This window comes from Pan paniscus, chromosome 2 (genome assembly GCF_029289425.2).
Source record: "Pan paniscus chromosome 2, NHGRI_mPanPan1-v2.0_pri, whole genome shotgun sequence".
NCBI lineage: Eukaryota > Metazoa > Chordata > Mammalia > Primates > Hominidae > Pan > Pan paniscus.
In genome coordinates this window covers 168,232,581-168,293,528 of record NC_085926.1, presented here as the reverse complement: position 1 = coordinate 168,293,528, position 60,948 = coordinate 168,232,581, and the positions used below count along the sequence as shown (strand labels likewise).

General features: G+C 41.0%; 1 protein-coding gene across 7 annotated transcripts; it reads right to left on the bottom strand.

Moving 5' to 3' along the window:
* Positions 1-1,616: 1,616 nt before the first annotated feature.
* SKIL (SKI like proto-oncogene) lies at positions 1,617-40,945 on the bottom strand. 7 transcript variants are annotated; one of them, XM_063602594.1, is made up of 8 exons: positions 40,564-40,938; positions 39,680-40,325; positions 36,903-38,633; positions 17,070-17,167; positions 13,639-13,871; positions 7,988-8,229; positions 7,192-7,416; positions 1,617-6,192 (listed from the first exon to the last, which is right to left on the bottom strand). In XM_063602594.1, exons 3-8 carry the CDS (start codon positions 37,998-38,000, stop codon positions 6,034-6,036), a joined length of 2,055 nt encoding a protein of 684 aa, XP_063458664.1. In that variant the 5' UTR covers positions 38,001-38,633; positions 39,680-40,325; positions 40,564-40,938; the 3' UTR covers positions 1,617-6,033. The 7 variants fall into 7 exon arrangements, with proteins under 7 accessions (XP_063458664.1, XP_034813605.2, XP_054966654.1 ...); XM_034957714.3 differs by having other exon boundaries at positions 40,081-40,325; XM_055110679.2 differs by lacking the exon at positions 39,680-40,325 and having other exon boundaries at positions 1,617-4,308; positions 17,070-17,163; positions 36,899-38,633; positions 40,564-40,945.
* Positions 40,946-60,948: the final 20,003 nt, after the last annotated feature.

Here is a 60,948-nt window from a genome sequence, read left to right as displayed (position 1 = left end):
AATGGAGTACTATTCAGCCATACAAACAAGTGAAATTCTGAGACATGAAACAACACGGATGTATGTTGAAAACATCATGATCAATGAAACAAGTTAGACATAAAGGACAAGTATTTTTATTCCACTTACATACCTAGAATAGGCAAATTCAGAGACGGAAAGTAGAAAAAAAGTTATCAGGGGCTGGGGGAGAAGATATGCATTAGGGAGTTACTGTTTAATAGGTACAGAGCTTCTGTTTGGGATAATGAAAAAATGCTGAAAACAATGGTGATAGTTGCCTAACATTGTGACTATGTCATTGAATTGTACACTTAAAAATGGCTAAAATAGTAAATTGTTGTGTATATCTCATCACAAAAAAAAATTTAATTACAACTTAGAGGGTACTATAAATAGACTCTAAGATAGTCCCTAATGATCCCTGCCTCCCGGTATTCAAACCCTATGTAAACTTGTCCTGTAATAAAACAAGACAAAAGTGAGTGTGTGACGTACAGTCTGGGTCATAAAAAATTGTGGCATGACGTTTTCTTCTGGATCACTCATTTGGGGTAAACTAGTCATGTCATGAACAGCTCCATGGACAGGTCCACACAGTGAGCAATTGAGCACCTTGTCAGCAACCATGTAAGTGAGCTCGGAGGCAAATCCTTCAGTTCAATGCAGCTTTCAGACTTCAACCCTGGGTAACATCCTAAGTGCAACCTTACAAGAGCTCCTGAGCCAAAACAGCAAGCTAAATGTTCCTGGATTTTTTTCTAATTGCCCTTATTGATAACACCATGATATAATGTATAAGTAGCTTGGGGTTTTTTATTTTTAGAGACAAGGTCTCACTCCGCTCACTCTTACCCAGGCTGGAGTGCAGTGGTGTGATTATGTAACAGCTCACCACAGCCTCAAACTGCTACTCCTGGGTTCAAGCGATCCTCCCACCCCAGACTCCCAAAGCACTGGGATTACAGGTAAGAGCCAGTGTGCTTGGCCATCTCCTGGATTTCTGACATTGATAAATTTTGGGGTAATTTGTTATGCAGTAGATAACTTATACCAGGGATTTAGTAAGGATGGTGAAAAAAAATGTTAAAGCTGAAGTCTAAAAATCATTAAAGAAAATAATCACATAATGCTGGTATTTTCATCACCTGAAATATTGCATAAAATTTCCTGTTCTACAATAAAACACATTTTTCAAGTTAGTGTGTAACGAATAATGTACTTTTTTTTTTTTTTTTGAGACAGTTTTCGCTCGTCACCCAGGCTGAAGTGCAATGGCACGATCCCGGCTCACTGCAACCTCTGCTTCCTGGATTCAAGCGATTCTCCTGCCTCAGCCTCCCAAGTAGCTGGGATTACAAGCATGAGTCACCACACCCGGCTAATTTTGTATTTTTAGTAGAGACAGCGTTTCACCATGCTGGCCAGGCTGATCTCAAACTCCTTCACCTCAGGTGATCTGCCCGCCTTGGCCTCCCAAAGTGCTGGGATTACAGGCATGAGCCACTGCGCCCAGCCTACGAATAATAGACTTTAAAGGAACAAAGAAGAAAATGTCAATCTTAGGGAATGAGAAAGTTAAGCTCACACACGATACTGAAATAACTTGAATCAAATTTAATTGGCATTAAAAGTTTTTATTTAGTATTTGATCCACAATCTATACAAGTTATTTACAAGGCATGAAAATGGAAAACAGCACAAAATACAATTGAGGTATAAGCTCAGAGCACAGTATGTCATGTTTCAATAAATATAATTCAAAATTTGTAAACTAGGTGACCAGATACATGAGTCTTATTTTTAGTAAAACCATATAAAATATTTATTTCACGTGAGGTAGAGGACAGTTTTCTGTGTCATGTAATGCAACCAACCACAGCAACTTTAACCATAAAACTGTACATCATTGGCAAAATTTTAAATTTAATTATGGTCAATGTAGCCAATTATTTGTTTCAACAGTTGCAGAACAGATATTTCATTTACTGCCTTCACAGATTAGAAATTCAAAAGTAATTTAAGACTACTATGTTGGCTTAAAATTATCAGGATAAACAAATACTTCTAACAGGATAGTAGAAACAAGTAAAATTTTATTTCTCATAAACTAATTCCTCAAAAGATGTCCTACATTTAACAACTGTTTTCTAGGACATGTTTACTAGAACTACTTTAAGTATGCTGTGCTTTCTTTTCAAGTGAGGTATCTATATTGAGGAAAAAAATCTTATAAATTCCTTTTACATTAAACTAATTTAATACACTATTTTGTTTTCTGGGCTGAATTTTTAAATTTTTTTTTTACATTTGATCACTTTCTAATTCAAAAATTGTAGCACTACATAGGACATTTAATTCTATTATTAAATAGGCTCCAAATTACATTATATAGTTAAGAAACCATTTCAATGAAAGGATTTACAAAAAAAAAAAAAAAACTGTCCTTTTAAATGAAATGCAATATAAAATACTAATACGCTTTTCTTCCAAAAGTGGAAATGCTTAAGTACCCTATACTAGAAAAAAAAAAAAATTAGGCTGTTTATTCAATTCCACAATGTATAATACAGCAGTTTTATGTCCCTTATTGCTGACAGCTTCGATAAAAACTATTAACAAGTAGTTCCAAGCACAGAAATAGATGTACAGTATGAGCACGATTTTTCTTTATATTAATTTTTAATGTCCTATCATGTGGATTAAATGCATAAAGGGCAAATAAAAATGAGGAATCTTCCCTAAGTAATCAAAACATATGTCTTATTGAGAAGAAAATTTTAGAAGCTGATTAAAATACTTCAGCACTAGCTTTGCAATTAATTCTGGAGTAATGCCTTGACACATCTTATAGTACTTGAGTTTCCTTATAACTTTACCTTCCTTCGAACAGAAGAAGCTACCTATGTGCAAATAAACTGGTTGTTCTGTCAGGACTTCTAAAAGATATGGATAACCGGCAAATATATACTTTATTTCACCTACTTTAATAGCTGCTTTACAATTCGCTATGTACAAATGATTTTATATCTTAACTGGTAATATATTAAATATGTTATAAAATTAGTTCAAGAAGCATAAAACACCCTAACTCTCATGAACACAGAAATTCAAGCAAAAGAATATGCTTAAACAAAAACTAAAGCACACAGCAAACGTAAATTGTTGGTCAAATCTTTTCATAGTGTTATAAGTTACATTTGTGAAATTTAGGGTAGTTGAAGAGCTTCCTCAATAACAGCAAGAGGTTTTACATTTATTACCTTTATAGAGTAGGTACACTTTTCTCATAAAGTTTAGCCTACAGAAACTATCGCCACCCAAATTAAACATCACCCAAGCTAATATTCTTTCTTCCTTCTAAAGATGAGCTAGCGAAACTTTTTATAGGTTGTCCCTTTAATGCAGCTTTTTAGAATAAACATTTTTACATTTTTTCTAAAAAGAATTATTTTTTGAAGTCTGAGGAAAAATCTGCTTGCCTAGTGAATTTGGCACACAAAGAGTAACAACAAATCAAACTTTAAGCTAGCAACCAACACACAAAATAAGCATGCAAAGAATAGAATAAGTTTTATATGGATAAGATATTTTAGCCAACTCCACTTATAAGGTATTACAAAATCTCTATATTGTTTTCAAGCTATGTGTTGCAGTTTAAAGTTACTTTTAACAATAATACGTATATTTACAATTGACTTAAAAAACTATTTTCAAGGAAGTTAGACAGAAACCTATGGCACACCAATGCATCTTCTGGAAAATGAAGACGATACAATGTCATGTGGCAAGTTTTCAATATATGAAGGACTAGAAAAAATATTTCTTTACTCAATTCTGAATTACAAGTTCATAATAATTTAATGGTGTTTAAGCACTGCTTAAAATTTTCCAATAACATATTTCAAGGATTAAGCAATTTATTTTAGAAGTTTTGGATTAAACAAATTATCATTTTCTAGGTAACATAAAGCAGAAAGGTTCCAAGTGAATTAGAAATATAAATGAAATTATAGGTGTTTGAGTTTGTCTTCCAAAAAGCTGAGCTGTGACACAAATAATTCAAAATTAAAATAAAACTATATCATAAATATCTGATTTTTCCTTCTCCAGATCTAAATAGATTGTATTGGGAGAATATGTCATTTTAAATATTTGTTTCTAAAAATTAGCCAGGAGTGGTGGCGGGTGCCTGTAGTCCCAGCTACTCGGGAGGCTGAGGCAGGAGAATGGCTTGAACCCAGGAGGCAAAGCTTGCAGTGAGCCGAGATTGCGCCACTGAACTCCAGCCTGGGAGACAGCGAGACTCTGTCTCAAAAAAAAAAAAAAAATTTGTTTCTACATGTCATTTTAATATTTGTTCCTCCTTGAGAAGATTCCAAGACTCAACAAATTAAATTAGTCTTAATATAGCAAAATTTAAATGGAAAATAGAAAACACATTTAGGTTATACTCAATTTAGTAAATAAATTACATTTGGGGAAGTACAAAATTCTTTTTGGATATGTACTATTAAGCAAAATATGAAAATAACTGGTTAAATGACAACCTAGTGATTCTTTCTACACCATTAGATTATCTACCTTCTATGCTGGAAATAGAATATAACCGTAACCCTAGCTAATTTATTTTAAAATAAATATAGCTCTCTGAAGTAATTTCATACATAGTATCTTATAAGAGAACATGAAAAACATTTATTATCCCATAAAATCCATGGGGTAATAATGTCAATTAATGATAGTTTCAGGAAACTTCCTTTAAAAACAGATCTAAGAATTTTACCTAATATATTTTGAGCCAAGAATTAACAAATATGAAATTTGCCATTAGAGAATGACAGACTTTTCTATGCAAAAAAAAAGTGCAGAAGATGTTGTCCCTCCCAAAACTATGGAATTCCTTTATCTTCTAAAACTTATCTAAAAATCTTTTAGTAGCAGGTAACTAAACTGTCCTATATGCACCTATCATGTACTATCAGTTGACTGTAAATTCCTGATTTTGATATTAAGTAGTAAATGAAAATGGTCCATTCGTGCAAATTTTGGTAAGACAACATTTAAACATACAGAAGTCCAAAATAACCTTCAAGGTGTTTAACATTTTACAACTTAAAGGAAAACAAGTCCATTATATAAATTTTAGTAAGACTCATAACTACATGTAAAAACTGTACAGGAGGATTATGGATTGTATAGAAACTGATACACAACAGTGGTATCAGTTTTTCTCAAGAACGTTAATATTTTCACACCACTATTAACAACACAAACAAAAGTTCAGAAATTATCACATTTTATTTTTGAAAAGTTGCTGCTTAAAAAAAAATCTAACTATAACCACATTTAAACTGAAAAACAAATTACAACTGCTGCTTCTGTTTAGCAGCAGCACATAACAACACATGCTTCTTCCCCACTGTGCTCATGGGGTATGCTATAACCTCAGTAAAATTCCTCCTAGGGTACACATTAAAAAGAAGAGAACTGGTGGAAATTCATTCCACAATCTGAACAAAGTAAAAGTAAATTTGGTGTATGTTAATGAGTACACTATATCAACTTAGAAAAATTGTGTTAATGAGAAAAGGGGAGATTCAACTCCTTGAGTAGCTCTATATACTTAAAATATAAAGCCACCATTGTATCTAAAATTGAGTCTGAAATATGGATAACAAAATTGACCACAGCTATTTTCCATCACATATTGCAGCTTTTAAAAAGTACACAATTGTTAAGTTTGCATTAGAAATATAAGCAGATTACCTACTAGTTGAAACCATATAGTATTGTTACTAAGCTGATTTTTTTAAAAAAGTACAAAGAAACATACATTTTCATTCATTTGGAAAATGTAAAAATTTAAGTACTAATATATAATCTCTTCACTTTCTCTGATCTACAAATGGATAGAATGCCTAGTTATCGTCATGCAGATAAATTCTTCAGAATTCAATTACCAAAGCAAGCAACAAACAAACAAACAAAAAAAACCTTGTCAGTAATACACAGATGAATCTCTAACAGTTTCTATTCTTTAGCAGTCTTTGATGATTTCAGAATTTGCAGCTTTAGCTCTTTTATCATCATCTCTAACTTCTGTCTTGCTTCCCGTTCCTGTCTGAGTTCATCTTGGAGTTCTTGCCTATCGGCCTCAGCATGGTCCAATCTCTGCCTCAGTTCTGCCAACTATGTGATTTAAAAGGCGCTATCAATTTTAATTGTTTTGTTTTTCCATTTAATCCTCATATCATAGAAAATATCTATTTTCAAATTACTTTTTACAAAACGAACTATTTCATGTATACTAAATCCATTAAGTATCTAATACTATTAATCTGACATCTGACAGGACACTAAATTTAAGAAAAAGCAAAGGAACAAGAGGAAGGAACATATCCAGCATGTTCATGTTCATTATGCCCTATACTTTACTATACCGCTCATCACAGCCTGCTCATGTTAGTTATTTGTTCGTGTTCCTTAAATTGTGAGAGTCTATTAACAAAAGAGAATTGCTTATTTTTGCTCCAGTGCTTTTGAACATAACAGGCAACAGTTCCTGTTTGTTAATTTGTAGATTTGAAAGCTCATATACTACATTAAAATAATATAACATATAATATTCAGAGGGCTAGAGATTAGCAACTTAGGTAACTAAACTGCAGTAACCTGATAAAAATTTAAACTAATAAAAGCAACAAACATCAAAATAATCATCTTGGACAATACAGCATAAAGCTATGTTTAACAGAATTATCTATTTTGAAATCTAGCTTAGTAAACTGAGCTTGACAAAAAGTAATTCCTTTATTAGAGAAGTAACGGTGGCCGGGTGCAGTGGCTCATGCTTGTAATCCCAGCATTTTGGGAGGCTGAGGTGGGCAGATCACGAGGTCAGGAGTTCAAGACCAGACTGACCAACATGGTGAAACCCAGTCTCTACTAAAAAATACAAAATTTAGCTGGGCATAGTGTCGCACGCCTGTAATCCCAGCTACAATCAGGAGGCTGAGGCAGGAAAATTGCTTGAACCCAGGAGGCAGAGGTTGTGGGGAGCTGAGATTGTGCCACTGCACTCCAGCCTGGGCAACAGAGCAGTCTCTGTCTCAAAAAAAAAAAAAAAGAGAAGTAACAGTTTCCATTTCCATGCTGAAAGGGCACCATTATACAAACAGTAATTCTTACCTGTCCTGCATATTCAGCCTCTTTGTCTTTTTCTAAATTTGAGTCACAGGTACATTTTTGCTTCATTATCTGCTCCAATTTTTTCTCTAAGTCTTTCTGTTCAACATAAAATTCTTCCATTCTTTGAGCATGTTCATTCTGCAAAGATTCAAGCTCTTTCTGTAAATTCTGCTGTTCTTCAGTGAGTTCCTTCATAGATTTTGAACTACTCAACATTTTTACTTCCTGTAATGTAAAGAATCACAATACAAGTTTTACTTTATTTTCACCATGTTAAAATTTTCAGTTCTGGAAAATATAGCACAGAAAATACCTAAAATTCAGCTATCATTATCAGTTCTATATAGAGGTAATTATTTTAAAAAACTATTTTCTCAAAAAATTTTAAAGTATATTATAATTGCTTTTCAGTGTAAAACAATAATCTTAAGTACATTTGTAGCATCTCATTTTGACTTTTCTTACTAAGAATATACAGGGGGGCTGGGCGCAGTGGCTCACACCTGTAATCCCAGCACTTTGGGAGGCCAAGGCTGGTGGATCACAAGGTCAAAAGTTCGAGCCTGGCCAACTTGGAGAAACCCCATCTCTACTAAGAATACAAAATTTAGCCAGGCATGGTGGCACGTGCCTGTAATGCTAGCTACTCGGAAGGCTAAGGCAGAAGAATTGCTTGAACCTGTGAGGTGGAGGTTGCAGTGAGCTGAGACTGCGCCACTGCACTCCAGCCTGGGCGACAGAGCAATATACAAAAGTATCTTTTCATAATGGACTATCATTTAGATAACAATTTTACCATCTGAAGTTGTTGCTTCTTTTGCAAAATCAAGTTTAGTTTTTCCTGTTGTTTTAAGTAAGTTCTCATTACTTCTTCCATGATTTTTCCCTTATCATCCTCACAAATGACATCTTTCACAAGAAGCGGAGATGAAGCGGCAGCAACAAGGCCAATTCCCACTTTGTTTATGTCTCTGACTAAGTTGCAAGTGGCAGACTCAGATTTCCTTTTACTTGTAGAATTATTTGAGATTGATGCATCTTGGAGAGAAAAAAATCAAGTAACAAAGTATGAATATCACTCCATTAAAAAAATCACTAGAACAATCCATAAATGTAATTTTAAAAACATTTCATTTATAAATTAGACCAAAACAAATAAAATAGGAATAAATTTAACAAAAGCAGTGCAAGTACAATGAAAACTACAAAACATCACTAAAAGAAATTTAAGACATAAATACATGGAAAGACATCCCAAATTCATGGATTGGAAGACTTAATATTGTTAAGACAGTAATAGTCTCCAAATTGATCTACTTATCAGTGCAATCCCTATCAAAATCCCCACTGGATTTTTTGCAGAAATTGAAAAGCAGATTCTAAAATCCATATGGAAATGCAACAAACCCAAAATAGGCAAAATAATCTTGAAAAAGAATAACGAAGTTGAAAGACTCACAATTCCCAATTTCAAAGCTTACTACAAAGCTACAGAAATCAAGACTGTGTGACATGACTTAAAGATAGACATACAGATCAGTAGAACAGAATTCAGAGTCCAGAAATTTAAAAAACTCATACTTTATAAGGCAATTGTTGTTGACAAAGGTGCCAAAGCAATTCAGTCAGGAAAGAATAATCTTTTCTGGCCAGGCGCGGTGGCTCACGCCTGTAATCCCAGCACTTTGGGAGGCCGAGAAGGGCGGATCACAACGTCAGGAGATTGAGACCATCCTGGCTAACATGGTGAAACCCTGTCTCTACTAAAAAATACAAAAAATTTGCCAGGCTTGGTGGCGGGCGCCTGTAGTCCCAGCTACTCGGGAGGCTGAGGCAGAAGAATGGCGTGAACCTGGGAGGCGGAGCTTGCAGTGAGTCGAGATAGCGCCACTGCACTCCAGCCTGGGCAACAGAGCAAGACTCCGTCTCGAAAAAAAAAAAGGAAAGAATAATCTTTTCAGCATACGGACAACTATATCCACATGCAAAAGAATAAGGTTGGACCTTATGCTGTATACAAAAATTAACTCTAAACTGATCAAAGACCTAAATGTAAGAGCTACAACCCTTAAACATAAATTTCTTGGCTGGATGTGGTGGCTCACACCTATAATCCCAGCACTATGGGAGGCCGAGGCAGGTGGATTACCTGAGGTCAGGAGTTCACCACCAGCCTGACCAACATGGTAAAACTCTGTCTCTACTAAAAATACAAAAAAAATTAGCCAGGCATGGTGGCGCGCACCTCTAATCCCAGCTACTCAGAAGGCTGAGACAGAAAAATTGGTTGAACCCGGGAGGTGGAGGTTGCAGTGAGCTGAGATGGCACCACTGTACTCCAGCCTGGGCAACAGAGTGAGACTGTCTCAAAAATAAATAAATAAATAAATAAATATTTCTTGGAATTGGGATTAGGCAATAGTTTCTTAGATATGATACCTAAAACAAGAAAAAAATAGATAAATTGGTTGTAATAAACATTTAAAACTTTTGTGCTTCAAAGAACACTAACACGGCCAAGCGCGGTGGCTCACACCAGTAATCCCAACACTTTGGGAGGCTGAGGCAGGTGGATTGCTTAAGCTCACGAGTTTGAGACCAGCCTCAACATGGCAAAACCCCAACTCCACCAAAAATACAAAAATTAGCCAAGCATGGTGGTACATCCCTGTAGTCCCAGCTACTTGGGAGGCTGAGGTGAAAGGATGGATTAAGCCCAGGAGGTAGAGGTTGCAGTGAGCCAAGCTGGGGTGATACAGCCAGACTTTGTCTCAGGAAAAAAAAAAGAACACTAACAAGAAAGTAAAAAGAAAACAGTATGGTAAATCAAGTATCTGATAAGGATCCAGTATCCAGAATATATAAAGAACTCTTACAACTCAATAGTAAAACAACAACCTAGCATTAAAATAGCCAAAAGACCTGAATAGACATTTCTCCAAAGATATGCAATGTCCAAGAAAAACATGAAAAGATACTCAATATCATCATTCACTGAGAAATTACAAATTAAAACCATGAAATACCACTTCACAACCAGTAGGATGGCTATATTCAAAAGACAAACAATAACAAGTGTTGACAAAGATACGCAAAATTTGAAACTCCCAAGCTACCACAGGAATGTAAAATGGTGCAACTGCTTTTGAAAAGTTTGGCAGTTCCTCAAAACATTAAACATAATTACCACATGACCTAGCAATTTCACTCCTAAATACATACCAAAAAAAAAACTGAAAATATAGTTCCACACTTAAACTTCTACACAAGTATTTATAGCAGCATTATTCTTAATTGCCAAAAAGTAGACCCAATGCAAATGTCCAACTGACGAAGGAATAAACAAAATGTGGTATATTCACATAACGGAATCTTATCAGGCCATAAAAAGAAGTACTGGTACATGCAACAACATGGACTGTGAAAACATTATCTTTCATGAAAGAAGGATAAGCTTCTTGACCAGACATGAAAAGCCACATATTGTACAATTCCTTTTATATGAAATGTCCAGAATAAGCAAATCCATAAAAATAGAAAATAGATTAGTGGTTGCCAGAGGCTTCAAGAAAGGGAGAATCAGGGAGTGACTCCTAATGGATTATAGGGTTAATTTTTGGAGTGATGAAAACATTATGGGCCAAGGCGGGTGGATCACCTAAGGTCAGGAGCTCAAGATCAGCCTGACTAACATGGCGAAAACCCTGTCTCTTACTAATAATACAAAAAAATTAGCAAGGCGTGGTGACACACGCCTGTAATCCCAGCTACTCAGGAGGCTGAGGCAGGAGAATCGCTTGAACCCGGGAGGCAGAGCTTGCAGTGAGCCGAAATCACCCCCACTGCACTCTAGCCTGGGCGAGAAGAGTGAAACTCCATCTTAAAAAAAAAGAAAGAAAAGAAAACATTATGGAACTAAATTAGCTGTGATGGTTGCACAACTTTGTGAATGTATTAAAAACCACTGAATTGTAGGCTTTAAAAGGGTAAATTTTATGGTATATAAATTATCTCAATAATTTTTTAGAAGTCATTAGAATTAATTTAAGAAATAAAATACAATGTAAATATGGCATAATAGTCATTACTAATTTTTGTTTACCATATTTAAATCTGAAGAAAACTGAGTTTTAAAAATCTCAAAATTGGCCAGGCATGGTGGCTCACATCTGTAATCCCAATGCTTTAGGAGGCCAAGGCAGGAGGATCACTTGAGGCTAAGAGCTTAATGCCAGCCTGGGCAATACAGTGAGACCCTGTCTCTACAAAAAAATGAAAAAATGAGGCAGGCGCAGTGACACATGCCTGTAGTCCTAGCTACTAGGGAGGCTGAGGTGCAAGGACTATGAGCCCAGCAATTTGAAGCTGCAGTGAGCTATGAATGCATCACTGTACTCCACCAGCCTAGAGCAACAGAGTGAGACTCTGTCTCTAAAAAAGAAAAACGAAACAAAAAACCCTCAAAATAAATGTATAGAAAACCCCTGGCCGGGCGCGATGGCTCACGCCTGTAATCCCAGCACTTTGGGAGGCCGAGGCAGGCAGATTACCTGAGGTCAGGAGTTCGAGACCAGACTGACCAACATGGAAAAACCCCGTGTCTACTAAAAATACAAAATTAGCCGAGCGTGGTGGTGCATGCCTATAATCCCAGCTACTCAGGAGGCTGAGGCAGGAGAATCACTTGAACCTGGGAGGCAGAGATTGCAGTGAGCCGAGATCACACCATTGCACTCTAGCCTGGGCAACAAATACGAAACTCTGTCTCCAAACAAACAAACAAAAAAACCAGAAAACCCCCACCCAAGAATCAGCCAGGCGTGGTGGCTCACGCCTGGAATCCCAGCACTTTGGTTGGGAGGCCAAGGCAGGCGGATCACCTGAGGTCAGGAGTTCAAGACCAGCCTGACCAACATGGAGAAAACCCGTCTCTACTAAAAATACAAAATTAGCAGGGTGTAGTGGTGCATGCCTGTAATCCCAGCTACTCAGGAGGCTGAGGCAGGAGAATCTGGGAGGTGGAGGTTGCGGTGAGCTGAGATCTCACCATTTTACTCCAGCCTGGGCAACAAGAGTGAAACTCCTCAAAAAAAAAAAAAAAAAGAAAGAAAAGAAAAGAAAACCCCCAAAAATCTCAATTCTCTATAAAAACTTAAATAAATAGAGGACCCTCCAACTGTTCCAATGCAGCTAAAGTAACTGTCACACTGCCTAATCGCTAAGCAAAGCTGTGCTGCTATATGGATGGTAACACAGGCAATATCTGCAGACGTGTCTCATTTAATCCACAGTATTTTAAAAGGCACGGTAAGTAACCAGCTATTTTTCTTTTAAATGACCAGTCAATATTCCACATTTATGCTATATGCCTGGCCCCCAGAGCTTTCAATCCTTGCTTTATTCCATAACTAAGCTTCCTTGAGTTCTATACCTAACTACTCTTACTTACATAATACTTCTTATTATTAAATGGTGTCTCAGTTCATGGCAAATCAGAAAGAAAAATAAAGGTTGGGTGCGGTGGCTCACAACTGTAATCCCAACACTTTGAGAGGCCAAGGCAGGAGGATCACTTGAGCCCAGGAGTTCGAGACCAGCTTGAGCAACATACCAAGACCATCTCTACAAAAAAAAAAAAAAAAAATTTTTTTTTTTTTTTTTTTTTTTTTTTGAGACGGAGTCTCGCTCTGTCGCCCAGGCTGGAGTGCAGTGGCGCGATCTCGGCTCACTGCAAGCTCCGCCTCCCGGGTTCACGCCATTCTCCTGCCTCAGCCTCCCGAGTAGCTGGGACTACAGGCGCCCGCCACCACGCCCGGCTAATTTTTGTATTTTTAGTAGAGACGGGGTTTCACCGTGTTAGCCAGGATGGTCTCGATCTCCTGACCTCGTGATCCGCCCGCCTCGGCCTCCCAAAGTGCTGGGATTACAGGCGTGAGCCACCGCGCCCGGCCAAAAATTTTTTTTTTTAATTAGCCAGGCACAGTGGTGTGCGCCTCTGGTCCCAGCTACTAGGGAGGGTGAGGTGGGAGGATCACTTGAGCCAAAAGGTTGAGGCTGCAGTGACCGCGATCTCACCACTGCACTTCAGCCTAGGCGATAAAGACTCTGTCACAAAAAAAGAAAAAAGAGGAGGAAAGAAAAACAAGGATCTCCTGAAGACTGACAGCAAATAAAAGGTAGGAAAGGAAAAAAATTCAGACAAAAATAACTTGCAGTCTGAGGCCAGGTAGCCTGTATCTATCTCAGTCTCCTGAGCTATCACCACGCTAGAAAAGTATAGCAACTGAGATTAAAATAAATCACCCAGAGTTTTGAAGGGTAGCATTTTTAAAGGTAAAAGCTCCAATTATCTGAAAATTTAGCTTAAACAAAAAGCCTGTTTGAAAATGCTGAATAAATGTGTTCATTAGATATTTAATTTTAGAAAGATAATCTCTGAATACTTACCTAAACGGCTACATAATTCTCTACTTGTTTTTAAATCCATTTTCTCCTGTTCCTCAAGTGAGACATCTGGATAAGACACTGTTTTTTGAAGTTTACCACTACTGTGAGCCTTCTCTGACTGTCTTGATATGGACTTACTTGCCTCTGTCTTTGTGAGCTCTTTAGACTGGGATACAGCAGAAGTAAGCGACACATTTGGGGCAACCACTTTATCACACATGTATAAGTAGTAGCTGAAAACAAGTAAAAGCAAAACAAGACATATATTACATATTACGATTAAGTAAAAATCAAATATGTAACATGCATTTCTGTGGTTAAACTTTTTTTTTTTTTAACCAAAACAGACAATATTACAACTCAGAAAATAAAGGTCACAGTAAAGAATTCTTAGGAAAAAAAATCAACACTTTAGGCATTACAAACAAAATTATAAGGGATTTTTTGTTAGTTTGCAAGTAACCCACGCTGGAGCGTAGTGGTATGATCATGGCTCACTGTAACCTCTAACTCCTGGGTTCAAGCAATCTTCCTGCCTCAGCATCCCAGGTAGCTGGGACCACACATACCCGTTTTTTTTTAGAGATAGGGTCTTGCTATGCTGCCAAGTTGGTCTTGAACTCCTGGGCTCAAGTGATACCCTCCCACCTCCAACTCCCAAAGCACTAGGATTACAGGCATAAGCAACCATAACCAGCTTGCAAGTAATTTCGTTTTTTTTTTTTTTTTTGGCAAGTAATTTCTAAGCACTAAAAAGATACACAGAAGGAAAATCACAGGCTCTTCTCCTTCCCTCAAAACCACCTGAGAATTAAAAGCATTAAGGACTTTATACAGCTGTGTAACAACTCTGAGCAGGTAAAGTTTTACTCTAGAAAAAGAATAATCTATAACTACTTTGGAGGACTTTATCTTGCCCACCACCCTTCCAAAGCAGGGAATCTTGGCTCTTTGCTTTGGTGAGGCTGCTTCAGTGGCAGACTGCAAGGCTATGTCCTGACTCACAGGAGGCTCAGTGAGGAGCTCCCAGGGCTCTTCTTATATACCTCAGAGAGAGAGCTCTGAATGTCGCCCAGCTACTGGGCAGTTCTTGTATCAAACCCCACTGAGCAATCTTCTTGAAATACTTCACTACTTCCTACTCATTTGATAAAATGGCAATAATAAATTATGCAAAACTAAGATAGAAGAGATTACCAATTTTGACCAAAACTCACATAAAATTGCCCAGTAGACTCATCTGAGAAGCTCATGGGACAAACAAATTTCAGCTAGATATTTAAGTACCACATTTGTAACTATATTCTGAGTAACACTTAGCAAAAAGATGTAACCATTTAAGACTTGACACTCTATCCCCTGAACTCCAGACAATCTCCTCTTACATTTCATTTTCTTTGTACTAAGACATCTATATTGTTCCCCTTTGTTAATAACATACATTTTTGAGCCAAAATCTCAGTTTTCTGACAGGACAAGAAAATTGACAGGTTTAATAGTGCTCAAAAGACTTACTGCAAATACAACAGGTAAAGTAGTGATTGTACAAATGTAAATAAGACTCAGTCTCCTTATCACCATACTTGGAGGGAATACAGATTTACACTAGTAGAAAAAAATCTAGGGCTCAACAACAAAAAACTTACAATCTAGGGTGAACATTTATTGAAACAGTAAAACTCTGATTTTGAGAAGTACGGTTATTAAGAAAGCTCTTAGTTTCAAAAGAATTTCTTTTTAAAATATCAAAGTTGCAGGCCGGGTGCAGTGACTCATACCTGTAATCCCAGCACTTTGGGAGGCTGATGGCAGGTGGATCACTTGAGGTCAGGAGTTCGAGACCAGCCTGGCCAACATGGTGAAACCTCGTCTCTTCTAAAAATACAAAAATTAGCTGGGCGTAGCAGCGGGTGCCTGTAATCCCAGCTACTCAGGAGGCTGAGGCAGGAGAAATGCTTGAACCCGGGAGGCGGAGGTTGCAGTGAGCCGAGATCATACCATTGCACTCCAGCCTGGGCAACAGAGCGAGACTCCGTCTCAAAAAAAAAAAAAAAAAAATTGAAGTTGCGGCTCGGGGCGGTGGCTCACGCCTGTAATCCTAGCAGTACTTTGGGAGGCCAAGGCTGGCAGATTACCTGAGGTCAGGAGTTCAAAACCAGCCTGGCCAACATGGTGAAACCCCATCTCTACTAAAAATACAAAAAAATTAGCCAGGAGTGACAGCTGGCGCTCAGGCTCAGCTACAGGATGCCATGGCAAGAGAACTGCTTGAACCTGGGAGGCAGAGGTTGCAGTGAGCCAAGATCCTGCCACTGCACTCCAGTCTGGGTAACACAGTGAGACTTTGTCTCAAAAAAAAAAAAAAAAAATCAAAGTTCTTGAAGAGTTGGTTTACCTCTTGAAGAAAAGTAAGAAATTAAAGGAGAACTTCCATTTTTTACTTGAGGGCAAAAAGAAAATGACCTATTTCTAGAAAACACATAGAAACACATAGTAAAGGTTATTTCAAATATTCAGTGCAATTTACAATTCATTTCATTTCAGATTCTTTCTTTGAAATTTTTTCTAATAAGAGTAACTAAATACAATTCACCTACCATTTCCCTATAATGATAAATAGAAACAAAAAATACATTAAATACCAATGTACTTATTTAAAAATAATTTTGAATTTTCTTTTTTTCTTTTTTTTTGAGACAGTTTTGCTCTGTCGCCTAGGCTGGAGTGCAATGACGCGATCTCGGCTCACTGCAAGCTCCGCCTCCCAGGTTCAAGCAATTCTCCTGCCTCAGCCTCCCGAGTAGCTGGGACTACAGGTGCCCGCCACCAGGCCCGGCTAATTTTTTTGCATTTTTAGTAGAGACAGGGTTTCACTGTGTTAGCCAGGATGGTCTCGATCTCCTGACCTCATGATCTACCCACCTCGGCCTCCCAAAGTGCTGGGATTACAGGCGTGAGCCACCGCGCCCAGCCTAATTTTGAATTTTCAAAGATAATCTATGATTAACAAGAAAGCCTGAAAATAAAGAAATAAATTCGTGGTCAGGCACAGTGGCTCACACCTGTAATCCCAGCACTTTGGGAGGCTGAGGCAGGCAGATCACTTGAGGTCAGGAGTTCAAGACCAGCCTGGCCAACACTGTGAAACCCCATCTATACTAAAACTACAAAAATTAGGAGGGCGTGGTGGTGTGAGCCTGTAGTCCCCGCTACTCGGGAGGCTGAGGCAGGAGAATCGCTTGAACCCGTGAGGCGGAGGTTGCAATGAGACGAGATCGCGCCACTGCACTCCAGCCTGGGTAACACAGCAAGACTCTGCCACAAAAAAAAATAAATAAATAATTAAATTCCCATGTCCTAGAATAGTGCATGGCATATAGTTGTTGAATGAAGAAATGAATGAACAAACGAACAAATAAATACCAACTCACCTGGGGTGTAAAAATGAATGTGTCTGAGAAACATGGTCACCTTCCTGCTTTATAACAGGATACCATGACTGTAATTCCATTCCTGATGGTGCATCTGTCTGCAGAAAAACATGGAAGGGAAACATTTATTGAAGTAAAACTGTGAAGGTTAATTGTATGTGTCAACCTGACTGGGCCACTGGGTAAAGACAACTAACATTATTTAAGAGTCATCATGCCACGCACAGTGGTTCACACCTGTATTCCCAGCACTTTGGGAGGCAGAGTGGGGAAGATTCCTTAAGCACTGGAGTCAGCCTGGGCAACATAGGAAGACCCAGTCTCTTTAAAAAAAAAAAAAAAAAATTAGCCAGTTGCAGTGGTGTACATCTGTGGTCCCAGCTACTTGGGAGACTGAGGTGGGAGAATCCCTTGAGCCCAGGAAGTTGAGGCCTGCAGTGAACCATGATTGAACCATGATTGCACCACTGCACTCTATCCTGGGCAAGAGTGAGACCCTGTCTCAAGAGTCATCTTCCAATAAGGCAGTCTTCCCTTGAAGAAGCCTGATTATCACCTGAAACTCAGAGACACCCACATGAACTATCCCATCACAAGAACAGTTTCAGTATGCATGCTAACATGGAGTACCAGAAATGACTGCATCAAATTTCATACTTATGAAATCTATTTTTTTATTTATTTTTATTTTTTTGAGATGGAGTCTCGCTCTGTCACCCAGGCTGGAGTGCAGTGGCGCGATCTTGGCTCACTGCAACCTCCACCTCCTGGGTTCAAGCGATTCTCTGCTTCAGTATCCTGAGTAGCTGGGATTACAGGCACCCACCACCACGCCCAGCTAATTTTTTGTATTCTTAGTAGAGACTGGGTTTTGCCATGTTGGCCAGGCTGATCTCAAACTCCTGACCTCAGGTGATCCCTGCTCCTCAACCTCCCAAAGTGCAGGGATTACAGGCATGAGCCACTGAGCCTGGCCAGAAATCCATTTTAAATAATAGAATTCTATAAAGGTACAGCACTGGAAAATTGATTCTTATTCCTGTACTACAATCGGCTAGACTATACCCCATCCCTACAGTATTTGTTAGCATATTAGCTAGATAACATTCTACAGCAATACTTTGCCAAATTAAATCCAAAACCACATAGTTTGCTAACACTTGTCATTAAACTATATTTCCTAATAAATATAAAAAGGATTTTTTAATACTTAAAGATGAGCTATAACTAAAAATAAAGAAAAATAAGGAGAAAGGTAACTGGTAACTTAATGAACATCTACCGGCTGAGAACTTTATACATCATTCTTAATTCTAACAAATATCCCCCATTAAATAGGTATCATTACCATTTTACAGATGAGAAAACAACTGACGTTCAGAAATTGAAGAGGGGCTCGGTTCAGTGGCTCACACCTGTAATTCCAGCACTGTGGGAGGCCGAGGTGGGTGGATCACCTGAGGTCAGGAGTTCGAGACCAGCATGGCCAACGTGGCAAAACCCCATCTCTATTAAAAACGCAAAACTTAACGAGGCCTGGTGGTGCGCTCCTGTAATCCCAGCTACTTGGGAGGCTGAGACAGGAGAATCACTTGAAACCAGGAGATGGAGGTTGCAGTGAGCCAAGATCATGCCACTGCACTCCAGCCTGGGCAACAGAGCAAGAATCGTCTCAAAAAACAAAACAAAACAAAAAAAGAAATTGAAGAGAAAAGAAGAATAAATGATCTGTGGTTACTAACTTCTCCCTTATTTTGGTTTACTTTATTTACACTTTGTCCTCCCTTCATCCCCTACATATTTCCTAGTATACGAAATTACCTTGCTTTTGTGGGAAAAGGATACTTAAAAGAGGGGGGCAAGACTCACTGGTAAGGGAAAGGGGAAAGAAGGAAAGGAGAGCTGAAATGTGGCATGGTTAAGGTGACCCACAAAAATAGGAAGTTCAGACAAACCCAGGAAACTGAGGGAGAATGCGATTAGGAACGAGTTAAACAAGGGAAAAAACAAAAAAGAGAGCTGGATATTTCTCTAAACCCTACCTTTAAGAGGTTCCATGGCCAGGCGCAGTGGCTCATGCCTGTAATCCTAGCATTTTGGGAGGCCGAGAAGGGTGGATCACCTGAGGTCAGGAGCAAGAGACCAGCCTGGCCAACATAGCGAAACCCAGTCTCTACTAAAAATACAAAAATTAGCTGGGCGTGGTGGTACACACTTGTAATCCCAGCTACTCGGGAGGCTGAGGCAGGAGAATCACTTGAACCCAGGAGGCGGAGGCTGCAGTAAGCCGAGATTGCACCACCGCACTCCAGCCTGGGCAACTGAGCCAGAATCCATCTCAAGATTAAAAAATAATAATAAAAAAATAAAAAAATAAAAGAAGCTCCAATTCCGGTCAGGTGCGGCAGCTCATGCCTGTAACTTTGGGAGGCTGAGGGAGGTGGATCACCTGAAGTCAGGAGTTTGAGACCAGCCTGGCCAACATAGAGAAACGCCGTTTCTACAAAAATTAGCTGGACATGGTGGTGACTGCCTGTAATCCCACCTACTTGGGTGGCTGAGGCAGGAGAATCACTTGAATCCGGGAGGCAGAGGTTGCAGTGAGCTGAGTTCGCGCCACTGCACTCCAACCTGGGTGACAGAGCAAGACTTTGTCTCCAAAAAAAAAAAAAAAAAAAAAAAGAGAGAGAGTCCAATTCCCAATTCCTTCTGTATGGGGAATGACAACTTCATTCAATAATGAATAAAACCACATATAGTGGAGAGCCATTAAACACCAACAAATTAGGAAAGTAGCAAAGCTGTTTTGCCTGATATCCCAATATTCCAGTTTGGAACCAAGAAACTAAGGACTGCAAACAGATCTCTGGATATTAAGCAGTAGTGATTAAAACAAAATCAACTCTAAACTATCCAAACTCTGGTTTGATTACTGAGATCCTACTAATGGAGGAAATCAATGAGAATGAAGAAACCTGGGAGAGATCTGACAAGTAACCCACTGCCCTCAACAAAACAGGCTGAAAACAGAAAGGAAACAGCTCTTAGAATATGTATCTTAAAATCTGATCAGTCAGGACATGATTTAGGGCCAACTAAAGGACAAAACTAGGCAGGGCACGGTGGCTCACGCCTGTAATCCCAGCACTTTGGGAGGCCAAGGCAGGCAAATCACGAGGTCAGGAGTTCAAGGCCAGCCTGGCCAATATAGTGAAACCCTGTCTTACTAAAAATACGAAAATTAGCCAGGTGTGGTGGTACGCCGCTGTAATCCTAGCTACTCAGGAGGCTGAGGCAGGAGAATCACTTGAACCTGGGAGGTGGAGACTGCAGTGAGCCGAGACGGCGCCATTGCACTCCAGCCTGGGTGACAGAGCAAGGCTGTGTCTCAAAAAGAAAAAAAGAAAAAAATATGTATGTGGGAGATCTTTATTTTTGTTAAGAATTAGGCCAGGCACAGTGGCTCACACCTGTAATCCCAGCACTTTGGGAGGCCAAGGCGGGTGGATCACGAGATCAAGAGTTCAAGACCAGCCTGGCCGAGATGGTGAAACCCCGTCTCTACTAAAAATACAAAAAAAAAAAAATTAGTCGGGTGCGGCAGCAGGCGCCTGTAATCCCAGCTACTCAGGAGGCTGAGGCAGGAGAATCGCTTGAACTCAGAGGGCGGAGGTTGCAGTGAGCCGAGATCGTGCCACTGCACTCCAGCCTGGGTGACAGAGTGAGACTCTGTCTCAAAAAAAAAAAAAAAAAGAATTATTGAGCAATGAATTTGAAAGACTAATAAGACCTCAAAATTATAGGAAAAAGATTAATATTTTTAAAAGATTTAAGAGTTGAATATTCAGTGAAGGTCTCTACATGATATGTAAATGTGGAATTAAAAAAAAAAAAAAAAGGCCTGGGCACAGTGGCTCATGCCTATAATCCCAGCACTTTGGGAGGACAGGAGAATCAACTGAAACAGGGGAACAGAGGTTACAGTGAGCTGAGATCGCTCCACTGCACTCCAGCCTGGGCAACAAAGTGCAACTCCATCTCAAAAAAAAAAAGGAAAACAGAAAAAGAAACATCACATTTTGAACTAATATTCAGAATCTGGGCAAATTCCACTGCTTATTTATAAAACAAACCGATCACTTATTTACATAGTTCCTCAGCCTATAGCTTAGTTATAGCAGTAAGAAAGGGAACTGACTTCTGGCAACAGAAATACTAAATGATAGATGCTAAGTGACAGCTGACAGCCTAAGGAGAGAGGAAAATTACAAGATGCAAACACAAAAACTGCTTCAAAAAGCAAGACAATCTGAGTAAAGGCTTTAGCATAGACCGGGGCAAATAATTTAATATATCTCAATTGTCCCCTACCCCAATTCAACAAAGTATGGTAATTAATGTTTAAGAATCTTGAGTTGGCCAGGCGCAACGGCTCACATCTGTGATATTACCTAGCAATTTGGGAGGCCAAAGTGGGCAGACTGCTTCAGCTCAGGAGTTTGAGACTGGCCTGGGCAACAAGGCAAAACCCCATCTCTAATAATAATACAAAAATTAGCCAGGCAAGGTGGTGTGTGCCTGTAGTCCCAGCTACTTGGGAGGCTAAGGCAGGAGGATCACTTGAGCCCAGGAAACAGAGGTTGCAGTGAGCTGAGATTGCTCCATGGCACTCCAGCCTGGGTGACAGAGCCAGACCCTGTCTCGTTAAAAAAATAAAAACTCTTGAGTCAACGTGACATAGCTAAATTATGTTCTGTATACCACTTAGATTCAAAACTTTTTCAGACATTTTACAATTCATGAAAACAGTTTTTTAAAAAAACACAATGCTTTTAAAAAGTAGCTTAATGGGTAGAACATTTTGCACCCCAGCTCTACATGACCAAAGAGGTGTTAATGAACGAGGATAAGTTCATTCTAACAAATCAGTAAAATTTAAGATCAGTTTGAGGGCAGGAACAGTGGCTCACACCTGTAATCCCAGCACTCTGGGAGGCCGAGGTGGGTGGATCATTTGAGGTCAGGAGTTCGAAACCAGCCTGACCAAATGGTGAAACCCCATCTCTAATAAGTACAAAAAAAATTAGCTGGGCATGGTGGCGCATCCCTGTAATCCCAGCTACTCGGGAGGCTGAGGCAGGAGAATCACTTGAACCCAGGAGGTGGAGGTTGCAGTGAGCTGAGATTGCGCCACTGCACTCCAGCCTGGGCAAGAGAGTGAAACTCCGTCTCAAAAAAAAAAAAAAAAAAAAAAGGAAAATCAGCTTGAATTAAATGAGAATTTCTTTTCTAGACATCATTTGTTAAAAAACAAAGAAAGCTCCTCTTTAAATAAGTGTTATAGCTGAAAGAATTCTAGATGTACTGCCCAAGAAATCAATTGTTTCCAGATTTTTTTAATTAAAACTACTAAAATTGGCCCTACCCAGTGGCTCACACCTATAGCCCCGGAATTTTAGGAGGCCAAGGCACAAGGACTGCTTGAGTCCAGCAGTTCGAAACCAGCCTGGACAACATAGAGAGACCCCCATCTCTACAAAAAAAATTGTTTTTAATTGGCCAGCCGTGGTGACGCATGCCTGTAGTCTCAGCTACTCAGGGGACTGAGGTGGGAGAATCAGTTGAAGTTGGCAGGTTTGAGGTTGCTGTGAGCTATGATTCTGCCACTGCACTGCAGCCTAGGCAACAGTGTGGGGCTTGTCTCAAAAAAAGAAAAAGAAAAAATATAAAATTACTAAAATTGATTTATATATTTCAAAGTTTTTCCTATAATGAATACTGGAATCTCAAATCTTCAGAATATCAAGCAAATTCTAAATTTGCTCAAAGACCTTGACTTGAAATCTGACTCAATTTTGATCAAGTTCATTTCAAAACCCTACAGTTTGATTTATAAGAGTAAGTTTTATCTTTACTCATGAGCCAAACCTAGCATCTATTTATTTCTGTGTCTCTAAACTTCAGGTGCCACCTTAAATAACTGCTAGCACATTCCTTTATTTTTAAACAGTCATCCCTCTTAGCTCCTATTCTTTATTTCCTAGTCTTGACCAACCCAGTAAGAGTCAGACTAGAGCTTCTAAGGAATCTTAAAGATCACCTAGCATAGTCCCCTAGCCAATGTCTGAATTCCCTATTTAAAATCCCTGTTAAGTGGCTACGCAGCCTCTGCTTAAACAGCAGCTTGAGGTCAAGAACCAGCCTTACCTTTGTATTTTTAATACCTAGCACTATATGCCTAGCATGTAGTAGGGACACAATAGATATTTGTTGAATGAATTCTGAATGACAGTGCAGCTCATTAATTCCCAAGGTAGCCTTTTACAAGGTTATTCTGCTACCACAAAACTCTTGGTCTCTTTCACGTTTGATATCCCTCTACTCCATGAAGCACCAAGGAAGCCCAACAGTTTCTAAGGCTGCATTTTATCAGAGATATAAATTAAACAATACAAATGATGGGGACACGCACAACACTAACCATGATAAAATGTTGCAAGCTAATTTTACCTAATATGCTGTGGTAAGCCATAAACACATTTATAACAAATTATCCTAACTGTATGTTAAAAACAATTAAGAAAAGCACAATGTTTATGATACAACAAAACATTCAGAGGCATGCCAGATTTTCTCATCTATTCTGCATTTGTGTCAACATACAAATTAGGTTTTCAAAAAAAGAACAATATAATTAAATGGTTCAGCAGTAATGCTACTAATCAGGAATAAAAATTAGATACCAAATTATGAGTATCTACTGCCTGGTATCTTACCTTTCAACATAGGAATCATTTATTTTTATGTGTATTTAAATTTTAAAATACAATACATTATATAACTTGCCAAAGAAGTGGATCATTTAGTAGCTTAAGTTAGAACCTTAACATTTCAAAATGCTCTTATCACCCAATTTCCCCATCATTATTTACCCCAAAATGAACAGATAGCATCCTCATTTCAAACATATAAGCAAAATTTCAGACACATAAATTTCATTCCAAAGGTTCTTTCTCTTAGGTCATAAAACTCCAAATGTCTATGAACGCACAATTTAAACAATTCCAAAATATACAGTAAAAAAATATAAAATAAGTAAAAACTAAGAAACATTTTATGAAAGTTTCTCTAAATTTCTGCACCTTCCTATGCTTATTCTGTATACATGACCCTTTGATAATCAGATTTCCTAATGAAGAACCACTCTATTTTAGTGATACGATGCTAATCAGTCTCATAATGAAAAATAATTTAGAGAGCTTGATTTCATTTACAAAAACTTCTTGTCACTACTTTCTAAATACAAAAGCTATTCCACCTGCTCAGCATTATTCATACAAATATTCGAATTTGTACCAAAAAAAACCCTTTAAAATTCTTAGACATTTTTTTTTCCCTTGAGACAGGGTCTTGCTCTGGGGTACAGTGGTATAATTATAGCTCACTGCATCCTCCAACTCCTGGGCTCAAGGGATCCTCATGCCTCAGCCTCCAGAGTAGTTAGGACTATTGGCCCATGCCACCAAGCCTGACTAATTTTTTTTAATTTTTTTTGTAGAGACAGGGGTTGCACTATGTTGCCCAAGCTGGAACTTATTTTCAAATACTAAATCTTGCTTTTAGGTGGCACTCTAATTTTTAATTACAGCATCAGATTACTATTTTGATCTTTAATTAAGTCCTAATGACAAACATTAATGAACTAAAGAAACCAAGATAATGCCTCAAAACACTAGTGGGAATTCCAAAATTCCAACAAAAATCAGAATTAAGCCTTTTTACAAATATATGAGCCGGAAGGCCGGGCACAGTGACTCACACCTGTAATCCCAGCACTTTGGGAGGCCAAGGCGGGAGGATCACCTGAGGTCAGGAGTTCGAGACCAGCCCGGCCAACATGGTGAAACCCTGTCTCTACTAAAAATATAAAATTAGCCGGGCATAAAGGCTGGGCGCGGTGGCTCACGCCTGTAATCCCAGCTACTTAGGAGGCTGAGGCAGAAGAATCGCTTGAACCCAGGAGGTGGAGGATGTAGTGAGCCGAGATCACACCACTGCACTCCAGCCTGGGTGACATAGCAAGACTATCTAAAAAATAAAAATAAATTTAAAAAATTAGCCGGGCCTGGTGGTGCACGCCTGTAGTCCCAGCTACCGAGGGGGCTGCAACAAGAGAATCGCTTGAACCTGGGATGTGGAGGTTGTCGAGGTTGCTGTGAGCCGAGATCACGCCACTGAACTCCAGCCTGGGCAACAGAGTGAGACTCTGTCTCAAAAAAAAAAAAAAAAAAGTGAAAATTATTTCTAAAAACGAATTTTTAAAGTGCTATAAGTGATAAAGATTAATTTTTAAATTTGTGTTCATAAGACAGAAGCAGTAGTGTAGGTTGGTAAATTTAATAATCTATCTCCCTAATGGCATATTTACACAAGAAATAAAATATAATGCATATGAAATGCACATTACTTTGTTCTGACCCAAAATAAATCATTAGCAACCTTACTAAACATATGACTGGATACACAGGAAGTGAATATATCTCATCAGGGTCTTTTTGCTGTGTATAATACTAAAACATTCAAGTGGTCAATAAATGATTTCAGAAGTATAAAGACACCCTACCAGATAGCTGCCAACAACTCTTACTGAAAGAAACAGAATCCCTCAGTACACTATCAGGTTTCCTTAATACTTCCAACATGTTGTGAGTAAGTGTTTCAACAAATGAAACAGAACAGTGTTACAAGGTAGCAAATAGCTACTTAGAGATTTCAAGGCTTAGTCTTGGGCCTCACTTCTCTGTAATCAATAGAATTGATCAAATTAATGCAAAACTGGGACAGTATGATCTAAGCATCTGCACTAGCTGATCAAAAACAGATCGTCAGGAGTCACAGCAATGGCAGCTGTTTCCACAGGCTGAAAGATCATACCACCTACCTCACAAAGCCAATTTTAGGTTTGAGATACTTAAAAATGCTCACAGAAAATGCAAAGGCTCGAGTTCTTGTAATAATTTTGCAACTATTATTTTGAGTCCTTAATGGAAACAAAGCCATGCAAAGTTGGTAATATAACATCCCCTTTACAACTTGAAGAAAAATACACTGATAAAAATCCTGTTAATCCTGTGACATTTTATACTGAAGGTCTGTGATGCCCAATAAACTTAATACTGCAACTACATGGAAATCTCAGTGTCATACACATTATTTTCCACTATTTGTCAAAAATTTTAATCTGTATAATTCTAAGGCTTTACTTTTCTATCTCATTTTAGCATATATGCTTAACAATTTACAGTTCTGGATTATTCTGGCCTTCAAATAATGTAAACTGGCAGTATCAAAACAGAGATTGATTAATCTTACTATGTGCAATGTCCTCTATTTTCCATTTTATTCTACTTCAGGTTTTTATGTTTTTTAATGCTGGTGACCCACTAAATTGATTTCATGACCCTCCTGGCAGTTTTCAATTGAGGTTCTCAGGAGAATTTAAAATGCCCCAAGGCATCCATTGCATGTAATGAATTACCTTCTCTCCAGTGCATTTAGAATGGTACCAGTACCATCACTGGGAGAAATGACAAAACCAGCACTCAATTCATTTTCTGTAGTGCTTAAATCTCCCCTTATGGAACCCTGCTTGAGATGGCTACATGAATGACAAATTGCAGTTAGAAAAACACTGCTCTAAATGAACTGTCTTAAAATTGGTCCAAAAGTATTATTCCAGTAACTACTCCTTTTGTTTTTCTTTTTCTTTTTTTGAGACAGAGTCTCACTCTGTTGCCCAGGCTGGAGTGCAGTAGCACGATCTCCGCTCATTGCAACCTCTGACTCCTGGGTTCAAGCAATTCTCCTGCCTCAGCCTCCCAAGTAGCTCTAATTACAGGCGTGTGCCACCATGCCCAGCTATTTTTTTTATTATTATTTTTAGTAGAGATGGGGTTTCACCATGTTGGCCAGGCTGGTCTCGAACTCCCGACCTCAAATCATCTGTCTGCCTTGGCCTCCCAAAGTGCTGGGATTACAGGCGTTAGCCACCGCACCAGGCCTACTACTCCTTTATTAATACTTATGCACTCTAGAAATGCTTTTGCACAAACACAGTTACAATTACATACGCAAATGAATAAATTCCAGAGGCAGTTATCACATGGTGCAATTATGAGGAAATTGTGTTTTCTTCTTTTTACTTTCTTAGTATTTACTACAATGGGCCTATATTGTTTTCATAATCAAACAAACAAATTTAACATAGACTATAAAAAGCATAAAAGTCTTAAATCATTTTTATTAAGTTTTGTTTTGTCTTGTTTTTTTGAGAAAAACAGGGTCTTGCTCTGTTGCCCAAGCTTGGAGTGCAGTGGTGCCATCACAGCTCACTGCTGTCTCAACCTCCCCAACTCAAGCGATACTCCCATCTCAGCCCCACAAGTAGTTGGGACTACAGGCAGGCCCCACCAAGCCCAGCTAATTGTTTTTTTCAATCTTTTGTAAAGACAGGGTCAAACTATGTTACCCAAACTTTTAGTAAGTTTCTTAAGCTTTTTAATTCCTTGTTCCCATAAAAAATGCAAAATATATACTTTTAATGCCATTTGAAATCTCAAAATAAATTCAACATCACAAATAAAAACGAAATGCTGCTTTGTTTTAAAACTAAACCTGTTTCCCTCTTCAAGAATCACTGGTAACTTTATAGGGCCACTTAGACTTCACTGTTATCCAAACCTTTATTAGGCATCTACCACATTCTAGAGTCGAAGACTGTAAGATATAAGAAGACTGTAAGACTATAAGATGAACTCCTGCTCTGGGAGGGGGGGGGGCCTCTCTCGCTCTCTCTCTCTCTCTATATATATACATATATATGTATATATAGAAATATTACATATTTCTGTGATCCACTCTTAAGTCTAGAAGTCATGAAATCAAAAGGACTCAAACTAATTTTATATCTTTCCTATTCATTCTTTCTGCCTAATATAATGAGTTAGTGATTGAAGCAAACCACATTTTATTTTATTTTATTTTTTTGAGACGGAGTCTCGCTCTGTCTCCCAGGCTGGAGTGCAGTGGTGCGATCTCGGCTCACTGCAAGCTCCGCCTCCCGCGTTTACGCCATTCTCCTGCCTCAGCCTCCCGAGTAGCTGGGACTACAGGCGCCTGCCACCGCGCCCGGCTAATTTTTTGTATTTTTAGTAGAGACGGGGTTTCACCATGTTGGCCAGGATGGTCTCGATCTCTTGACCTCATGATCCGCCCGTCTCAGCCTCCCAAAAGTGCTGGGACTACAGGCGTGAGCCACCGCGCGCAGCCGGAAGCAAATCACATCTTACAACAAGATGCATTGTTTATATATTCTTTTGCTTTCTAGAGTCTAATAAAATCCTTATTTTATGTAATACGAATCCCAGTAGAATAAAATTCTATATGTGAACAAAATACAGATTCAAGCTATTACCAAAGCTATTCTCAAACAAGTTCTACCCCTTTACTAGGAACAAACTGAATTCTGGCTCGACAATCACTTTCCACTCCCAGAATTCTAAAGGGATTAAAATTAGCCCAATTCGCTGGGTGCGGTGGCTCACGCCTGTAATCCCAGCACTTTGGGAGGCTGAGACAGGCAGATCACCTGAGGTACGGAGTTCGAGATCAGCCTGACCAATATGGTGAAACCACATCTCTACAAAAAATACAAAAATTAGCCAGCTATGGTGGCACATGACTGTAATTCCAGCTACTAGGGAGGCTGAGGCATGAGAATCACTTGAACCCAGGAGGCGGAGGTTGCAGTGAGCCGAGATTGCCTTATTGCACTCCAGCCTGAGCTACAAGAGCAAAACTCCTTATCAAAAAAAAAATTAGCCCAATTCTTGATTACTTCTTTGGTTTCCCAGTGGCATAAATGATAACATATGCACTGCTACGAGAAAACTACTGGCTGACTATGATGATCCAGGCCTACTCTGAAAACACGGCCATCTCTTTTTTGTTTTTCTTCTTTAAAGTTTCTAAGTTTTTTCCCATTTCTCAAACAAAAAGGATAAATTTCTAACTTTCAAAAATCATATGCTAACAATTCTATTTTTTAATAATAAAAATAAAGAGACTGTATTTCCTAAACCACAGGGGGCACTATTTGCAAAGCCACTCTAGAGATTTCAAAAAAAAAAAAAAAAAAAAAAATGCCAGGGATAGGGAGGGTCCACATATCCTGTTATTAACAGAATGAGCTCCAAAAACTTGATTACTCTGAAGTTATTATAAAAGTCGTTTTGTAAAAAATGAGAAAGGCACTAAACAAAACCTTATCCAATCTAAGCAGGTCTGGATTGGTCTCCATCATTCAAAACCCCAATGTGGTATCAACCGAATAAATGGAATGGGCACTATCTCCAATCAATGTATCTTTTTGGGTAACAAGTCGAAAATAATGAAATAATTCAGAAAATGCTTCTATAATTAAAAAACTGTTTCACACTTTCTTCTTGCACACTTCATTTTAGTAAGCAAATATCCAACTACTGTAATTACTGTGTAAAAAAAACTATAAATGAGATACATTTGAACCCAATATTCAGTTATCTTGTTTGTCTCAGAAATATAATTCTAGATAAGAAAATGAGGAAAGGAGGACTCCTCAAATACATAATATTTCAATAGTAGTTTGAAATACCATCCTACATTTCTGCAGTAAAGGCTCTTAACTTCCAAAATGCTCATTCTCTTGTTTGATGAATTATATTAACAGTTTATGCGCAAATTGTATCTGTTTAAAGGTTAAGCCATCTTTAAAAGAAAATCCAAATATTCTAAAATATAGTTTACTGTTATTTTTCAAAAATCTATTCAGTTAAAAAAAGAAAAATTTAATTGAGTGCCTTTGACATGCCAGGCTTTGAACTCAGTTCCAAAAAAATAGAAAAAAAACTCTGTAAACTAGTGGGAACAGTTACTAATTTTAGAAAGTTAGACAAAAGTATTCATAATGGTCCCTCATATGAGCACAAATACTTCATCTGACTCTCAACTTATCCCCACTTGATCAAAAATTTTGCTAATTGCAAAATGTAATCTGTATCACTGGGGTAGCAAATCACCATCAAATCCACCACAATTATTACTAGATCACATTCTGTCCCAACACAACTCTTTGTAGTTGCCCATTCTACTGTTCCTTATCTCAATTAGGTTTATACTGACAAATACGCTGCCTAATACAAGTATAATTAAAAGCTTGCAAGAGGGGAGAAATATTTTGTACTATTATTACTCCAGTGATCTCTACAGAAATGAAGAAGTGAAACAAAAATGCAAAATTAAACTCTCAAACGGCTAATACGCTTTCAGGGAAAAAAAATTTTTTAAGTTGCTATCTTTAGGTCATCTGTTTGTATCATAAGTAATCTATAGAGATTTTTCCCCCCAAGTAGATTAAAAACTAAAATATTTTACTTACCTAAGAGTAGTCCAGTCTAAATGTTAAACGTTTAAATTTTAGCCAGGCACGGTGGCTCACGCCTGTAATCCCAGCACTTTGGGAGACTGAGGCTGGTGGATTGCCTGAGATCAGGAGTTCGAGACCAGCCTGGCCAACATAGTGAAAACCCCATCTCTACTAAAAATACAAAAAATTAGCTGGGCGTGGTGGCAAGCACCTGTAATCCCAGCTACTAGGGACACTGAGGCAGGAGAATTGCTTGAACCTGGGAGGCGGAAGTTGCAGTGAGCCAAGACTGCGCCATTGCACTCCAGCCTGGGCAACAAGAGCGAAACTCCGTCTCAATAAAAAAAAAAAAAAAAGGGTATATATAGTTCTTAACTTAGTAAAGTGGAGACTGTCAGCCACATGCTACAGTAGGGAAGAATCGGCCAGGCGCAGTGGCTCACGCCTGTAATCCTAGCACTTTGGGAGGATGACGAGGTCAGGAGATCGAGACCATCCTGGCTAACACGGTGAAACCCCATCTCTACTAAAAAAATAGAAAAAATTAGCCAGGCGTGGTGATGGGCACCTGTAGTCCCAGCTACTCAGGGGGCTGAGGCAGGAGAATGGCGTGAACCTGGGAGGTGGAGCTTGCAGTGAGCTGAGATCGCGCCACTGCACTCCAGCCTGGGCGACAGAGCGAGACTCCGTCTCAAAAAAATAAACAAACAAAAAAAAAGTGAAGAATCACCTACAACAAATGACCACTTCCAATATGTTTGAAAATAATCTTAAGTAAACATTACTCTTCAAATTTTATTTACAAATGATTAATTTGCCTGTTGATCTTTTTTTCATACAAACATAATATTCAAAAAAATTAGAATTAGATCAAATTTATTTTAATTTTCTATTTTTGTTTACATAAATTTGATCTACTCCTGATTTTGCTGAATATCCACTGAAGATGTGAAAAAGAATCAGGAATGTGATGTTTGCATGTATTTATACAGTTTAAAGTACAATAATGATTATTCTAATAAAAAACACAAAAAGCTCGTATCAGGTAAGTAACTTGACAACATTCTGTAGAACAACATAGGCAGATCTAAAATCAAGTGTGTGTGTGTGTGTGTGTGTGTGTGTGTGTGTGTGTATATTTTTTTTTTGAGACAGAGTTTCACTCTGTCACCCAGGATGAAGGGCATGGTGTGAACTCAGCTCACTGAAACCTCCACCTCCTGGGTTCAAGCTATTCTCCTGCCTCAGCCTCCCAAGTAGCTGGGATTACAGGCGTGTGCCACCATGCCCTGCTAACTTTTGTATTTTCAGTAGAGATGGCGTTTCACCATATTGGCCAGGCTGGTCTCGAACCCCTGACCTCAGGTGATCCACCCACCTCAGCCTCCCAAAATGCTGGGATTACAGGCGTGAGCCACTGCGCCTGGCCTAAAATCAAGTATATTTCTTATGGCGACTTGAGTAAGAAAGAGTTATTAGCTATATTTAATTAAGTTGTCTCATTTCAAATTATTTATAATTTACAAGATATTACAATTTATTAACATTAAAATGTATTAACATATTACATATTTTATAATTGTAAAATAATTAAGTTGTTTCATTTCAAACAACTTACTGAGTTTCAGGACTTTTTTTAATCCAAAAGCAATACTTTGATTACATAAACTATATACACATGTCAAATCATGTCAGTATTCACACTAAACATCAGGTCCTTTACATAACACGTTAATATATTTAGTACAGTCTTAAAAAAAAAAAAAAAAAAAAAAGGCCAGGCGCAATGGCTCATGCCTGTAATCCCAGCACTTTGGGAGGCCGAGGCAGGTGGATCATCTGAGGTCAGGAGTTCAAGATCAGCCTGGCCAGCATGGTGAAACCCCGTCTCGACTAAAAATTTAAAAATTAGCTGGGTATGGTGGCAGGCGCCTGTAATTGCAGCTACTTTGGAGGCTGAGGCAGGACAATCGCTTGAATCCAGGAGGCAGAGGTTGCAGTGAGCCAAGATCACGCCATTGCACTCCAGCCTGGGCGCAAGAGCGAAACTCCATATCAAAAAAAAAGCCTAGTTTGACTTTTTAAAATGAGCTCCCTCTGGGTCAATTTGGCTTGTTTGGCAACCAACTCAATGACTCACAGAAGAAAATAAAAACTGTTCCTCAGTCAAGGACTATCTCATTCTCAGTTAAATACCTTAGTATTTAAATTTATATGCAGGTTAAAACAGAGTTTGAGAACCATCATAGAGGCTGAATATCCCTTATCAGAAATGCTTGGGACCAAAAGTATTTTGAATTTCTGATTTTTTCAGATTCTGGAATATGAGTACGATATGGCAGTTGAGCATCCCAAATCCAAAAATCAAAATCTGAAATACTCCAATGAGCATTTCCTGTGAGTGCCATGTCAGCATTCAAAAAGTTTTGGCCTTTAGAGCATTTCAGATTTTGGATTTGGGATGCTCAACCTGTACTAAGGTAAATTGATAAGAAAAGTTAATGTTTCTCAAAATTCAGTTTCTGCTACTAACATGTGCTTCAGGGGCAAATAGTGAAAAATTACTAAACTTCGAGTTAGAAGCCCTGTATTCAACTCCTGATTCTGGTTATACAACCAGGAGCACGTGACTCATCTAAGAGGTGGAAATATTGTCATTCACCTTCCTCACAGACCCTAAAAAATAACTGTACTTCACAATGTTCTGAGTACGTTTTTAAAACGTGAAGTGGTAAGCATAATAAAACAACCACTCAAGTACGTATTAAATATGAACCAAAGAAAAGAATCTTTCTTAAAGTATGGGTGTTTGAAATTTTCTTAAATTCCTTTAAATTTCTCAAATTCACATAAAATTACAAGCAATATCAAAATACACCACAAACACTAATTCAAATACTGCAAAATGTAACACAGCAAAAAGATCAGAAAAAAATCTCACACCTTCCTAAAATCAAAAATGTATTCAAATCAGTGAATTCTGGGACAAAAAGGGATTACATCCCAGACGAAGGATGGTTTCAGTGTTAACCAAACCTCAGCACATTGTTTCAGTTAAGTAAATTAATCCATCATCTTTTTTTTTTAAAACCTTTATCATGGTTCTCAGATGTTTTTCACATAAACACAGAGCAAGAATATTAGAAAAAGTAGTTTATCCAAAATACACTTATGTCAGACTAATAATTAGACTGGGGCGGGCCAGGCGCCATGGCTCATGCCTGTAATCCCAGCAATTGAGAGGACGAGGAGGTCGGATCACCTCAGGTCAGGAGTTAAGACCAGCCGGCTAGGCTGTAAAATCCCATCTCTACTAAAAATACAAAAAACTAGCTAGGCATGGTGGTGGGCACCTGTAACCCCGGCTACTTGGGAGGCTGAGACAGCAGAATCACTTGAATCTGGGAGGTGGAGATTGCAGTGAACCGAGATCGCGCCATTGTACTCCAGCCTGGGCAATAAAAGCGAAACTCCGTCTCAAAAAAAAAAAAAAAAAAAGACTGGAGCAACAATATCTGGCAAATGTGGCCTCCAACAGACATGTAAGAGTAGACCACCACTGGGCATGGTGGCTCACGCCTGTAATCCTAGCATTTTGGGAGGCAGAGACAGGCGCATTGCCTGAGCTCAGGAGTTCGAGGCCAGCCTGGGCAACATGGTGAAACCCCCTCTCTACTAAAATATAAAAGAAATTAGCTGGGCGTGGCGGTGGGCGCCTGTAGTCCCAGCTACTCGGAAGACTGAGGCAGGAGAATTGCTTGAACCCAGGAGGCAGAGGTTGCAGTGAGCCGAGATCGTGCCACTGCACTCCAGCCTCGGCGACAGAGCAAGACTTGTCTCTACAAAAAAAAAAAAGTACAGCACCTAATTAGCTTGGGGGCAAGATATCACAAATATCAAAAGGGGCATTCCACATTTTGAAATATAATCTCTGAGCACAAACTTCAGCACGGGACAATTCCAACTGTAAGCAAGTTCTACACTGAGCACTGGCTTGAAGTCAATCCTGATTTAAAATTAGGTAATAGGCCGAGAGCAGTGGCTCACACCTGTAATCCCAGCACTTTGAGAAGCCAAGGCGGGTGGATCACCTGAGGTCAGGAGTTTGAGACCAGCCTAGCTAACATGGCGAAACCAGTCTCTGCTAAAAATAACAAAAATTAAAGGGTGTGGTGGCTGATGCCTGTAATCCCAGTGACTCAGGAGGCTGAGGCAGGAGAATCACTTGAACCCAGGAGGCGGAGGCTGCAATCAGCCAAGATCGCGCCACTGCACTCTAGCCTGGGCAACAAGAGCGAAACTCTATCTCAAAAAAAAAAAATCAGTTAATAACTACACCTAAAGAATATAAACTTATCTAGCAGCCACTGGCAAGAAATTTCAAAGTGCTGGTCTTCTGGAAGCAGCAAGCAGCAAACTACCATAAATGAGTCTAAAATTATTATCTTCATTAGGCTTAACCAATGTCTTAAACTACACTGTTACCTAAATTTCCCTCAAAACCTTAAAGGCACCAGAATAAAGCTCAGGATCCCAAGTCTTAAGGACTAGTCCAAGCTCTAACTTTGCTGTGAATAAACCTTCAGTCAGTCATTTAATATGCTTTATTCATTTCTTCTGTAAAACAGAAAAGGGCAAGGATATTTCAAGGAATCAAAACTAATAGTGGAAAAATTCAAAGTTCCTAAATGAAACACAGCCAACCTCTTGTTAAGAATTAAATAAAATTATCTGTGTAAAACTGCTCAAGAATAATGTTTGCCACATTTTAAACACTTAGTGTTAGGAACTGTTATTACACATTAATTTTAGTCAAATAGGAAAAAATATAAAACAACCCGATCAACAAACTAAATATTTAATAATCCCAATCTTGTCCATTACCTCGGCATTCAAAACCTTGGAATGAAAATAATAGTTTAGCCTACTAGATAATGCAGCAGGAAAAATAAAATTATGATACCTTGGCTGATAGGTGGTTGTGTTTTTTTTTTTTTGAAATGGAGTATTACTCTGACGCCCAGGATGGACGGTGGTGGCGTGATCTCAGCTTACTGCAACCTCCACTTCCCAGGTTCAAGCGATTCTCCTGGCTCAGCCTCCCAAGTAGCTGGGACTACAAACACACACCACCATGCCTGGCTAATTTTTGTATTTTTAGTAGAGATGGGGTTTTACCATGGTGGCCAGGCTGATCTCAAACTCCTGACCTGAAGTGATCTGCCCACCTGGGCCTCCCAAAGTGCTGGGATTGTGAGCCATTGCTCCCACCTGTTGATAGGTTGTTTTGTTTTGTTTTTTGATGGAGTTTCCCTCTTGACGCCTACGCTGGAGCGCAATGGCACAATCTCGGCTCACTACAACCTCCGCCTCCGGGGTTCAAGCGATTCTCCTGCCTCAGCTCCTGAGTAGCTGGGATTACAAGTGTGCGACACCACATCCGTCTAATTTTTGTATTTTTAGTAGAGATGGGATTTCACCATGTTGGCCAGGCTGGTCTCAAACTCCTGACCTCAGGTGATCCACCTACTTCAGTTCCCCAAAGTGTTGGGATTACAGGTGTGAGCCACTGACCCCGGCAGGTTTTTATATTAATATTTTATTAGTTTAAAATAACTTTTCCTTACTCTGTCATTTTTTTTGTTATTCCTTTCAAATCACAAATTCTTCAGATACATGTCTTTTCCATTTGTTTCAAATATTGAGCAAGCCTGAATATCCAAACATAGAAACATCAGAAATCATAGGTGTATCTCTGAAAAATGCTGTTTTGAGCCCACAGGAATTGTGGCCATTGTACCATTTGCAAATGGAGATAACACCAAAGCGCAAATTATCGAGTCCTAGAAAAACAACAGATGTAGTGGTCAAGAAGCAGGATGTGTGCAAAAGAGGATAAGAAAAAGAAGCCCTGGCTGGACACAGGGGCTCAAGGATGTAATCCCAGCCCTTTGGGAGGCCAAGGTGGGCGGATCACGAGGTCAGGAGTTCAAGACCAGCCTGGCCAACATGCTGACACCTGGCCTCTACTAAAAGCACAAAAAAAAAAAAAAAAAAAAGAAGCCCTAACTCCTCCACTCCCTGGCTACATAATTTTGGGAAAGTCATTTTATCTCTCTGAGCTTCATTCACTTTATCTAAAAATGGAATAATAGTCTTACTTCTCTCACAGGATGTTTGGAAAGTCAAATGAGGAAACATACTGCAAAGCACTTTATGGCCTAAAAACTGCAATACAAATATATCAATTGGTATTTTGTTGTTGTTGCATGAGCAATGTTCAACATACAGGTTAAGTTACACACTAAACATAGAATTTTCATTTCAAAGTAAACCATTACCATTATTAAAAATTGATATAAAAAACTTGCCTTGGATTGATTTCTCTTTCCACTTCTCATGCTAAACTTCTCCTTCATTTCTTCTAAAATTATCTTCAGTTTCTTTTCTTCAGGTGTTCCTAAGTATTTTTGGTTCACATGAAGATAGCAATGCCATTTAGCTGATTCAAAGCCCCAGTGGCAAGTTCTTTTGTCAGGTGATCTGTGAGAATGCATCACAAACGTCTGGGGTGCAAACATTCCACAACACTCCAGACATTGAATACACGGAGCATCAGGCTGAACATAAAACTGGGGTGCAAATAGACCCTGACATTTGCCTAGGCATTCATGTTCCACTTCAAAGGCACTGCCAGTTTCCTTTAACTGGGCCAATGAGTTTTTAGCAGGAAGTACGCTACCATTTTGAGGAAAAGTTCGTGGCCGCAATAAAGCATTACATAATCTTTGTGCATCAGTTAATGTAATCAGCCCACAGGATGGGGCATTGAATGGAAGTATGCCCAGTACCTTTAAGATATGAAGCTGGTCTGAAGTACACCTTGAACAATATATGTACAATTCATCACACACTGTATTTATTTGCTGGAGTGTAAATTCTCGGAGAACAGAATTTAAGACTTGGGGCAAACAGAGTCTCTTTTCTCCTCCAACTTGAAAACAAGAAATAGATTCCCCTTCCAACACAGTCTGAGTGAGTTCTGTGGAGCTATCTGAAGGGATGAGCAATGGGCCAGGAAGAACCTGAGGTGATGGAAGAGGCAGAAATACAGTAGGCGACATGCTTTCTTGGGAATGCCGAGCAGAAAATGCTGCTGGTCCACCCAGCGAGCTCTGACTACTTAAATGGAATTGTGCCAATGTGTGTTTCAAACTGGGATTTAAATGCAAAGTTTCAGGAACAGAAGTACAGGTTCGCTTGACATGCTCTCCATCAGTTTCCACTGGTGCTTCTCCATAGTCATCCAAGTGTTCCTTCTTAACTGTTGGCACCTTGTTTATCGTTTTTCCATTTGCATGAATGTCTGTTATCATTTTTTTCGCTGGGGGGCTGCCATCATCTCCCATCCCATTCAGTTTTTTAGTTGAGCCCTGAACCAAGGAGAAATTTGTCTGGAGGTTTTCCATGGTACACTCTTCTGTTAAATAATTAAGTCTGAGATTAGCATTTCTATTTAGTTGCTTATTTGAAAAGAGGAAAGTAATGAATGGATACAAATGCCTATCGTAACTTACTCTCAAACTTTCAAAGCGAGAGCCCCTTAAATTAATAAATTTTGCGACTTAGTTTTGGTTCTCCTTATAATCTGGTATAATTTCACTACAAATCCTATAAAATTGTTCGTTTTGCCTCTAATAATAAAGAAAAAAGGCACACCTCTGAGGATGCCTTTGTTTTCTTGAATTCTTCAGATATACATATTAAAATAAAGTTACCAATTTCTCAGTTAAAGATGTCCAGGGTCAATGCAATGGTCTGGTTTGTTTTAACCAAAACACATGAAAAGTTTATGCCATTCCTTGTGCCATAAAATCTAGACTCAAACACAAGTCAAAATGATGCAACCAAATTTAATCTTTACCACCAAGGAAACCAAAAAGGAGGGCAGAGGGAGTATTTCCTCTAAAAATGATGGTCTGCTGGTCTGTGCTGAAAAACTGAAGACGTGTGTAAATCCTCACACCAGTAAGAACAGCCTCCGACTTAAAAAACTGCCCAGTTATCTTCAAGGATTATAGTTCATTCTTCTTTTAATTAATCTGGAAGAAGAGAAGGGGGGTTGGGGAAGAGTTACATTTGAATTTGCTCCAGAGGCCAAAGGGCCAATTTGAAACCAGTTTCTTTTATTTATTTTTTTTTTTCTTTTTTTTACGGAGTCTCGCTCTGTCGCCCAGGCTGAAGTGCAGCGATCTCGGCATACTGCAACCTCCGCCTCCCGGGTTCAAGCAATTTTCCTGTCTCAGCCTCCGGAGTAGCTGGGACTACAGGCGCAAGCCACGACACCCGGCTAATTTTTTTGTATTTTTAGTAGAAACGGGGTTTCACCATATTAGTCAGGCTGGTCTTGAACTCCTGACCTCAGGTGATACGCCCGCCCGGGCCTCCCAAAGTGCTGGAATTACAGGCGTGAGCCACCGCACCCGGCCGAAATCAGTTTCTTAAACTGAGTTCAGTTTACCAAGGTGAAGCTTGAGTGATTTCTTTAAATCTAACACCAGTTTACTAGAAGAACATTCATTTAAATAGGAAAGCAATTTGGAGTTGCGTAAAGCGAGCAATAATATAACATAAAAGGCCTTTCGAGTTCAGAATATGAAGACTCTTAAGCAGATCATCTCAATTACTACCAGGGGCTTTCTCAGCTATGCCATTTTAAGGGAGGAAAAAAATCCATTACTTCATCTCCTATTTAAAAACAAAAAAACAGTTTCATCCAAAAAAATCAGACAGAAGTTAACATATCTACCATATGTAACTAAGTTACAATTTTAAGTGGATTAATTCAGCTAGTCCGTGTACACTATTTTTCTGGAATGACTGCAGGCAAAAATTAACTTTCTCTTAAAAAAAGGTTAGCGATTTTACTTAATGGAAGCCAAAAGCTATAGACTCCACGCCCGGGAATCTCCATCCTTCAACAAGACTAATCCGGGACAAAAAGCACAAGGCAGACAAACCTCACAAAGAATGCAAATGGAGGAAGAGGGGAAAAGAAAAGACTCTTTTTCCACTTCCTTCTTGAGAGAAAAGCCAAAAGAAATCCAATAAATAGAAATTTTTGCTTCCCAAAGTCTCAGCACTTTACCTTAAAACAGACCCAAAGGATTAAGGACCAATGCCACCAACCATCGTACAGACTTTCGTCCACCACAGGAACACACCTCACTCAACACAGGCCAAGGAAGAGAGCAAGAGGCATGACCTAGAACGGGGGAGCCCCTAAAACCCTGAAGTCCTCCGCCCACTCAAAGCCACCCACCTATCTCTAACCCGGAGAGAGGGAGAACAAGGGACACGGGAAGCCTGGGGGTGGGTGTGCAAGGGGGTGGAGGGAAGTAAAGGGAGGAGTCCCCCCACCCCCACCCGCGAGCCTGGGATAACCCCAAGTGCCCTCCCAACACCGCCCCCCCGCGGGGGCCGCGGGAAGGACTGTGGAAATCCCCCCCTCCCCGCGCACCCTCTCCCTGGGAAGTTCTCGGGTGTCACCTCAGCGCCCCTAATGCTGCACCTCCCCCCTCCAGCCCCGGGCCAGAACGAAGAGGACACCAGGGCAGTTCAGGCGCCGAGCGCGGATCCCTGCGCCGCCGAGGGCTGACGGACGGGGTCGAGACCAGGGCATCCCCGCGGAGCGCTGCTGGACTGGGGGAGGGGGGCGGTGACGGGCGTCCGGATCTCCGGGGTCCCCGCGGCTCCCGTCAAGTACAGCGCCCTGCCCTGTCGGCGCCCACCGCCTGGGGCCAACGAAACGTGATCAGCCGTGGAACACCCGCCTAGCGACCCCCTCTGGCCCCGACCCCACCCGGGACCCGCGCATCCAAACCCCCTACTCGGGCCTCGGTGCCCGGGTAAGCTCGACGAGCTTTGTGAGTTCCCCACCGCCCCTGTCGCCGCCGTCGGGCTCCCAGAAGGGTGAGCGCCTCTGGCCTCCCGCCGCCTCCGCCGCGTCCCCGCCGTAAGCCGAAGCCGCACCTGTGCCCGCCGCCGCCGTCGCCGCTCGCCCGCTCCCTTCGGCTGTGCCGGCGCGGCTCCGAACCCCACACACATCGCTACACACAGCCCTCTGACGTCACCGAGTCCTCGGCCCGCCCACGTCACTGCGGAGACACACGGCTTCCCGCAGACGCCGCCGCCGTCTCCGGCCGCCCGGGGGAGAGCGAGGGCGGCGGGGAGGAGGAGGGGAAGGGAACGGAGCCAGCGGCGGCGCCGCGCGCGCGGGCCCGCCGGCGTCGCCGCCGCCGCCACTTCGCGGCTCCCGGCCCCCTCGGGGACGCGCGTGCCGTCTGGCCTATTGTGGCTCCTCAGAGCGCCCCCCTGGCCCCGTCGTCTCGCGCGCGCGCCCCTCCCCCCAGGCGCGCGCCCGGCGCTTCTGGCCCCGCGCGCCGTCTGGGAAGCTGGCGCGCGGCGCTGTCTGCGGTGCACCCGGCGCAGACAGGATGTTCCCTCCCCACCCCACCCTCACCGCCGCCCTCCCTCCTTCCTTCCTCTAGTCGCCCAGCCGGCTGTCTGGGGCCACCGCCCCGCCCCCGCCCCACCCGCCGCTCTGTGGTGATGGGCCAGACGCGGGGGCGCCCTGGCCGCTCGGACGCCGCGCAGCGGGGAAGAGGGGGCAGGGCAGCCGCGCGGTGCACTGTGCGCGACCCCAGCAGCCGGCAGGGCGGAGGCAGTGCCCGCCCGGCAGAGTGCCGCCGCCCGAGGTCAGGCACGGGAGACCCTCCCCCTGCGCGGCCGCAGCTGGGCCGCCCCGCCCCGGAGGCAGCCGGGCGGCGGCCGCCCTGCAGGGCCCCCGGGGCCGGCTCTGCTCCCCGCCCCCGCGGGACCTCCCTCCTGGGCTGCCCCTCGCCCCCGCGGGGCCTCCTGCCCGAGGGCCGCCCAGCCAGCTGCCGGCGCTCCGCCCCGCCCCGGCGGCCCCGGCCTCGCCCGGGCGGCCTCCACCCAGACGCCTTCCCCTGGCTGACCTCCATCCGCCATCGGGCCGGGCGGGAGGGGTGGCCAAAGTTCCGGCAAAACCGAGAGCAAACATTTTTGTCCCTACTCCCCAGCCTCCTGCCTCCACCCCACCAGGCTGCTCTCTCAGTTCCAGAAGGGAGCTATAAATTAAAGGTTTTTACAGTGTTTACTGAGGGTGTTTTTGTGTGTGTGTGTTTTTTTGGAGAGGGACGAGACGAGGTAGGGAAGATAGGACTCAAGAGCTTTCCGGCTGTGACCCTCTGAGGCGTGTAGGGTGGTCTTCCTGGTTCCCAGGGTAGCCGATTAGCATATTGAACTCTGCAGAGCTGCTCCGTCACATTTCGAAACACCAAGAAATCCCCTTTTCTCCACCCCACCACAAGATCAGGAACTGAAATAGTCCACCGAGTAGCAGTGCACAAAATTCAGGAGACTCGAGCTTTGTCCCTTTTTTTCCCCCCATTTTCGTCCAATTTCTTCTAGTTTTACTGCTTCGGGTTGTTCCTGTGGGGGCCCACATTTGCAGTCGGCCGGCTAGAAATACTCTTGTGCTCATACTTTTTATTATTTTTTTTTTCCTCTCAACAGGCCTCCGAAAGGCGCACCCCCACCCAAGTTCCCTTCCTTAGGCCCCCACCGCCGAGCTCCCAGGTCGTGCCCCCTCTCCACCCCGCCCCCCCACCTTTTCTTCCTTCTTGACTGCCTCCTTTCCTGAACATGAATAATTCCACAGCACTTCCCATCTGTTATTGCCATAGAGACAGAAGCGTGGCAAAGATAATGATGTTCTGTGCAGAGCCAGTGGGGGAAAAACAGCATCTGCGAGTCTAGGGGGATAGATTTTCTAACTGTGAGAATATTCAGAAGGCCTAGCTGAAGATCTGATGTGAAGACTGGACAGTCCTGAAACTTGGCACCAGGTCAACTCTCAGCACCTGGCTCCTGTGTCTAGCCAGAAGTAACAATTTTTAGAAACCAACATGACTGGTTAATAAAAAAGTAATTCCAAAACTGCAATTATTAATAAATGTTTAGTAGTCATTTTACCAGCCATTAGAATAATTACTTGCTAGCACGTCCAAGGACGAAGATAAATTGGACAGTAAATAGACTTTTGAGAAATCAAACACATTAATCCGCCTCCCCGTTCTGTTGATTTGCATTCCTCAGAAATCTGTTTTTGAGAGATCTTTCATGCCTGTGATTTTATGTGCAATGATTTGACAAATAGTGACCGGCAAATATGACTAGAACCAATTAAATTTGAGGGCATTTATTTTTCCCTTATTGGTCAAAGTACAAAATGCATCAAATTAAAATCATTTTGCCCTTGAATTCCCAAACCTCAAAGGTACGCGTTTGAAAGCAAGTGAAACTGAACGGGGTCCATTTATACATAGATCTGAGGCAGATGGGGAGGCTCACAGGAAGGCACATTTTTGCAGGCCTACTTAAGGATTTTCAGAAGTTATCAGTAAAATTGATTGTATGTATCATACGACATTGAACACAAATGATAATGGTTCTTTATTCCAAATACAGAATTGCACAGACACAGAAAATGCAGGCCTTAGAAAAAATAAGCACTGCGAGGTAATGAATTTTGTAATTCCACAGGCTCATGGTCTTCATTAGTGTCGAAAAGTCAATTAAAGGATTGGTCAACAAATAGTTATTAGGTGGATTTTGCATGACCTCCCACCTCACCTTCTTGGCTGCCAGCAGGAGTTGAGCAAGACCACCATGAGAGTGTGCTTGTCTGCGCATGAGAATTTCAAATGATTGGGGGTGGGGACTACCTATTGTTTCATCTTCTTCCATTAAATATTACAGATACAAGATCCAAATTAACTGGTACTAGGTAGTCTAGAATGTCTTCTTCATTAATTATGGCTGTCTGATAACAGAGACCAAGAATGGAGAGGTTACAAACTCGAAGGCCAGCTCTGTTCTGTGACCTGATAAATAGTTTGAGGCAAATGCTTTTCTTTTGTCTCCATTTACTGATCTGTTGATAATGACCCACTAATATTAATTACAAAGAAGATGGAAATGAGAAAGGATAGGGTAAGATGCAAAAATTCAACATAAATTATTTTTATTTTTATGAAGGAGGGGGAAGAAATTCAAATGTTAATTGAGCATGCAAACACTGGCTTGTGTTTGCATTTACACCTTCTGCTCTTTTCCAAAGAAAAGAAACCAGTTATGGTCTCTGATGGTCCTTCTGCCAAAGTCCTCCTTCCTTGAGCCTCGATTTAAAAAAATGTGTTTAAAAGGTTTTGTTTGTTTGTTTAGCAGCAAGTCAAATGCTAGGAGGTCAGTTTCACAAAAGAATGTCAACCATTTCCTTTTCCATCTCATTTTTTTCCTGTAGCTTTTCATTAATTTCTTTTTTTCGGAATTATGATCTTTAACTTTTTTTTTTTCTTTTGAGATGGAGTCTGGCTCTCTCACCCAGTCTGAAGTGCAGTGGTGCTAGCACCCAAGTGGCTGGAACTACAGGCCCGCACCACCACGTCTGGCTCATTTTTTGTATTTTTGTAGAGAGGGGGTTTCACCATGTTGGCCAGGCTGATCTCAAACTCCAGACCTCAGGTGATCTGCCCGACTTGGCCTCCCAAAGTGCTGGGATTACAAGCGTGAGCCACAGCACCCGGTCTGATCTTCTGATCTTTAACTTCTTCACAGCACTTTAATCATTTTTGTACCTGTCCTCTTCCCTTTACACTTTATTCCTCCATACTTGTTTTGTGTTACTGTTACTGCCAGTGCACAGTATCTTCCCCTCGTTGAGTAGGGTTTCTCCTCTGGACTGCTTTCTCCTCTTATCTGCCAAGTCAGTACTGGATCTACAAGGTCCCTATTTCTACTTTTATACCTTATAATAAGGTATAAAATAGGATGAAAACCACATGCTTAAAAACTATTAACCTCATCTCCCTGAATAGTGTCACGCAGCACTTCCTTTTATTTTTTTCCAGCTTTTTTTCCTTTCTTTTCTTTTTTAAATAAGACAGGGTCTAGCTATGTTGCCCAGGCTGGAATACAGTGGCTATTCATAGATGTGATCATAGCATACTGCAGCCTTGAACTCCTGTACTCAAGCAATCCTCCCACTTCAGCCTCCTGAGTAGCTCGGACTATAGGTGCATGCCGCCATGCCTAGCTGTTTTTTCAGGCTTTAACTTAGGCTCCATGCAACCGGAAGGAAAGAGAAAAAAACAAAAAGGAGTAGCCAGATATGGTAAAATAGAGAAAGATCATGTTAGAAATGTTTGAATTTTCAATATTTAAATTGCAAAAAATTCTAAAATCAATGTTAATAGTCACATTAAGTGTATTTTATTATCAATTCTAGGAATTTCATAAGTGTTTAGAAAGTTAAGCAGTTTAATTTATTGCAAATCAGAAACTTTTTTCTCTGACGTTCTCCTGGAAAAAAAAAAATGGGAAGAACTATTACCTTGGCAACAGCTCTATGATATTGCCGAGCTATGATTTGCAAACCATAAATTGAGAGATGCTGAATTAGTAGTGCTAAACTCTACGTAGCTCAAAGTGCTTCACTTATTCTTATGAGATACATACAAGAAATCCCCTTTTTTAACAAAAGGGAAGTTGAGACAGAGTTTAGGTCGCCTGCTAAACCACATTGCTCATAGGTGATAGAACAGACATTGAAACCAAATGGACTTGACCCACATCCATGGAGTTCCATTCGTTTTCTCAGTCTTCTTGTGCACATTCAAATAAGCTATAAGGACTGCTTCAAATTATTCAAAAAGAGCAAATATTAAAACTCACAGGTTGGGTACATTTATCACAATCCACAATAATACTTATCCTTACTATGAGCAATGCTCTCTGATCCTTCAATTTTTTTCTGTTTCTTTGTATTTAAGTCCACTACTAATGCATTGTAATCTGCAGTTTAAGAAACAATGAATTAAATAACAATAATCAATGTTAACATTTATATAGTGTTTACTATTGCTAGGTTCTGTTCTAAGCACTTTACATATAATAATTCATTTAATCTTAATAACAACCATGTGAGGTAATGGCTATTATTGCCCCATTTTACAGATGAGGAAAAGCACAGAGTTATGCCCAAGATCACACAGCTAGATAAATCCTTTGCTTAGATTGTGAGAAAGGCTGTCCTTGATTTTTAAATCTGAGTTCTATGTAGGATCAATATGGAGGTAAAAAAAAATAGGATATCAAAGTTTATGTCATATGATTTGTGGGTCACTAAAGATTCTAACTCCTTCACTGCAATATGACATAGTGTTTGACATCCCTAGAATAGCTGGGCGCAGTGGCTCATCCCTGTAATCCCAGCACTTTGGGAGGCCAAGGTGGGCAGATCACGAGGTCAAGAGATTGAGACCATCCTGGCCAACGTGGTGAAACCCGGTCTCTACTAAAAATACAAAAATTAGCTGGGAGTGGTGGCGTGCGCCTGTAGTCCCAGCTACTCGGGAGGCTGAGGCAAGAGAAGCACTTAAACCTGAGAAGCGGAGGTTTCAAAGAGCCAAGATCACACCAATGCACTCCAGCCTGGCGACAGAGTGACATTCCATCTCATAAAACAAACGAACAAACAAAAAACTGAAAATGTGTTACTTGGAAGGGAGTAAGCATTATTATTATTATTATTAATCTCTAAACCTTATAACAGTGCTTCAAGGTAGGCAATATTATCCCCACTTATCAGATGGGAAAATTGATATTTTGAGTTTATCTGGAATCTTTGCTGGAGTTTGCTGTCAATATCAGATTAATTACTTATACTATAGAGTCCTATTTTGATGGAACACAACATAAAGCAACTTTGATTAGCGGAGGGTGTAGAAATCTTCAGAATGGGGCTGGGTGCAGTGGCTCATGCCCATAATCCCAACATTTTGGGAGGCCAAAGTGGGTGGACCATTTGAGGTCAGGAGTTCGAGACCGGCCTGGCCAACATGGTGAAATCCCATCTCTACTAAAACACAAAAATTAGCCCGGCATGGTGGTGCATGCCTGTAATCCCAGCTACTTGGGAGGCTGAGGCAGGAGAATCACTTGAACCCAGGAGGCAAAGGCTTCAGTGAGCCAAGATCATGCCACTGCACTCCAGCCTGGGTGACAGAGAAAGACTCCATCTCAAAAAAATAAAAAATTAAGTAAAATAAAATAAAGAGATGATTGGGGTGTATTCATGGTATAGCTCAGGAGAGGGAAAGCTCAGGGGAAGGACTAAAGTAGGTAATTGGGAGCCACCAAATGGTAGAATGAGAATTGTAGTGGCCTCCCTGGGGTTGCCTGCCCAGCCCCCATTTCTTTTCCTGGCTTCTGCCCACCCTCCTGGACTACAAGGCCATAACAGCAGGGCTTCATGCAGCTATGATTGACCCTGCCCCCAGTCACAGACAGCTGGACCAGGAATAGACACCTGAGCCAAGTGAGGCCAATGATCACCTCCCAGAAGTGTTTGGAATGAGCCCTGAAAGCGTCTAGTCTCAGCTTGGCTGGTGTACTGAATGGAGGAAACATAATCTCAGGCGCTATTGGCAGTCATACTTGCTTATTGTGGAGTAGAAAAGAAGTGTAAGCCAGTCTGCAGAGAGAAACTAAAATGAGGCAGATGCAAGAGAGGAGCAGATAGAGTGTTGATAAGACTCAAGTCTTAGATTCCAGTTTGTCCCAGAGGCTGAGCTGTGTTTCTGTCCTTGGATGCTCTCGCAACCTTTAAATGAATCCTCTTTTTTGGCTTAAGCTAGCCATCATGGGTTTCTGTTACTTGCAGCCAAAAGAGCCCTAACTAGGCCGAGCACAGTGGCTCATGCCTGTAATCCCAGCATTTTGGGAGGCCAAGGTGGGCAGATTACTTGAGGTCAGGAGTTCAAGACCAGCCTGGCCAATATGATGAAACCCTGTCTCTACTAAAAACATAAAGCATAAAACATAAACAAAACGTAAAAAATGCCTCAGCCTCCCTAGTGGCTGAGATTACAGGCGTGTGCAACCACGCCTGGCTAATTTTTGTATTTTTAGTAAACCAACTTTACGATTTGCTTCCTGTCACAGAAGTAACTCTCTATTTTCAATGGTTAGAGGGCTGTGCTGTCCGATATGGTAACCACTAGCCACAGGTGGCTACTTAAATTTAATTAATTAAAATAAATATTTAAAAATTCAGTTTCTTAGGGTTTTTTCTTTTTCTTTTCTTTTTTCTCTTTTTTGTTTGTTTGTTTTTTGAGACAGGGTCTCACTCTGTCACCCAGGCTGGAGTGCAGTGGCGAGATCTTGGCTAACTGCAACCTCCGCCTCCCAGATTCAAGGAATTCTCCTGCCTCAGCCTCCTGAGTAGCTGGGACTATAGGTGCATGCCACCATGCCCAGCTAATTTTTGTAATTTTTGGTAATTTTTCACCATGTTGGTCAGGCTTGTCTCAAACTCCTGACCTCAAGTGATCCATCCGCCTCTGCCTTCCAAAGCGCTGGGATTACAAGCATCAGCAAGGTGAAAATCAAAAGAAAACTGGAAGTGAGTACTGCAGAAACACTAGGGGACAACTGTGAAGTACCTGAACCAGTAATTGCAGTCTATGTCCCTACCTCCCACTCTATGCAATAACTTGAGGGAAAAAAGGATATTAAGTTGGCTCTCTGAGAATTACCTGTAAAACAAACAAAAAGAAAGAAACAAAAATGGGAAGGAAAGAAAGAGGAAAGGAAGCAGACAGAGGCAAAGTCACTTTAAAGAGAGAAAATGATTCTCTGTTCAGAGTAAAATTTGACTGGATGCATTAACAAATCAAAATAAATGTATCCTTCAAAAGGCATAATTGGTCAGCAGGGTTACAAAATTATCTCAATTGTGGAGATTAAAGAATCAGCCTCAATGTATTCAGAAAGTAAATCAGGTATTTACCTTCCCTTATTCTGAAATTTTTTTTTTTTTTTTTTTTGAGATGGAGTTTCGCTCTTGTTGCCCAGGCTGGAGCGCAATGGCACGGTCTCGGCTCCCTGCAACCTCCACCTCCTGGGTTCAAGCAATTCTCCTGCCTCAGCCTCCTGAGTAGCTGGGATTACAGGGATGCACCACCACGCCTGGCTAATTTTGTATTTTTTTAGTAGAGACGGTTTTTCTCCATGTTGGTCAGGCTGGTCTCAAACTCCTGATGTCAGGTGATCCACCCACCTCGGCCTCCCAAAGTACTGGCATTACAGGTGTGAGCCACTGCACCCGGCTGATTTTTTACCCATGAAATAAGCTTGTGATTATAATGGGGTTTCTCAAACCATTTGCACCTGGAGTTCTGTGCCAGTGTAAATGGTCCAGTTCCTTTTCTAACTGTAAACACGTGTATGGCATGCTGGTTGTGTGCTTCCAATGCTGTACGTTTAGTTAAGATGAGTCTGCTCATCACAGACCAGATCAATCTTGTTTGTTGACAAAATCGGGTATCTGAACCTTCAAGGCAAAGAGCCAGGTTCTAATTAACCCAGATAACCTTGGTCTGGCCAGGTCTCTGGCAGACAGCAAGATGACCTCCCTACCAACTCCCTGACCTGTTCCAGGAACATATCTTCAAAATATTATTTTCTAAGTAGGATCAGGAGAAACTGTGGAGAACTGTGGAGATCCTTAATGGATTCTGCCATGGCCTAATAAGAACAGAGAACCAGAGGGGTTAGATACGGAAGAATATGAGACAGATGGGTTAATCTAAAGGATGATAGCAGGAAAATGAGAGGGCCAGCAGCATTCTTACCTAGGAAGTACTGGGCACTTCAGAATTTAATATCCCCATAAGAAAGTTGTTTGAGGAGACACAGAACTGACTTACTGAAATGAAGAGTAGCACAACCAGTGTTTTTAAATAGGAAACTTTTCATCTTGACTTCTTTTTTTTTTTTTTTTTTTTTTTTTTTTGAGACAGAGTCTTGCTCTATCATTCAGGCTGGAGTGCAGTGGCGCGATCTCGGCTTACTGCAACCTCCAACTCCCAGATTCAAGAGATTCTCCCACCTCAGCCTCCCAAGTAGCTGGGACTACAGGCACATGCCATCACGCCCGGCTAATTTTTTGTATTTTTAGTAGAGACGGGGTTTCACCATGTTAGCCAGGATGGCCTCAATCTCCTGACCTAGTGATCTGCCCACCTCAGCCTCCCAAAGTGCTAGGATTACAGGCGTAAGCCACCGTGCCCAGCCTCATGTTGACTTCTTACTACCCAAAAAGTACCCATCAAAGCACCAGAGCAATTTTTCTGAAAGTGGGATTTGCCAAGTGCCTGCACCAGAATCATCTAAGGAGCCTGTTAAAAATATGGGTTCTTGGGCCCTAGAACTACCAAATTAGAATATTGGGGATCAGAATGCAGGAATCTTCCTCCTTTAACCCTTTTTTTTTTTTTGGAGACAGAGTTTCACTCCATCACACAGGCTGTAATGCAATGGCTCGATCTTGGCTCACTGCAACCTCCACCTCCTAGGTACTAGCAATTCTTCTGCCTCAGCCTCCCAAGTAGTTGGAATTGTAGACGCGCACCACCATGGCTGGCTAATTTTTGTATTTTTAGTAGAGACAGGGTTTCGCCATGTTGGCCAAGCTGGTCTTGAACTCCTGACCTCAGGGTGACCCGCCCACCTCCGCCTCCCAAAGTGCTGGGATTACAGGCCTGAGCCACTGTGCCCGGCTTTCTTCCTTTAATCTCTATTAAGCAAGCTCCCAAGTGCTTCTCTGTCCTCTCAAGTTTAAGATGCTCTATACCAAGTGAAGGGAAGTATACAGAAAAAGTAGAGGGAACATTTCCCCTACCCAAAGGGTGACCAAGGGACAATGGTGGCAGCAGGGTCACTCAGATTGGCCACTCAGGCAGGCAGGACAAAAGTGTAATGCAGACTTTCCTAAGAGAAGGAACAGGCCCGACTGTCCAAGATAGGCCCGCTGCTCCACCACCTTGAAAGTAGTTTTTTTAATGCTCTTTAGCAAAATTGGCATAATTAAGTAAAAGGAGCACTCTGGAATTCTCTGTTTCTCTCTCTCTCTCTCTCTCTCGGCAACATGGCAAGACCCCGTCTCTACTAAAAATACAAAAAAATAGCCTAGCATAGTGCTGCACACCTGTGGTCCCAGCTACTCAGAGGCTGAGGTGGGAGGATTGCCTGAGCCTGGGAGACAGAGGTTGCAATGGTCCAAGATGGCACCACTGCACTCCAGCCTGGGTGACAGAGCAAGACTCTATATCTCAAAAAAAAAAAAAAGAAAAGAAGAAAAAGAAAAAAATGTCAGGCCGGGCGCCGTGGCTCACGCCTGTAATCCCAGCACTTTGGGAGGCCGAGGCGAGCAGATCACGAGGTCAGGAGATCGAAACACAGTGAAACCCGGTCTCTACTAAAAATACAAAAAATTAGCCGCGCGTGGTGGCAGGTGCCTGTAGTTCCAGCTACTGGGGAGGCTGAGGCAGGAGAATCGCTTGAATCCGGGAGGAGGAGGTTGCAGTGAGCCAAGATCATGCCACTGCCCTCCAGCCTGGGTGACACAGTGAGACTCCCTCTCAAAAAAAAAAAAAAAAAAAAAATTTCAAATCCTTTGACTCAACAATTATTCCAAGAAATGTATCCTAACAAAGAGAGTGGAAAAAATGCTAAAAGATGTATAACAAGTATGTGCATCAACGTCATTTACCATAACAAAAAATTAGAAACTTTCTAATTTGAATTATTTCAATCGTGATGCATGCAACTCCTCCATCCTCTTCTAACAGAAACCATCTCGCTCACTTACTCTGGCCTTAGGGTATTCTCTGAGCAAAGGATGGTTGCTGAATGAGTCAGGAGCAGGGACCAGAACCATAGTCTAACCAAAAACCTAGACTTCGCCTGACCCAAAAAGCCCAGCCCAGAGGGTTAATACTGATTAATTAGGCCAATTAGACTTTCTCTTTTTATAATTTAGCAGGAAAAGATGGAGTTAGCCAAGTGGAATTTATGCATTTTCCCTTATAAATGAGTTATATATTAAGTTATATATTAAAACCTCAGGCAGTAAAATGATTATTTGCAAATATGCCTAATGTATTAAAGTTATTTTCCAGAAAAAAAATGTTAACAACACTGTTGTTTTATTCATTAATGTTTCAACCACTTCCCAGTTAAATTAGTTACGGTAGGTGGTCAACATATTCTTTCAATTGACAGCAGGGGAAATAAGTGTTGATACTATTCTCACGAAGTTAACTATCCTGGATTTAAAGCTCACTAGAATTGGCCTCTGTGGGAAATAAATATTGGCTCTGTTGCCAAAATCAGAGACTGGATTTCTAATGAATAGGTTTCTTTTGCACAGGTAATATAGATTTTAAAGAAACCACATGGTCTCATTAAAGGTTAATGTAAATGTGAAATTACTACCCTGAAGTTCCATCAACCACTTTGTCAATTTTTAGATAAATCAGTTTCTCAAATAAAGCTCTATATAATATCTTTATTTAATGATTATTATTATTTATTTATTTATTTTTGAGGAATTTCACTCTTGTTGCCCAGGCTGGATGCAATGGCGCCATCTCGGCTCACCGCAACCTCCGCCTCCTGGGTTCAAGCGATTCTCTTGCCTCAGCCTCCCGAGTAGCTGGGATTACAGGCATGCGCCACTATGCCCAACTAATTTTGTGTTTTTAGTAGAGATGGGGTTTCTCCATGTTGATCAGGCTGGTCTTGAACTCCAGACCTCAGATGATCTGCCCGCCTCAGCCTCTCAAAGTGCTGGGATTACAGGTGTGAGCCACCACGCCCGGTCTATAATATTTTTTAAATGTGCTTTAGTCAGCTTCTCCTGAATGGACAAAGGCCAGGCCTTCAGTATTCAATATTTAAATGTTTTACACATTCTAAAATACATATTAATAAAATAAATACTGCATTTTACGAAAGTGGAGAACATGCTAATAAATGTTGCAAAATTATTTAGTTGTAAACAATCATCCACACTGATGCAGACTTCTGAGGCCATTCACTAAATACATACGTATTGCAGAGATCATGGTGGGCCAAAATAAATAGGAAGTAAGAGTCCAGTCTCCTGCAGGCCTCTGTGACCTCACCAGCAGCATCACACCTGCTTAGATGTTCAGCTGAGATCTCTACCTAAACTGGAAGATCTTCTTATGTTGCCTCTCCAGGTTTGGCTTCTTGCTTCAGAAAATGATACCAATCATAATCTCTGCTCCATCTATTGTTCAAATATCAAAATGTCAGAAATAGGCTTCAGCTGTTAATCAGCTGTATTGAATTTCTGCTCTTCAGGATATAAGTTCTCTGCACTTTAATTCTTATCAAAGCCCAATTGTGAGGAATGCTATTCATCAAAGACTGCATGGAGGACTGCAAGGCCATTTACTCTTTAGACATGTTATTTTTCCCTCCTTGGATTTTTCCCTTGGATCAAATCAGACTATCAGAAATGTTCAAACTTAAAACATGAAGAGTTCCCTTTCTGAAGAGGATTTTTTGGCATTATGTTCTCTATCTGTATATGGGATTTTCTAAGAAGGAGCCACCTATCTTTTGTTGGTTGAGGATGACTCGGTGTTTTCTTTATGAGAAGCCATGAGAGAAGTTTCTGTTGGGCCATAACTGCTTTGCTTCTGTCTTGCAAAAACTAACAGGAATCTTTTTTTTTTTTTTTTTTTGAGACAAAGTTTTGCTCTTCTTACCCAGGCTGGAGTGCACTGGCACAATCTTGGCTCACTGCAACCTCCGCGTCCCGGGTTCAAGTGATTCTCCTGCCTCAGCCTCCCAAATAGCTGGGATTACAGGCACACACCACCATGCCCAGCTAATTTTTGTATTTTTAGTAGAGACAGGGTTTCACCATGTTAGTCAGGCTGGTCTCAAACTCCTGACCTCAGGTGATCCTCCCACCTTGGCCTTCCAAAGTGCTGGGATTACAGGCGTGACCCACCGCACCCAGCCCTAAGAGGATTCTTATTAATCACATTTTTTCCCCAGCTCCTTAGAAGCTCAGGATCACACTTGTAGGCTACCGCTAGCTGCGATTGTGTGTTGACTATACCCTTAGTTTGATTTTATTTCCCATCTTAAATTTCTCATTGCTCTCATTTCAGCTATGAGACAGGGAAGAAAGAGGGGAAGGAGAGAGGGAGGGAAAGAGAGAAGTCCAGGATAAGAGAAAGATAAACTGAAAGTTCTGGTTAATATGTCATTTGTTGATTCCTTTTGCGTACAAATAGAAGTGTCATGTCCACCTTATAAACACTAAGATGACTTTCATCTTAGTACAAAATATTTGTACCAAGAGGATCTCAGAACTAAAAGAGAGAGAGAGAGAAAAAAAAAAACCAAAAAACTTTGTCATTATTTTCATCCATCCTGTCCATATAATTTAATCAGATAATTTTGGTTAATGAGTAGATATCCATTCCATTAGCTTTAAGTCACGTGGAGATGGTGGATTATAAGGAAAACTGTAACTGCAACCAGAAAGTCCTCAGGCTCCCAGGTAGCCAAGTACACCTTCTTTTCTTCATAACTTTGACTTACAAGTGGTATCGTTAGAGGCGTGTGAACCAGAGCAACTACATGTAAAATAGAAGCTGGGTAAAATAAGGCTGAAACCTACTGGGCTGCATTCCCAGACGGTTAAGGCATTCTAAGTCACAGGATGAGATACGAGGTCAGCAGGAAATACAGGTCATAAAGACCTTGCTGATAAAACAGGTTGCAGTAAAGGAGCCAGCCAAAACCCTCCAAAACCTAAATGGCCACGAGAGTAACGTCTGGTCATCCTCACTGCTACACTCCACCAGTGCCATGACAGTTTACAAATGCCATGGCAACGACAGGAAGTTACCCTATATGGTCTAAAAAGGGGAGGCACGAATAATCCACTCCTTGTTTAGCATATCATCAAGAAATAACCATAAAAATGGGCAACCAGCAGCCTTCGGGGCTGCTCTGTGTATAGAGTAGCCATTCTTTTATTCCTTTACTTTCTTGGGTTTTTTTTTTCTTTCTTTCTTTCTTTTTTTTTTTTTTTTTGAGATGGAGTTTCGCTCTTGTTGCTCAGGCTGGAGTGCAATGGTGCCATCTCGGCTCACCGCAACCTCCGACTCCCGGGTTCAAGCGATTCTCCTGCCTCAACCCCCTCTCCCCCCGCCCTCACACCCCCCCACCCCAGTAGCTGGGATTACAGGCACGGCCACCACCCCCAGTTAATTTTGTGTTTTTAGTAGAGATGGGGTTTCTCCATATTGGTCAGGCTGGTCTCGAACTCCCAACCTCAGATGATCCGCCCGCCTCGGTCTTCTAAAGTGCTGGGACTACAGGTGTGAGCCACTGCACCCAGTTTATTTCTTTACTTTCTTAATAAACTTGCGGCTCACATCTGTAATCCCAGCACTTTGGGAGACCGAGGCGGGTGGATCACGAGGTCAAGAGATTGAGAGCATCCTGGCCAACATGGGGAAACCCTATTTCTACTAAAAATACAAAAATTAGCCGGGTGTGGTGGCACGCCTGTAGTCCTAGCTCTTCGGGGGGCTGAGGCAGGAGAATAGCTTGAACCCAGGAGGCAGAGGTTGCAGTGAGCCGAGATGGCGCCATTGCACTCCAGCCTGGCAACAGTGCGAGACTCCGTCTCAATGAAATGAAATAAAAAATAAATAAACTTGCTTTTGCTTTGGACTGCAGACTTGCCCTGATTTCTTTGTTGCGTGAGATCCAAGAACCCTCTCTTGGGGTCTGGATCAGGACTCCTGTCCTGTAACATATTTCTGGCGACCACAGAAGGGACTACAGTGCAGAAACCCCCGACCCAGTGGCTACCTTTGGGTAAGTGTTGGGGTCTGGTAACATCTTTCTCATGAACCATAAAAGGGACAATACTGAGGAGACCCTCTGACCCAAAGGAAATAGACTGCAGCACTGATTGGACAACTTTGGTAAGTGATGGGGTACCCAGATAAAGAATGGGATCGGGTTAGAGGCCCAACTTAGGAGAGTTAGAGTCTCTTCTAAAACAAAGTGCATTAGAGGTCCCTCTTAATAAAAGGCAAGGATGCAGCCAGGCATGTTGGCTCACGCCTGTAATCCCAGCACTTTGGGAGGCCGAGGCAGGCAGATCACAAGGTCAGGAGTTCGAGACCAGTCTGGCCAAGATAGTGAAACCTCATCTCCACTAAAAATAAAAAAAGTTAGCCGGGTGTGGTGGTGTGCACCTGTAATCCCAGCTACTCAGGAGGCTGAGGCAGGAGAATAGCGTAAACCCAAGAGGCAGAGGTTGCACTGAGCCGAGATAGCGCTATTGCACTCCAGCCTGGGTGACAGAGCAAGACTCTGTCTGAAAAAAAAAGACAAGAACGCTTCTCCGACCTTAGGGTTAGAGGCCCAACTTAGAAGAGTTAGAGTCCCTTCTAAGATTTAGGGTATTAGAGGCCCCTCTCAGTAAAGTCCCTCTAGGCTAAGAACAGGTTCGGCACTATGGGATGCTATTCTCTTTGGATTAATCTGCTTTGCACTGTTTGCTGATGGCTGTGGGTGACAGTGTTAGGCATGTACAGGATCATGGAACATGGGGAGCTTTTTCCTCCCCAGAAGGGGAAACTTGAGAGCTGATGGCACTGCTGGAAAAGATCCCTTTGCTACTGACAAGCGGCCGCCTGAACTTTTCATTGTCGGCTGCAATGAGTGGGTCTTTTCTCTGGCTCCCTAAGCTCTTCACCTTCCCCACCCTGCCGCAGATAATACTTTCCTTCTCTAATTTTCCTTTCTCTTTTCTGTTACTCAGGGCAACCATCTTGCCCAGAGACCACGTGTTGAAACTCCAAATCAGAGGTTGGATCAAAGGTGACGGGCCTGGCTGGGCACAGTGGCTCACACTTGTAATCCCAGAACTTTGGGAGCCTGAGGCTTTGAGCGTGAACTTTGGGATCACGAGGTCAGGAGTTTGAGACCAGCCTGGCCAACATAGTAAAACCCCATCTCTACTAAAAATACAAAAATTATCTGGGTGTGGTGGCGGGCGCCTATAATCCCAGCTACTTGGGAGTCTGAGGCAGGAGAATAGCTTGAACCCGGGAGGCAGAGGTTGCAGTGAGCCGAGAACGTGCCACTGCACTACAGCCTGGGCAACAGAGTGAGACTCTGTCACAAAACACAAAAAACAAACAAAAAATGACGAGGTTCATCTGGGGGCAAATTTAAGCCTTGTCAGTTTGATATTGGTTGCTAAGCAGAGTGGCTAATGTCTATGTTTTATCACACATATTTTGCTCTGGCCAAAATGAAAAAAAATGTAATTTCCCTTTATGATGCAGCTTGGCCCCCAGGGCGATGGTGCCACAAGCCTGATCAGTAGTGCTGCTCAGGGAAAGGGAACCCAGAAGCCTGGTGTGCTGGCAAAAGGGTAAGAATTTCCTACCAGTCAGATTTCTGGCTTATCTCTCTGTACAGATGGTTTGATGAATGGTTAAAACAAAACAAAACAAACAAACAAACAAACAAAAAACAGTGCTTATTTCCTCTGTAAAGTTTTGATTAATGTGAAAAGAATTCTAAGGCTAATCTTAAGCTGGTGTATTTTGTGCTATGAATTTGTGTTTCTGTGTTGAAGGGTACTTTAGGATAAAACACGGACTTGGAACACCTGTAAGCCCACTTTTCAAGACCACCCAGCAAGCTGGTCACTAACAAGCTTGGCTGCAGGTCCCTGAAACAAAAAAACTGGATGAAGTCTCCACGTTTTTTTATGTTCTTGGGAGCTTGACCTTTTAACCATGTGGCAGTACTTTATTTTGGTCTCTGCCATCAGGGAACAGGAATTTTAGGGTTTATATCATATTCATCTCTAAAAATCATATTAAATTGTTAAAAGCCTTTGGAAGCTCAAAATTAACTACTCTAGGCTCGTTCCAGGAAAAGAAGTGGGGACTGCCCATGCTGTAGCTCAGAAGCTGAGATTTTACACTTTCACAGTGGTGGTCCAGGTTTGATTCCCCACCTAGGAAGTAAGTCGTTTCTGGTTTAATATCTGCGTAAACTTGTCTATTCTCTTCTCCTCCACAGACTGTCTTACATTTTCCTTTCTCTATGTACCTGGGAGATTACCTTTGGTAAGTTTAAAAAGCCAGAAATATCTGCCATTTGGCATAAGAAATTCTAAAGGAACTTTAATAAAGAGTGCTATGGTTAAAATCAGTTTAATTAAAAGTGGATATTCAAGCTCTAACAGCCTGGAATCCTTGGGAAAAACAGGAGGCACAGGAGACCCCTTTCCTGGCCATGTTCTTCCAAGGGCTCCACCATAAAGCCATTAATGCAATTAAGAAACTTAAAAACCAGGCCGGGCATAGTGGCTCACACTTGTAATCCTAGCAGTCTGGGAGGCTGAAGCAGGTGGATCATGAGGTCAGGAGATCGAGACCATCCTGACTAACACAGTGAAACCCCAAATCTACTAAAAAATACAAAAAATTGGCCGGGCGCAGTGGCTTACGCCTGTAATTCCAACACTTTGAGAGGCCGAGGTGGGCAGATCACCTGAGGTCAGGAATTCCAGACCAGCTTGGCCAACATGGTGAAACCCCGTCTGTACTTAAAACACAAAAAATTATCTGGGTGTGGTGGTATGCACCTGTAATCCCAGCTACTTGGGAGGATGAGGCAGGAGAATCAATTGAACCCCGGAGGGGGATGTTGCAGTGAGCCGAGACCGTGCCACTGCACTCCAGCCTGGGGGACAAGAGCAAGACTTCATCTCAAAAAAAAAAAAAATTAGCCAGACATGGTAGTGAGCGCCTGTAGTCCCAGCTACTCAGGAGGCTGAGGCAGGAGAATGGTGTGAACCTGGGAGGCAGAGCTTGCAGTGAGCCTAGATTGTGCCGCTGCACTCCAGCCCAGGTGACAGAGCAACACTCTGTCTCAAAAAAAAAAAAAAAAAAGAAACTTAAAAACTGGCAAATGAAAAATCTTACACCTACTGTAGTAATCTTCTGTCTTTCTGTGTACCTATATATGTGTTGTGTATAATGTTTATACAAAAAAGCTCTAATTAATTGGCTTAAACAAAAATAAGCACTTAAATCAAATATTTCGAAAGCATGGCCAGGTGCGGTGTCTCATGCCTATAATCCCAGCACTTTGGGAGGCTGAAGTGGGTGGATGACCTGAGATCAGGAGTTCAAGACCAGCCTGGCCAACATGGTGAAACCCCATCTCTACCAAAAATACAAACATTAGCCAGGCATGGTGGTGCCTGCTTGTAGTCCCAGCTACCCGGGAGGCTGAAGGAGGAGAATGACTTGAACTTGGGAGGCAGAGGTTGCAGTGACCCCAGATTGCGCACTGCACTCTAGCCTGGGTGACAGAGTGAGACTCTGGCTCAAAAAATATATATATATATTTTGAAAGCAAATTACAAACTGTAATGCCTTTTAGTTCATGTGACTTCAGTAATCTTTGGGAAATAAAAACAGCTTTAAAAATTATTGATAAAAACATTTAGTCTAAATTATGCAGGTCAAATATTAAGTTTGCTAAATGCTTTAAGGTCATAAACTGCTTCTTTAACTTTTAAAAATTGTTCAATGGCTATCTTAAAGCCACTAGATTCTAGATAAGGCCAGCAGACATGTGGAATTAGCCATGCCCCCTAGCTATACAAACAAGATTATAAAGAAAGAGATTTTATGTAAGAAAAGATCTTGTGTGATAAATTCTTGTTCTAAAGTAAATTGATGTGTTGTTTAAAAGGAGGGAAGTTTAGGGCAAGTCACAAAGTCCAAGAATGTCTCAGATGGTCTGTGTAAGTCGTGAAAGGGAATTTATGCAAGAAATGTACAATTCAAAGGTTGTTAGGTCTCCTAAATGCTTCATAAAATGCCACTATGACTCTTACTGTACAACTTGCCTGCTTAAGTAAGGTAAGGCCTGGGGCTGTGTGGAGTTAGCCTTGCCCCCTAGCTATGCTGGAGAGTCAGCCCTTATCTGCACTTCTGTGTGGTGTGTCCTAGGCTAAGCTTCACACCTAGTACACAATTAAAATGGCTTACTAACCAGGCTTTTCACCAAAAGTAGAAGTGGCTAAAAGTTAACATTGTGACATGTAATTGAGACTATTGAATAAACAATTTTACATGTAAGATGTCTAAGGAAAGTAGAATGTACTTTTGGTAAAAGATTATAACAAGGTATGGGAATATGGTTTTATTGCGTAAAGGGTTAAAGAATTGTTTTAACTTAGATAGAGTAAAGCTAAAGGTTTAAACAAGTTATGGAAGGTTTATAAAAATTAATTTTAAGAAATTCTGTATGTGAACATGTTGACTAAAGTTAAAGGGGTATTATTCAGTTTTTCCATAAATTAAATATTGGAATAAAAGCACAACAGGTTTTTCTTAGAGCACTAATCTGCTCTTTCACCAAAAAAAAAAAAAAAAGAAGGGGTTATAAAAGGTTTATAAGAATCTTACCTTACGGCTAAACATTAAAATTGGGTAAATATGTCTATAAGGTTTTATTAAAAATTGGGTTTAACATTAATAATACATTAATGTGAAGGTGAAATTTGGCTTATTTGGTATAAAAATCATACAGGAAGCATTATCAAATGTGGAATGGTATTTTGCTTTCTTTGGACTATATTTGCATAAATGTGTTATTGGTATAAGTTCCAAAGTTATGGAAACTCCTGTAATTCTAATATGACTTAGTGTATGTTGTCAGTAATTTTAATTGTTATGTAAAATTTTGTGTACCACAGAAGTAACCAAATTTCCTTGTCAATTGTGGCTTTAATAGCGGCTATCCTAAAACTTTTTATCTTCCACAGACAAGTGTTGTCTTGTTTTAATCCTCTTTAGAAGGTGGTTTATAATCAATTATAGAACTCTAACAGGTGTTCTTAAATGCAGGTTTTTCTGTAACTTTGGAGACTGTGACATCAAAATAGAGGAAAAAGCTTTCAGAACTCTCATAGAGAACTAAAATGTTAATAACTATCAAATAGAAGTTAACTACATGGGCTAAACTGAAGAAGTCTAATCTTTTTAACTTTGCTTAAAACGCTGCTGATCCTTTGTTTTGTTTTTCAGAGTCAAGAAAACTTTTCTTTTGAGCTATTTATAGCTTTTAACAGTTGAGTATATTCCTATGAACAAATTTGGAGCATATTTGTTTCTCTCTACCTGATTTCTCCCAAATTTGGAAAGTAGTTGTGAGTATTCTTAACTTATAGCAATATAGTTATTTGCATAGGTGCAATAAGAATCTGTTTTCTTTTGTAACAGGACACAACTGGAGAAATTGGTTATTTTGCCAAGGCTTTGACTGGAATGGTGTGTTTTTCTTTAGGGAATTAAATTTGACTTATAGAGCCAATAAAAGCCC

Excerpts from the sequence above, each read along its gene's own strand:
- SKIL (XM_063602594.1), bottom strand. The coding sequence starts at position 38,000 with ATGGAAAACCTCCAGACAAATTTCTCCTTGGTTCAGGGCTCAACTAAA. Across the intron at positions 13,872-17,069 it reads CATTCATTTTTACACCCCAG|CTACTACTTATACATGTGTG; the intron begins GTGAGTTGGTAT and ends ACTTGTTTTCAG. Across the intron at positions 7,417-7,987 it reads AGAAGCAACAACTTCAGATG|GAAGTAAAAATGTTGAGTAG; the intron begins GTAAAATTGTTA and ends TTTACATTACAG.